Source organism: the organism of the source record quoted next, unplaced genomic scaffold (assembly GCF_019419815.1).
Source record: "Pyrus x bretschneideri cultivar Hongxiangsu unplaced genomic scaffold, Pyrus_bretschneideri_v1 Contig94, whole genome shotgun sequence".
Taxonomy (NCBI): domain Eukaryota; kingdom Viridiplantae; phylum Streptophyta; class Magnoliopsida; order Rosales; family Rosaceae; genus Pyrus; species Pyrus x bretschneideri.
Genome location: NW_025999836.1, coordinates 957,598 through 1,029,686, shown reverse-complemented (window position 1 = coordinate 1,029,686; position 72,089 = coordinate 957,598). Strand labels below are relative to the sequence as shown.

The 72,089-nt window shown below is 37.6% G+C and overlaps 4 protein-coding genes and 1 long non-coding RNA gene across 5 annotated transcripts; 2 read left to right on the top strand and 3 right to left on the bottom strand.

The window, feature by feature from the left end:
- Window positions 1–20,662: 20,662 nt before the first annotated feature.
- Window positions 20,663–21,404, bottom strand: LOC125473726. Its single transcript, XR_007255525.1, has 2 exons — window positions 21,096–21,404; window positions 20,663–20,953 (listed from the first exon to the last, which is right to left on the bottom strand). It is a non-coding gene; the product is annotated as an uncharacterized LOC125473726 (long non-coding RNA).
- A 4,062-nt stretch (window positions 21,405–25,466) lies between these two features.
- LOC103966027 lies at window positions 25,467–29,408 on the top strand. Its single transcript, XM_009379141.3, has 8 exons — window positions 25,467–25,765; window positions 26,413–26,901; window positions 27,621–27,786; window positions 27,967–28,264; window positions 28,390–28,462; window positions 28,532–28,622; window positions 28,752–28,831; window positions 29,007–29,408. Exons 1-8 carry the CDS (start codon window positions 25,688–25,690, stop codon window positions 29,235–29,237), a joined length of 1,506 nt encoding a protein of 501 aa, XP_009377416.1. The 5' UTR covers window positions 25,467–25,687; the 3' UTR covers window positions 29,238–29,408.
- Window positions 29,409–29,605: 197 nt separating this feature from the next.
- On the bottom strand, window positions 29,606–34,800 carry LOC103966028 (WD repeat-containing protein 20 homolog). Its single transcript, XM_009379142.3, has 11 exons — window positions 34,250–34,800; window positions 33,472–33,786; window positions 33,273–33,381; window positions 32,928–33,021; window positions 32,056–32,143; window positions 31,866–31,949; window positions 31,221–31,317; window positions 31,026–31,113; window positions 30,750–30,855; window positions 30,537–30,629; window positions 29,606–30,263 (listed from the first exon to the last, which is right to left on the bottom strand). The coding sequence occupies exons 1-11, from the start codon at window positions 34,415–34,417 to the stop codon at window positions 29,868–29,870; spliced, it is 1,638 nt and encodes a 545-aa protein (XP_009377417.2). The 5' UTR covers window positions 34,418–34,800; the 3' UTR covers window positions 29,606–29,867.
- Window positions 34,801–46,906: 12,106 nt separating this feature from the next.
- Window positions 46,907–47,838, top strand: LOC103966029 (fasciclin-like arabinogalactan protein 11). The gene has a single exon (XM_009379143.3). The coding sequence runs from the start codon at window positions 46,989–46,991 to the stop codon at window positions 47,712–47,714; it is 726 nt and encodes a 241-aa protein (XP_009377418.2). The 5' UTR covers window positions 46,907–46,988; the 3' UTR covers window positions 47,715–47,838.
- Window positions 47,839–51,593: 3,755 nt separating this feature from the next.
- Window positions 51,594–56,212, bottom strand: LOC103966030 (dnaJ protein P58IPK homolog). Its single transcript, XM_009379144.3, has 9 exons — window positions 55,759–56,212; window positions 54,779–54,944; window positions 53,803–54,004; window positions 53,467–53,627; window positions 53,288–53,381; window positions 52,891–53,103; window positions 52,660–52,740; window positions 52,318–52,536; window positions 51,594–52,208 (listed from the first exon to the last, which is right to left on the bottom strand). The coding sequence occupies exons 1-9, from the start codon at window positions 55,889–55,891 to the stop codon at window positions 51,981–51,983; spliced, it is 1,497 nt and encodes a 498-aa protein (XP_009377419.2). The 5' UTR covers window positions 55,892–56,212; the 3' UTR covers window positions 51,594–51,980.
- Between the last annotated feature and the right edge of the window lie 15,877 nt (window positions 56,213–72,089).

The following is a 72,089-nucleotide window of genomic DNA, read 5'->3' as shown; positions in this document are numbered from 1 at the left end:
CTACTTAAGATGTGCATTGCATTTAAATTGTGTAAGATGTGTTTTCTTCTTATGTCAACTCATAAATGTTTATTAATAATATACTACAAAAGTAATAGGTTTTAATTAAGATTTTGTTTGGGTACTTAATTCAATGTAACCTTGTATATGTTCCTGTATTTGTCACATGCATCATATCTCACCACATAAACACCTTCAAACAACCCCTATTTTACCCAATGGGTTTTCATCCACATCATGCTCCACTTGTATAAATAGCCTTTTCACACTGACCTATTTGTTGCCATAATCATTAACCCCATACCAAAAACGGCATTCCACTTCTCGACTCAGATTCTCGCGTGATTGTACGACAATAAAGCGGTTGAAATCATTTAATGAAGTTTGGTATCGGTCATCATCGGTCTTATATACACAACATACGCATACCCCATGCACAAGAAGATTTGCACTGTATATGCACACCTCATGCATAGGACATGCACACCTAATGCACATAATATGAACAGAGGAGATTGAGCAGGGAGCTGCTTGTGCCATTTGTAAGACGATGACACATATATAAGGTTACAGTGACGATTGAAATTTTCATGTAATCAAAGACTGTTGATATGTAATTTTAACATGAATCCAAAATTACCATGACATCAAAAAGATTGTTGATGCGTAATTTGTTATGAATCCAAAATTACCATGACATGGGGACAATCATGTGGTCTCGGGGATAGCAATAAGTCCTTTACAAGTTCGCTCGTTACGACCAAACTTCCGGCAATGCTTGCATTTCCGATGTACTACATCTTCTTCTTGTGATGGGATACGCCTGTTCTTGGGTCTTCGGGACAGTACCTTACCTGTCAGAGGTTGGACTAACGAGTCTTCGGCTGCATGTGTTGCATTCCTTGCTGGAAAGTATAGTAGGTTGAAGCTAACTCATAAAAGCTGCAGTTTGCATTCCCTGCGGGTATATCAAATCTAAATAAGCATCCTTCCAAACTCGACAAGTATAGTAGGTTGAAGCTAACTCATAAAAGCTGCAGTTTGCAAATAAGCATGCTATAATGGCGTGTTTGCAGGTCAATTGCTCCAAATTGAATTTCCGATAGGTGCAAGTCTTGTTATATATACCAACCACAGCTTCATCATCCACGTGGAAAACATAAAACTCATTGTCGCTTATTTTATGGACATGCACATCCCTTGCATCCTCTAACCTTTTTCTTAATTTTTTTTTTCACTGAGCCCAGGCACAACGTGATTGTGGTCATTGTTATGCTCGTAAATTCACTATCATATACAATTAATTCCTCTTGTTTACACCTTTGTTTTACTCTTTTATATAGATTTTTACATTCTACTTATGTTTTGTAGGTTGTAACAAGCAAAGAGTGGAAAATGAGCTAAAAAGAAAGCATTGAGACTAAAAGGGGTTTGCAATTCCATGTTGTCAGCACAGTCTCTGCAGATCAGTTGAGTTCGTGGATTAAACTGTACTGATTTGGGAAGAACCAGGAGACGTGCCATATATGCTTGAATAGCTACCGATGTCTATTTTCCGTAGAATTTTACGGTTCATGAATATCATTTTTTCAAAGGGAGTTATGGCAGTTTTAGTACATGAAGGTTGGGCCACGTGCAAATACAAGGTTTTCTACAAAAGTGTATCAACATGGCAGATTAAATGAGAGTTAAATTTTTTACTTATTAGGAATGTTATTCTGCTAGAAGAAGCCATAAAGACTGGACGAAAATAAATAAGAAGGTTTTAATAAAGAGAGGTTTAACAAAACTCTTCTGGTACTATTCATTTTTAACGAAAAATCACATTTATATATTTCCCTGGTACTACTCACTATACTTTTAAAAAAAACTTTTTATTAAAAGAAAAGTTTTTTTGAACTTGTCGTTAGTTTTCCTTTTAATAAAATAGGACTTTAAATTTTGAAGTCCGTTAAGCTGGAAATGAAAGGAAGGCTATTGGCCTTTTGGCGGTTGCAAATTAAAGGGGAGATGAGAGGAGGCAGCGGGAAAAGAAAAAAAAAATCAGAAAAAGCAGGAGGAAGCAGCAGTAACGAAAAAAGCAGTAGTAACGAAAACAAAGAAGGAGAAGTGGCAGTCGCACCATCCCATCATCAGAGAGTTCAGTCTTCTTCTTTTTATTTATTGTTGATGTTTTTGCTGCCTTTTTTCATTATAAGCAACTAAAATTCATAGTTGGGAATTGGGATTTGGCTGAAGTCCTAATCTTGTTTCCTTGAGTATTTTTGATACACTTTGTTACAAAACAATTTGTTGATGTTTTAATGGTTAATTCTTATTTTAATTCTAATCTTATTGAGTTGTTTTATGATTGATCAACATAGAAATGACTTTGTAATTGAGTTCGTTATATAGGTAAATTTGGATGATCAAGTCTTGTACCTATGCCGAGTAATAAGAGTAGTAGTTACGGTTAGGGGTGGTTCGGTATGGGATACCATACCGAAACTAGTATCCCGAATCCCAAACCGAAAATTTGCGGGACGGAATTGAGACCCAAATCCAAACCAAAATTTTGGGAATCCCAAATTTCGGAACTCCCGAAATATTTTCGGGATTTTGGGACAAATCGGGAATCCCAATTGAAATATTGAAATTATGAATTGTTCTTCAAATATAATAATTCAAGAACACATTCATTGAACTAGGAATTTCATTTCATTCACACTACCATTTAATTGAACACTGGCATGCTTGACTATTTTTATCATAGTCAAAATTCAAATTAATTAAACCTTTTTTGCAATCTGTTGAGAGACAAAAGAATCAAGCATTCTGAAATCATCAGCCCTAGTAGCAGCAATAATAAAATTCACATGAATATCAAACAGAATATGAAAAATATGCAAGGTGTAGGGCATTCCAGGTTGCCGAGTATGAATTAGAAACTACTAGCATCAATTATAAAAGAATAATATATATATATATGTATAAATATATATATGTATATATATATATATAAAATAATAATTAATATTATATATTTTCGGTTTGGTATGGGATTCCCGAAATATCGAGAAGCCAATCCCGAATCCCATACCGAAATTTTGGGATTGGTTTGGGATAGCATCTCGAAAATTTCGGGAATTTCGGTTTGAGAAATTTTTGGTTTGGGATCGGGATTTTTTCGGTTCGGTTCGGAATTTTCGGGATTTTTTTCCACCCCTAGTTACGGTTCTTGGAATTAATTATCACGAATAACTGGAATAGATATCATGTTCTAGGATTCGTATTTTTGTCGATTTCCATTGTTTTATGCTTTCCCGAAGTGCAACTTAATAGATATCATGCTAAATACTTCGAGAATGAAAAGAGTTATAGTAGACACCCATGCCTAATTCTTTGTTTAGGGAAATCAATAACTTAAAGAGTAGATACCATGCCTTTACGTTGACAAATGTTACACATCTAAATTGTCTTGTATCATCGTGTGTATCAATTGCTTAAACGAAAAAGATCAGAGATGAAAACCAAAGTCATAACCGTTCAAACATCGTTTTCAAAACCCTTATTGCCAATTACTTTTATTTGCCTACGTTCTTTATATTGTGTTTTTATACTTTTAAATTTAAGACATCTAAACTATTAATTTTGTTAAACCTTTATGTGCATATTTGATAGCTTTTGTAGAAGAATAAATTTAAATTGTTAGGAGTCGTAACCTAGATACATATTAGTGCAATCCTCGTGGGAATAATCTCGTACTTGCTTTCTATACTATGTGTTTGATCTTGTGCATTTGCAAGTTTAAAACATGTAATTAGTAGCTTAAAATATAGGTTGCTAAATGCATAACAATCATCCCGCTATATCCCGCCTATCACAAAACCATTTTTGCAACACCGCCTTAATGAAATCGATCAAGTACAGTACGGGCATCCCCTCGAAAATCGCAACATTGCATTAATGCTCTATGCAATGTTAGAGGTTATTATGTTATACCTCTTCCCAATCATTCGAGCCCACGACCACTTCTCCACTCCCACGTTAGTTAGGTACTTTTTTACCAAGTCTCTCTCCTTCATGAACTGTATGTCGAACTCAGCATGGGAATACGATTTCGCGACCTTGTGGTAGTGAAAGAAAAACTTGTCGTTCTTTCTTAGCTGAAACTTACCCTTGATATTACCATTCAAGTGATACATTCATAAACCATGTTGAGCTTTTTTAAAAACCTTATACATGACGTTTGCAATTTTGTGTCCCGGTCCAAAATTATAACCATATTCAGTACATCCCTGGTCACTTCATGCAGTTGCTTGAAAAACCACTCCCAGCAATCATCGTTTTCTATTTCGCCTATGCCGAAAACCAAATGGTAAATGTTGCGGTTGCAGCCAAACAATAAATGTTGCGATTGTGGCCAAACGATGTTGTGACTAAAATGACACCTTTGTACTTTGATTTTAAGTGAGATGCATCAACAACAATAACTGGACGCATCCATGACAAGAAACCCCTAATTGACGCACCAATTGCAAAGAAGAAGTACCGAACGTGGTGGTCTTCGTCAGATAGAATGGTTGTCTTATTACCCAGATTTAGCCTCTCAAATGAAGACACAATACACGAGAAGATTGGCATATGAGTCCTCATGTGAACCGCAGCCCATGATGTTGTCCTATAGCCGATAATGGTTTTAATATCCCGTACAACATCTTTAGCGATGTACACAGTGTCGAATCATTGAACTTGTCCCTCATCTTGTGACAATAAGCCGCATTTGACTTGCAGATGACACTCCTTGAATAAAACCAAATCACACTGGTGGTAGACTTTGTCTTTCGCAATCCTAAACTCCCCCACTACCTTTCCGTATGCAGAAATCTGCCAATGATAGCGGGCATCCTTACACTTCACAATGAGACGCCTCTTCGAAGATGCATCCATTTCAATTGAAGCCTTCTCAAGATATCTTGCTTGTCGATAAAAGGGTTAACCCTTTTTAAACTACAGCTGCCATTCCGTGTTTCTGTTGACACCATAGCTTAGCCTTTTCATGTACCATCATAATTGTCGGCATATTCATTGGTGTCTTTCGCAAATGTACTTCTCTTTTGCTTCAGGCTTTGGACACGTAGACCTCCATTTGGTTGTACCTCATTATCGTCAAGCATCGACATGACATGTTCACTTGTATACCTGTTCACGATAGTTAAACCAAATCCGTACTAATCTATGTCATCACCATCTTCAAAAGGCACCTCCGTAGGATCCAAAACCCTTACTTTGGCTACTAAAGTAGTCGTTACGTCAAACGCTGCATCAAAGCATAATGGGACCTTAGTTCTACTGCCCCAACCCGAAAAATTTATTTCAAAAGATAATTACTATGATAAGCCCAAATTAAACTCTTGTTCATTTTCTAATACCATTTTGTAACCTCCCGACCCGAAAAATTTATTTCGGAAGATAATTACTATGATAAGCCCAAATTAAATTCTTGTTTATTTTCGACCTTTTATCACAATTCTTTTATTTAATTCTTAGTTACTCACAAAATCTATAAGCCAATTTGTTTACCAAAAACATAAGGTTAATTTTTTTTTTTAAAATTCATCACCCAATTCGTTCTCTCAGACAAATTTTCAACAAAAGATTAATCTCAATTATTTTTAAGGCTGCATCTAACTCCCGTTATATTGCCTACGTACCCTTGAATGAGATCAAGCCTTTCCTAGTCCATATTCATTCTTTTATCCATTTCCGAAATGTTCTTATGATATCCCGTCCCGAAACTATCGAAACGTACGTGTGAAATGACCACTTTGCCCCCTAGCTAGTTCGTTTACGTTATTGGTTGTTTGTGTGCCTTGTTGGCATGTTTGGGAATCACACACACGCAGCCACACACTCCACCTTTCCCTGTCCCTTTCCCTGTCTCTCTCTCTCTCTCCCGAGTTTCCTTTCCCCTTCCTTTTCACCATATACGTACGGACACACACACACCCACACTCTACACCCACAGATCGAGAGAACTAAAGCCATATACGAGCTCGTGAGGTCGAGGGGAGCACGATCATACCATTTTCAGGTAAGAAATCCGTCATTTTTACGTTGATTCGACAATGGCAGATTTGTGTACTATTCATGCAAACTTATTCTAGCATGTTTTTGGACTTTTGAAGCTCATAGGTGTCTTAGTGAGGTCCCAAGGAGCCTCGGAGTGCTTCGTTGGAAGTGTTTAGACGTAGGAATCACCTGGTTCGAGTTTGACCGGTTTTGGAGGTTTGTGGACAGGTGAGTTTTCGTAGGTTTTAGCCTTTAAAACTTGTTTGGACTTGTTCTATTAGTTTAGGGCTTCATTTTGGTATAAAAATCATGAAAAACGGTTGAGAAACGAGCGAGAAAACACGATTTGCAGGTTTTCCGGCGACGGCGCCGGAGTCTCGCCGGAGAAGGTGACGGAATATTCCGTCAGAATTCTGACGGAATATTCCTGACGCCGTTAACGGAATCTGTCAAAACTGACGGAATATTCCTAACGGCGTCAGTTGACGCCTTCAGCGTGCCAGGCACGTGCCTGCGTGTGGCCGGCGCGTGCGGCGGTGGAAAATTTTTCTAAAAATATGGTTGTGATCCTGATGTTGTGTAGAGCACGTTGGTATATTCAATTGTCCATTTTGAGCAATGTATGAGAAGTTATTTTGAACGGAAGGTTATGTGCTTTAAAATTAACGTTTTTATAGTATTTTCGCATATAGGTGACACGTATCCCGAGGACGAGCGTGCTCACGCGAGGCAGGGGGCTACGACCCTTCCACATACCAATGAGTGGGCTTTTGGTTTTCCGTATATACCTATATACATTTATATTCCCAGAAATAGTTAAAAAGGGTTATTCGTTTTATGCCATGCACCATATCCTTATTGTTTATGCATTATCATATGCATTAGTAGTGGCATACATATACATATTTATATTTGGTGCTGTGGAGGCGCAAGTAAGTGCCAGGTAAGCGTTATTTAACCTTTGCATTAAATGGTGATTCGAGATGCTTAGAGAGCTCATAACCTGCACCCCCGGTGTTAGTGCTCCCGCCCAGAGTAGGGCACAGTCCTTCACGTGTTGTTCACCTCCCGCACCACACGCTCAGCTTGGATCCAAGTTAGGTGCACAGTCCTGTCGTACAGACCACTTTAGGTGGTTCCGACTCGTAGGTGACCCGCGATTATTCGCACAGCCTTCACGTGATCGTAGCACTAGAGCGTTTATATGCATTACACCCAGGCCTGTCGTACAGACCACTATAGGTGGTTCCGACTCGTGGGCAGGTTTAGTTATTGAGATTGAGATTTGAGCTCTAGATTCAGCCGAACAGGTCACTTTAGGTGACTCCGGCTGCCAATGTTATGTTACTGATATGGTTTATACCTGAGCACTTGCATATCATTATGAGACTTTGACATGACATACCTTCGAGCATGATTGGCATACCCTTGAGCATGATTGGCATATTTATACATACGTACATATGTTTATTTTCTGGGAAGTATATAGGTTTTACGGTGAGGGGTTAGAATGTATTTTACTAAATGGTTTTCAAAGAGCTTTGTTTTTGCCCACTCACGCTTTTGTTTTGCGCCCCTCCAGGTTCTAGTAGCTTAGCGGGTTCGGTGGTTTTCCCAGAGGGCGTCTCGGCATTTCTGACAGACACTCACCAGTGTAGGGTCACCTTCGGGTGTACTACCGTCGTATCTTTTCTTTGGACTACTGTAGTCTTTATGCTCTGAATTCAGTGTCTTACTTACGCTAGCACTTATTTTATCACATTATGTTTGCTAGTTTTTAAATTATTCGTATTTTTATATTACTTCCTTTAGCTTCCGCACTGTGCACATGGCTACGTCACTTCCACGTGACGGCCAGCATGCCCTGGTCTCGGTTGGGGCGTGTCAGTTCTAGTAATAGAAATATTCAACATTAGCTTTCATAATCAAATCACATCAAATGGGTACCAATTACAGATTTAAAATATCAAAATTTGCATGAAAAGGCAGAGTCGGCCCACTGGCCACATGCCACCGTGGGTGGTGGTTTCCGGCAAATGGAAACCCCAAATTCCGACTAACTCTAAAATTCACCAAATTTTGCAGAAGTGTACAACTCAAGGAGAGGAACATTTTTCATGCCTGGGCCGAAGCCTAGTTCGGCCAAGAAGTGGCCGTAAAATCCCACGAAAGGGCCGGTGATCGAAATATTTCGAGCCTCGCCGTTCCTCTGTCAAAGGTCCGATGACCGTGATTGTTGTTGGGTTTTACTCCTGCAAGGTAGGGCTGCCAACCCCAAGTGGTGCCCCACCGTGATTGTTACCAGAAATGGACATGCCAGCTTTAGGGTTTCAGCGGGTTCGAGAGGTTCTCATGCTCCATTCATTAAACATGGTAACCCATAGGTAAAATTAAGGAAAGGGCTCAACTGGGTTCGAAGTGATGAGTAATTTGACACTGGCCCCATCCTCAATGGTGGTCGGAATCAGAAAATGTGGCCAGGTCGAGTTGGTAGGTCGAAGATGAGGGTCCAATTCCCTTCCTCTCTTCTCCCTCATTTCCTTCCTTCCTGATTGGGCCGCACCCCTCCCTTTCTCTCTCATTTCCCTCCTCTCCTCTTTCATCTCAGCCGTCATCTCTCTCATTTCTCTTATTTTCCTTTCATCCCAACCACACACGTGGCACAACTTATTGCTCTAGAAAATCTGGAGCCTTCTAGAGAAGGTCAATTTTACAAAAATGTCTCTGACTTTAAATGTTAATAACTCATTCGTTATAGCTCTGTTTCACGAACGGTTTACACCCACGCGCTCGTGAGATCGAGTGCTATTCGAAAATATAAATTATGACCTCGAACGATCCACAAATTTTAAAATTTCTCAATTAAATTTTCATAACCATACATATTCATAATTATGAATACCAAATTTATATAAATTTTTTTTAGGGTATTACATTAGCAGAAGGTCAATTCATACCGGTTGGCTTGTTGAGTATCGATACATATATAGGTGTCACCCTCGTACCAATAACTGCTTGGCTATACTCCAAAAAATATCGTATGTCACTGTCTTCCCGAATCATCACATGTTTGTTTGCATGCAACCCCATTGGAAGAGAGTAGGCAAAAGTAACCATGTCAATACACTACACGCGATCTTCGAAACAATCTCCAAAAACTCCATGAATTTTATAGATTTAGACACAACAACTCCCTTCTCTTCACTGCCTACATACTCCTTTTCCTTATCGAATGTAACCTATCTCCCACTATGACAAATCACTACAGGTACTTCCCCTATGTTTTGTTGCACAAACCTGAAATTACATATAACATACGTCCATCAGGACTAGTGGACATTCACACTTGTCATATTAAGTCACAGTCATGCACACCATGCACAACATATGCATATAACGGAAAATTTTGTCAAATTTCTGAATTGAAAACTTGAAACAGAAATTGGAACATACGTAGTATTCTAGCATGTCAAAAATAAGGTTCTTTCCACAACCCATAGGCCCCAATATGAAGCACAAACCCTAATTTAACTTGTATTAATTCATCTTACAAACAACTCATATATTCCATAAATCATTGATATAGAAACTTGGAATTAAACACCCTTCCTTACTACCTTCCAAAACCAAGTAGATGCCTGGGGTGCCAAAATATGCATGCTGAAACTTCAATCGTCGAAAAAAAGGGAACTTTTCCGGCCAAAACAGAAAATATGGTACAAATATCCTATATTTAAGATGGAAGAATTTGCTGTGTTTGGTTATGGAAGAACAACACACATAGCTTACAAGTGTGAGCCCAAACCCGAAAACTCTAACCTCACTCTTCTCACCTCTCTCTTGACACCCATGTGTTCGAAATCAGAGCTCTGAACTTAACCCAAAACCCATATCTCACTCTTCCCACCTCTTTCTTAACTTCCCTCTCTTTGAAATCAAAGCTCGCACATCTGAGTTCAACCCAAAAACCTACAGCTCACAGCCCTCTCTCTTGACATCCCCAACTTCGAAATCAGAAAATGACTCCACATATATGAGTTTTTACAATTTATATATGAATATTTTTATCATTTTCTTTTATGCATGGTATGCATGGAGTGTGCATGGTCAATTTGTTCCATTTGACCCCAAGAACAATAAAATGGCCCACTATTGTGTTCATTTCCCAATTTTTTTTGCCCTTTTTTAGACCAGAAATGGACTCGAAGTTGGCACCATACAGCTGGTCATTGGGCCTGAACTACATAGATTTCCCTGGCCCCATCACAAAACATATGATTATTGGGAACAAATATTAGTAGGAGAGATTAGGTAGTTAATCCTGCAATCTAAAAACAGCATTATGCTGCACACTCCTTTATAAAAGCAGGAGGTGTATTTAGCACAAGGAGGAAATGATTTTGATTTTAGAGTGTCAATATCAGTTCCATAAAATTAAACAAAGAACAAGTGATTAATGAAAGGGGTTTCTGAAGACTAGCTAGAGATACCAAAACAAATAACACAAACATATGAAAATTATATGTTTATATTTAGTGTTTACTTCACCTGCATATCACTCTTTTTAGGGTAGTGCTATTCACCCACCCATTGTTACCTCCTACACAGCCTTATTAATTTTTGTCTATTGATCTTTTTTAATTCATCTAATCTGATAGTTGGAAATTGAGAGATGTTTGTGAAAGGTAAAAAATGGTGTATGAATAGCATCACCCTAATAAGAGTGATATTCAGGTGAAGTAAAGATTAAATATAAACATATAATTTAGAGAAACCAAAACAAATAACACAAGCATATGAAAATTATATGTTTATATTTAATCTTTACTTCACCTGCATATCACTCTTTTTAGGGTAGTTCTATTCACCTACCCGTTGTTACCTCCCACACAGTCTTGTTAATTTTTGTCTATTAATCTTTTTCAATTCATTTGATTTAACAGATGAAAATTGAGAGATGTGTGTGTGAGGTAAAAAGGGTATGTGAATAGCAGCACCCTCTTTTTAATCGTTAAAATTTGAGATTTTTTTTTTATGTACCTAGTATTATTCACAATAAACATTAACCACAAAAGCTTTCTTAATTGCTGAAAATTAAGAGCGTGTACAGAGTTATAGTAGTTTCATTAGTGAAATCTCTTAGCATTCGCTGGCTAGGAAATTATCATATATGCTAGGGATTTGGAGTGAATCGGTTGTCACCATAGATTTAGTGAGAACTTAACAACTTAAATAAAAAGCCTTGCTTTCAAGGTAATGATGTTAAACTTAGATGGGCTGTGTTAGGAAGTAGGAAGAAATTTCCACGTCCATATTTGTGAGTTCCTTCGATGCACGTAGTCTTCACAATATAAGGTATTAAAAGTTGACAATACTCACCCAACCGTGGATAACCATCCTAGAATCATCCCAACTTCTTACACATACCTAGTTGATATAACTAGTTACTCATCATTCGGCACTCGCAAAGTGGCAGGTAAGCATGTCAATTCCACTAAATAAAATATGGGACCAAAGCCAACCGAAACCAAGAGCATGTTGCCCTCAGCAAGCACAAAAACAAACTTGTCAATTACAATCGAAACATTTTGACAAGGTTTTCCATATATTGCATTTCTGTAAGTGCCTATATAGCGACTCCTGGATTCTGATGACTTGGTAGCTGAACTGGGTGGTGTGCTGACATGATTAGGTTTTGAAGTCCCCTTCAAGCCAGATGGAAACATATCTAGCAGAAGCAACAAATTCTAATATTTTTTTAAAAACAGAGAGGTGGAGACTAAGCTTTCATTACATTCTGGTGGTAGTTTACACACAGACATACACATATATGTGCGTGAGGATGAGTCACATCTTTTAACACATATTTCTTAGCGTCAACTCCATAATATGTATTTCAACGATTTAAATATTTCCTTAAATATCGTTCTTATCAAAAATTGAAACTATATGACAAATGGATTGATTGGTAGTCATTTTTATTGTTTCTTTGTTGAGCTGTATTCGTCTATTTTTTCACTACAATTGAATGTCGTAATGATTTTGATTTGTCTAATTTTTTTTTTCTTTTTTATAAAGATAATATGTGAATGATGTATTGTAATATAAACTGTTCATATCCTTGAGGTAAAATTTTAGAATAAGAACCACAAGAAAATGCATCAACATATGTGTAAAAAAATGTGTCCTAATCATCTGACCATTATATATATATATATATATATATAACGAGTTTAATACCGGCCAATGTGCCACATTAAAAAATTGGAGGATAAACCTGAACCATTACTTGCAAGAACGATTTTTTGTACGTTGACTTCTACAAGAATAAAATAACAAAGAGTATCTAATCCCTGGGCAACTGAGCTTTCAATCTATTTGTGTGCGTTTGATACTAAATAGTACTCTAATCCCAATTATTACAATGTATATAATTAGGGGTTTGACATATACTGGCATAAAGATGAAGGGCCAGCTTTTTTATTGCTTCTTCTTTGCTTTATGTGCACTACCAATCTACCATATAATTAAGTGGAATAAGATGTGGCAGCATAATGACCTTTTTCGCCAAATGATTAATATTTTTTAATTTGGTTTGATTAGTTTACTTTAAATTTGATCACGTGCTACGCACATGTTTTTTATTTGAATGAAAATTGCGTTGTCATTTTGTTGAAGTAACAAAACATTGGATATGAGACTTGAGGTGACAATTTTTTAGAAATAGATCATTGTAACTCTTCTTTCCTGTTTGTTAAAAAGAAAAGGAACATGTGGGGGTAAGTAAGTAACCTATTCTTTCAAATTATTTACAACTTCGTCCCAACTCTACTCTCTCCCTTTCTCTATCGTTTTGCACTTTTTTTTTTTTTTTTTTTTGTTTTGTTTTGTATTTTGATGTTGAGATTTAGGTTGTGGGTGGGGCTAGGTTTTAGAACTGGGAAATGGGTTGACAAATAGAGTTGCCCAAAAGCATGCTTGCAGACTTGAGTGTTCATAAGACCTGCAGTGTGCGATCGTCGTACGCAGGTTTGGAGATGGGATTAGTGATCCCATGGTTTTTGGGATGTTTAGCTAAGACTGGCTAGCCCTTACTTGGGCTAAAGTGAGTGAGAGTTAGTCTCATTAAATCTAGGCCCTACAGGGAACAAAAATGGGACTAGACTAACCCTTAGTCCAGTCTAGTGAACTTTAGTGGGGGAAAACAAACAACCTCTAATTATGTTAAGTACCTACAATAACTATGAATTTGGTTGATTTTTAGTGGGCATGATTTCAAATTTTTTTTATTCTCCCGTGAAATCCTTATTTCAATTTTTTTTCAAAATGTTAAATAGTAGGTGCATTATTTGTGGGAGTTCCCTTTTTTTGTTGGTCAAATGATAAATTTTGTTATATTAGATGTTAAATTAAGGAGCCGATGAGGTTTGAACTCACGTCGTGGTACAAGGACAACACTCCTTTATACCACTGTGGAGGCCACCTACTATTTGTGGGAGTTAAAAATTGGAGATTCTTTCAAGAGTTGACTAATACAATTATAATTTATGATATCCACATTAATTGTTTATGTTCTTATGTAAAATATAGGTAAATTAATTTTGAATCAGATATGTCTATGTTTTTGTACTAATTAATTTTACCTCTATATAAATATATTTAGGATTAGCACATTATTCATTTCTATAGGTAAATTATATAGGATTAGCACATTTTTGCATAATCAGTTCAACCCATCCTTGATCATTTTTGCAGAATTAGTTCAACACATATTCGACCATTTTTACAAAATCAATTCAGCCCATCTTCGATCATTTTTGCAGAACCATTTCAATCAATCCTCGATTATTTTTGCAGAATCAGTTCAACCCGTCCTCGACCATTTCTTCACAATCAATTTAACTCGTCTTCGACCATTTTTGTAGAATTAGTTCAACCCATCGTTGTCCTTTTTTGCAAAATCAATTTCAAATACATGTAAAATCACTTTTGTATACTTTTTAGAAGAATCGGTTTGTGTGACATCCTAGCCTGAACTTTCTGTACCGTAGGTATGAAAAGACTAAATTGCCCTTGGATGTTAGTTGGTGTTGCGGGGGTGTTGTTTAGTTGTTTTCTTGTGTTGTTGGTTGGCTGCCATCTGAACCACACACTCACACCCTCTTTTTCTCTCCCGTTGACCCTCTCTCTCTTTCCTCTCGGATTTCTTCTATTCCTTTGCAATTGTACGGACGAACTTCAAAACCAACCATTCATGCATGGATCGATGTCTAGAAGGTAAGATTCGAACTCCTTGCAAGTTTCTGAGTTCATATATACCATTTGTGAGACTTGAAACCTTCGAAAACCTCGATAACCCTAACCCTAGATTTCATGCACTGTCCATGCACTAATTATTGTGAGCTTTTTAGAAGTTTTTAAGGTCGTAGGGAGCTTTAGAACCTTCTCACAAAGCTTGGAAAGCAAGTTTGAAGGATTTTGAATGTCAGGATAGCAAGTTCTAAAGTTGGCCGGATTTTGTGAGATTTCTCCGGCGAGATTCCGGCATTTTTGGTGCTTCAAAGTGGTATAAACTTCTTTCCCTTGTCCTAGGCTTCATTTTGACATAAAATTCGTGAATTTTGGTTGAGAAACGAGTTAGATATGACGAATGGAAGTTTTTCCCAGTTTTCGGCAACGACAACGGAGTCCGGCGACTAGTCGGAGAAGAAAGGGGAATATTCCGTTAATCTTAACAAGAATATTCATAACGGAAGTTAATGGCGTCATGTTAGTTTTAACGGAATATGCTTGCTTTTGGACGGAATATTCCCTAACGCCGTTAGGGTTCCCGTACGTGTGCCAGGCACATGCTTGCGCGTGGCCGGCGCGTGGGTGGTCAGAAATTTATTTTAAAAATATTGGGATGTTTGTGGTGTTGAGTAGATCACGTTAGTATATTCAAACACCCCATTTGAGCAATGTTTGAGAAGTTATTACCTAGTTTTGTTTATATGCTTTAAATTAACGTTTATATAGTTGTTTCGTATATAGGTGAGACCTATCCTCAGGATGAACGTAGTCAATTGAGGCTTGAGGGCTACGACCCTTCCACATACCAGTGAGTGGGCTTTTGGTTTTCCGTATATACCTATATACTTGTGGTTTTTCCCAGAAAATGAAACAGAGTGTCTATATGTTTTAAATGCCATGCATAGCGTTTGCCTATTTATTTATGGATTAGTAGTTGCATATATGTATGTTTAGTGCTGCAGACGCACAGGTAAGTGCTAGGTAAGTTTATGGTTTATGTTTGTGAATTAGTGATTATGTGAGATGCATAGAGAGCTCATAACATGCACCCTCGGTGTTAGTGCTCCCGCCCAGAGTAGGGCACAGTCCTTCACGTGATGTTCACCTCCCGCACCACACGCTCATCTTGGATCCAAGTTAGGTGCACAGTCCTGTCGTACAGATCACTATAGGTGGTTCTGACTCGTAGGTGACCCACGATTATTTGCCCAGTCTTCACGTGATCGTAGCACTTGAGCGTATTTATTTACACCCAGTCCTGTCGTACAGACCACTTTAGGTGGTTCTGATTCGTGTGCAAGTATAGTTAGTGAGTTGGGGATTTGATCTCTAGATTCAGCCGTACAAGTCACATTAGGTGACTCCGGCTGGCATGTTACTTGCATTGATTGACATTACCTGGGTTACTTACATTTTATGTGGAGGCATTCGACATGGCATATTTCTGAACATGTTTTTGAGATATGTGTATATTCTATTTTCTTGGAAACTATGCAGGTTTTACGGCAAGGGGTTAGAACTTTTGATAATGAAATGATTTGGAAAAACTTTGTTTTTGCCCACTCACACTTTCTGTTTTATGCCCCTCCAGGTTCTAGTTAGAAGCAGCTTTGGTGGTTCTCGAGGACTTGACGGTGGTTCTGACAGAACATCACAAATGTAGGATCACCTTTGGGTGTTGTGTAATTAGTATTCTTCTTCTGGACTGCACTTAGGCTTTCTATGCTCTGAATATTGTTTATCACACTTAGTCTCGCATTAGTGTGTTACCTTAACTAGATTTTTAGTAGTTTGATTTTTATTTATTCGTACTTTTATTATTATCTTTTGCTTCCGCACTGTGCACATGGCTATGTCACCCTCACTTGACTGCCAGCATGCCTTGATTTCGGTTGAGATGTGTCAGTTTGTATATTTTTAGTAGTATCAATGTATAACAACATAATACAAACATGATTTGAAGAGGGAACAATATCAAGGGGAGGGTTCATTGCTTCCCATTGTGATCCTATCAAACCTATGGCATATTGGGGTAATTTTTCTTGAAGGTACTATAAACTTGACAACAATATACACTGTACTTTAAAAAACTCCATAGTTATAAACATCTCAATGAGAGACAAAACATAAAAAACATAACCCAACCCAAAAACATGGAATCAATTAAATGTTTGTGTCAAAGCGTGCATGGATGTGTGTATGCGTATCCATAGAGAGAGACACAAGTGTATTTGCATATTTTATAACAGGTTCTCCAATTGTAATCATAATCATAATATAAAAAATGCATCCAACCATATTCTAACTTTTCTTTTAGGATTTTCTGGATCAAAGTCTCTGTAATCCTGCACTATACTGTACCTGCATCCAATAATTATGTCTATACCTAATTGTGTTTATTCAAAAAACAGATTGTCATTAAACAAATCAACAATTGATCATATTACCAAATCGTTCATACTACACCGTTTTTCTGTATACATGATCAGCATTTTTGTTTTGTTTTTTTTTTTTTTTTTGGTGTATATATGGGTATATCATTGCTTTGGCAATCAAACAATTACTCATAGAAGCTTCATAAAAAACAAGATCAAACGATTGACAGTCCGACAAATACTGTTTAGCCAGTAATCCGAAATCAATGGTAGGTTCAACTGGTTTTAGTTTTGGAAAGTGCAGCAGTGAAGAAATTGAGATGGATGATGGGCCATTGAGCAAGGAATCAGGCTTAAGAAACCTGCATTTGCAATTAGGGATTGAGAAAGTCATAGACCTTTTCCTGTAAGTTAATCGCCGATCGTCCCTAGTTGAAAATCCAAGTGACTTGTGCGAGCCTAAATATTAACGAGTTTTGAGAAGAAAAGTTGGGATTACTGATTTCTCTAGTTGATTTTGCTATTTATAAAAGAAGTTGTCCATAAGTCGTCTACCAGCAAAGGATAAACCGTGCTAGGCAAACTAATGGAGTAGACGTCTAGCGAGGACTAGTACTTGGACTGGTGCCCTACCGCAGTAAGGAAAGCACCCAAAGGAACTCTGAAAAGTCGTCTCAAACCTACTCAAGCCGCATGGGTAAAGAGTTGTGGAAGAGGGACATGGATTGTCTGCCCTCCCACTTTCGGTGTCTTTCCGTGCTTTCCTGTTTGTGTGGTCACGGTTAAATCACGTCAACATTTTATATTACTATTCATTTTTGTCTTATTATCTGTATAAAAAAAAATATAAAATGTTGATGTGGTTTAACCGTGATTGTACAAAACAGGAGGGTACAGGAGGGCACCAAAAATGGGAGGGCCGACAATCCTTGTCCGTGGAAGAAACGCTCGAAGGACACCATGACGTATGCAATGGCACAAAGGGCCTCCTGGCTATGGGTACTTCGTGGCCATTTAGGCGAAGAAGGTGGTATGCTCACAACATCAAAGGTAAAACCGTCATATAAAGCTTGTAGTCCATGTGCGTATTATCATTGGTCAGTGGTTCAATTATATCTCCACAATAAATTATGTCATTAATGAATTAATTTCGTATGATAGTTGAAGAAAGTTAAGATTTCACCAAAAAAAATCAATTGGCGTAAACTAGTTTTTATAGATAATGAGTCAAGATGTAAGTGTTATGCTTGTTTTTCAAGATTCTAAATATAAAAATGCTAATGCCATTCTTATCACAACCTTCTCTACGGTACGTTGACTGCTGGCAGCTTCCTGGATTGTCTTCTTTTCTCATGCAAAAGGGACAACGCAAACTACACTACAAGTTTTAAATGAATTGAATCAAGGCAAGTCTCAATTTTACATACCACCAAACGGAAGTGTGTACATAAAGCAACACAAATTATATAAAATGTGACATTTAACTCATTCGAAATTCATTATTTCCTTTTATCAAAACTGATTTTGTATCATAATGACGACTTTTGCTAAGTTAAACTATTAATCATATCTTACGACAACCAACACAAACCGTGAATAGTTTTGCGAATTTGGCAAATAAATTTTAGGTTATTTTGTATTCGATTTTTATAATTTTCCTCGTGTAAGAGTTTATAGGTAATACAAACACAAAATCAATCTCTCATGCATAAATAATAAATATCTTGCAACTTGAGCTAATTTTTATTTTTTTTAACAAATGATGTTATTTACATTAAAGGAATTGGAAAGTGAGTTAAGCCTCATAATGAATTACTGATAATATGGTTTAAATTCATTTTTGGCGAAAATCAAATCTAAAACATCTCACTTACTAATAAAAAGGAATATCATTAGACTGTAATATTAAGTAACTGTTACTTAAGCTATTAGACGACTGATTATATCTTTTCTAGTCATCGTTAAGATGTACTCATCATTGGCACCCCTTGTACTTGGTTATTCTTGAACATGATTATTGTCGTAAATTCAATGGGTGCTCGATGAAATATTGCAATGAAATAAAGCCTAACCCACCGAGTTTACGATGTGCTTAGGAATTTTGAGTGAAAACACCTGAGAGTTCAGAACTTGCGGTGCTAGATGGCCTACTCTGAAATCGACCCTTTCCCCCTATGACATTGATGGCTCGGCGGCTGCCCACTGTTTTCAGTAACCACACCTTTGTTTTATCTTGAAAGTTGTATTAAATTATTTATTATAAAAAAAAAATGAAAAGATATGATCTTTTATCATAGCACACGTAAAACATGATACAAGTAACTGAACAATATGGTATTCAATGTTACCTCACAAACAATCTAAATCAATATATATCTTATTGATGATGAACTAATCTAATTTAAAAAGTTCTAAGTTTAAATTTTATAGACAACAATTATAAACAATAATTGTTTAAAAAACAATTCGTCTTAGATCATAACGATGTTGTAGGAATCGTCCATTAGCATATCTATCGTTGGTCATATTATAAAAGATGCAAAAACTTTGTTGTTGGGGTCATTGAAGTTAATTATACTTATGTTCGTCATCAAGGCGATGTGTTGCCCACCACCTTACTCACTTTATAGTGTATATTGTCAATGTCGGTACTTCGACTTCAAGTATTTTCTCATTTAATTTCGGAGGCTTTATTTGAGAACGTAATTGTTAATTTGTTGGTTAAATATTGGAGCAGCATGGGGGGGGGGGGGGGGGGGGGGGCATTTTATCAAGAGTTTCGTTCCTTCCAAGCTTATAGGGCCGTTCAACTCGCCTAATCATACATTCCCTATACTTTTTTTTTTTCTTTTTTTCATATCCACTACCATTTTTTTTTTTTATGAAAGTTGACCAATCCAAAGCGTTTCTAAATTTAGATTTAAATTTTTAGTTGTTAACTGTAACTCATTGTTGTTCCACAAAAAAAAACTGTAACTCATTGAATCGTTGAAAAAGAATTGCAATATCAATTGTTTTTAGAGTGATACTGTGAGTGGGTTAAATAGCTTTTGTTTGTTTGTTTGTTTTTTTTTTTTTTTGAGGGGTTGAACTCGTACCTACGTGCATACATTATTGCTTTTCGTAAAGCATCATAATAACATAATACATTATCATTTTACACAATGATCTGATAATATTCTTCTTCACTTATAAGTAAAATGTTTTAAGTTCAATTCTTTTAAAAGGAAAATTCGAACCAATTATTATGATTGACACAACTTAAAGCCCCCCACTAAAATTAAGGAAGGAAAGAGTGCATAATAATTTCTTAATTTTTACTTAAAGATCATCTTTACAAACATTTATTAAAATCAAACATCGTTTAGTCATTTATAATATAAAACAAAATAACAATATAAATATTAAGTAACATATTTAGGATAAACTTTCATTTATATGGATACTATGCGCAATGATGAGATATCACTACTACAATATAGGCTATCACCGGCGGACCAAAAACCGACAAGAAACCCCGATTTCTGTCGGAAATTTGGCAAAAATCCGACATAAAACACTGCAATGTCGAATTGGAATAGCGACGCCATTGCTACCATCACTAAAGGGCTTCAGCGTCGCTTTGTTCGCTTAATCCGCCACTACGCAGCGTCGGTTTAAAGCGACGCTGATGTTAACGTCGGTTTAAAGCGACGCTAGTCAACAATTAACTAAATAAAATATGCAAACTAGTGACGGTTTAAAGCGATGTTAGAGAACAATTAAATAAATAAAATATGCAAACTAGTGACGATTTAAAGCGACACCACCTTTGATAATAATAATTAAAAAAAAAGTCGAAATCTGTTTCTGGATTCGTTCTCAAATAATTATAACTCAAAAAAATTATATAATCGAAATAATAAATTTCAATTTTAGGCCAAAACAAACAATAATAAAAATAATTCAAAAGAAAAATAGTGCCATAATATACAAATGTTTTACATCTAACATTCCATATAATTTACAAAAATTCATCCTCCATGCTTTCCTGTGCTTGCCTTTGTCGAAGACCACATATTTTGTAGCTCCATAGTGCCATATATAATACTAGCAACTCCATGCTGCCATGCTTGCCATCAGATCAGTGCTCCAATACTTTACTACTTCAACATTAAGGCTCTAATCTCTATAGATTAAACTCAGGTTTTATACCTTTAAAAAATTATGGATCTGCGATTTCCAGTGTCCTTGCTCTTCAGATCCAACATGCATAAATACAAAAAAAACAATTAAAAACCAAGAAACAAAAATAAATTTTCAATTTAAGCATAAAACTATTTAGAATACAAAATAGAAACTAAAATTAATAATCATAATAATTTAAAAATGAACCACCTTCAAGCTCTTCCTCCTCGAATTGGAGTTCTTCAGAATGTTGATCTTCAAACTGGTGATCCAAAGCAAACGGGGAAGGAGTTGAGGAAAAAATGAAAAGGAGGAAGAAGGGGACGCACAGATGAAATGGGGAAGGAGAAGAAGAAAGTCTGAAATTGGGGGAGAAATGAAAGCACGGTTGAAATGGGAAAGAGAGGGGTTTAAATATGGGTACTTAGTTTGCGTCCGTTAAAACCGACGCAAACGTCTGACACTTTTTTTGAAATTCACATAGCGTCGCTTTAATGAAACTCGCGTCGCTTTAATGAAACTAGCGTCACTTTAATGAAACTAGGGTCGCTTTTAACCGACGCCAACTTCTGACACACTTTTTGAAATTCACATAGCGTCGCTTTAATGACACTAGCGTCGGTTAAAACCGACACTAAGTCTCTCCATCCATTCAAACAAGCGGGAAATTTCCCGCCTAATATTTCAAATACTATAATTTTATATATATTAATTTTATAACCCTAAAAAATACTATAATAATTATATATATTAATGTAACAATTTTATACCCCTAAAAACTATAATAATTATATATATATATATATATATATTAAATTAAATTTTAAAATTGGTGACCGTTGGATCAGTTTCAATATACATACCATTCAATTTCTTTAAGTGTTATACATACAAAATAAATAAATTTAAATCTACTTAATAAATATATATATATATATACACACACCATTGAACTTGATGGGATACAAATTCTATGGAACTATTCGATGGTTATAAAACGAAAAACTAATTTAAATCAATATGTCGCTTAAAAGCAACACTGGGTTTCAAAATATTTAAAAAAAACTAATTTAAATTGAAGATCGAATTCATTCATTCTATTCATATAGGATCAAGGAATGTAGCTGTAAAAAATCATCAAAATCGGAGTTAAAATAACCGTTAAATCGTGATTTTTCGTTTATAACCGTCGAAAAGCTTTGTCCCGTTACTTGATCTCTGAATGTTTGTTTTTTGTGATTTTTTGCTGATGTGATCTTGAAGCATATGCAAACAAGTTTGACGGTTGAGATCGTTGAAATTAGTTTCGGAGAATTCGTATCCCATCAAAACAATAGATTGACTAACACTTAGAGTTTATTTATACTTTCATTAAGTATAACATAAGATTTTGTGGTATCCACTTGTGTAAATATTTTAAATTAAAGATCGAATTCATTCATTCTATTCATATAGGGTCAAGGAATGTAGCTATAAAAAATCATCAAAATCGGAGTTAAAATAACCGTTAAATCGTGATTTTTCGTTTATAACCGTCGAAAAGCTTTGTCCCGTTACTTGATCTCTGAATGTTTGTTTTTTGTGATTTTTTGCTGATGTGATCTTGAAGCATATGCAAACAAGTTTGACGGTTGGGATCGTTGAAATTAGTTTCGGAGAATTCGTATCCCATCAAAACAATAGATTGACTAATACTTAGAGTTTATTTATACTTTCATTAAGTATAACATAAGATTTTGTGGTATCTACTTGTATAAATATTTTAATTTGAAGATTGAATTCATTCATTGTATTCATATAGGGTCAAGGAGTGTAGCTGTAAAAAATCATCAAAATCGGAGTTAAAATAACCGTTAAATCGTGATTTTTCGTTTATAACCGTCGAAAAGCTTTGTCCCGTTACTTGATCTCTGAATGTTTGTTTTTTGTGATTTTTTGCTGACGTGATCTCGAAGCATATGCAAACAAGTTTGACGGTTGGGATCGTTGAAATTAGTTTCGGAGAATTCGTATCCCATCAAAACAATAGATTGACTAACACTTAGAGTTTATTTATACTTTCATTAAGTATAACATAAGATTTTGTAGTATCCACTTGTGTAAATATTTTAAATTGAAGATCGAATTCATTCATTCTATTCATATAGGGTCAAGGAATGTAGCTGTAAAAAATCATCAAAATCGGAGTTAAAATAACCGTTAAATCGTGATTTTTCGTTTATAACCGTCGAAAAGCTTTGTCCCGTTACTTGATCTCTGAATGTTTTTTTTTGTGATTTTTTGCTGATGTGATCTTGAAGCATATGCAAACAAGTTTGACAGTTGGGATCGTTGAAATTAGTTTTGGAGAATTCGTATCCCATCAAAACAATAGATTGACTAATACTTAGAGTTTATTTATACTTTCATTAAGTATAACATAAGATTTTGTGGTATCTACTTGTGTAAATATTTTAATTTGAAGATCGAATTCATTCATTGTATTCATATAGGGTCAAGAGTTTAGCTGTAAAAAATCATCAAAATCGGAGTTAAAATAACCGTTAAATCGTGATTTTTCGTTTATAACCGTCGAAAAGCTTTGTCCCGTTACTTGATCTCTGAATGTTTGTTTTTTGTGATTTTTTGCTGACGTGATCTCGAAGCATATGCAAACAAGTTTGATGGTTGGGATCGTTGAAATTAGTTTCGGAGAATTCGTATTCCATCAAAACAATAGATTGACTAACACTTAGAGTTTATTTATACTTTCATTAAGTATAACAGAAGATTTTGTGGTATCCACTTGTGTAAATATTTTAAATTGAAGATCGAATTCATTCATTCTATTCATATAGGGTCAAGGAATGTAGCTGTAAAAAATCATCAAAATCGGAGATAAAATAACAGTTAAATCGTGATTTTTCGTTTATAACCGTCGAAAAGCTTTGTCCCGTTACTTGATCTCTGAATGTTTGTTTTTTGTGATTTTTTGCTGATGTGATCTCGAAGCATATGCAAACAAGTTTGACGGTTGGGATCGTTGAAATTAGTTTCCGAGAATTTGTATTCCATCAAAACAATAGATTGACTAACACTTAGAGTTTATTTATACTTTCATTAAGTATAACATAAGATTTTGTGGTATCCACTTGTGTAAATATTTTAATTTGAAGATCGAATCCATTCATTGTATTCATATAGGGTCAGGAGTGTCGCTGTAAAAAATCATCAAAATCGGAGATAAAATAACCGTTAAATCGTGATTTTTCGTTTATAACTGTCGAAATTAGTTTCATAGAATTCGTATCCAATCAAGTTCAATGGTGTGTGTGTGTATATATATATATTAAGTAGATTTAAATTTATTTATTTTGTATGTATAACACTTAAGAAATTGAATCGTATGTATATTTAAGCCAATCCAATGATCACCAATTTTTTAAAATTTAATTTAATATATATATATATATAATTATTATAGTTTTTAGGGATATAAAATTTAATTTAATATATATATAATTTAATATATATATATATATACACACTTTATGTCGCTTAAAAGCGACACTAGTATTTAAAAATTATTAAAATAATGTTTACGTCGGTTTAAAAGCGACACTAGTATTTAAAAATTATTAAAATATATGTTTACGTCGGTTTAAAAGCGACATAAAAATTTAATAACGCTTATAAGCGACAGTAAATCCGACGTCATGTTCAGTTAATGTCGCAACTGCCTAATCCGCTACTATATTAGATTAAAGCGACACCACCCTCCGACACTATAGCCCCCTTTTGTAGTAGTGTATATATCTATTTGGAAAAATTAGGTTCCCATCCCTATTTTCCCTACTTCATTAATTAAAACCTTTTTCTTTTTCAATTTTTTTATCAAAGTCCTTAGATTTTAATAAATGCCATTAATTATTTCAATCATAAAATATTTTTTATTTCTAAATATATTCATTTAGTGGTAGAAACGTTACATTTGTTATATTTATATTCATGGCTAAATTTTTTATCATATATTTTTATTTTTTAGTTTGTATCCATTTTTAATTTGCAATCTTGTTTTTTAATTTGTACAAATTTTCTTTTCAATTTTAATTTGTACCCAAATATTAATTCCTTTTTGTGCCCATATTTTTTAAACTTTTATTTGTATTTGTATCTATATTTTTTAATTTATTTGTACCCATTTTTAATTTTGCTAAATGTACCCATGCTAATTATATGTATTTATTTTATCTTTTAAAATATTTCAACAGTTAACTTTTAAAATATGTTAGTAATTATGTGGGTACATTAAATATTACTCTAAATTTGATTTTTAAGTATTTATTATATTTAAAAATATTATTTGAATTTGTTTAAATTTCATAATTTGTGGGACCTTAAATGCATAAATGCATGAATTTTATGCATGAATTAAATATTTTAAATGAGGCTAAGAATCTCGATTAAAATATTTAAACAAACAAGATTTTAGTCTAACAATTAAATTAATTAGGGACATGAATCAAAATGACCCATTCCATTTCCATAACGGGAATGCAAAGGATTGTCCAAATTTGTCACCGCAAACTTGCAAAGCCCAAAACATGCCAAAACGCTAAAACCCTTTTAATGCTTGACGACGCCGAACGAGCCTTCCTATCCCCCTCCCTTGCAGTAACTGCGGGCCCTTGAATTGCTTGAGACTCAGTCTGAGGAGAGAGACTCTCAGCTGCCTCTCTCTCTGCTTTTTTCAGCTCCTCTGCCCCTTCCCTCTAGTGGGTTTTAGTGTTTTTTGCAGAACCTGTAGCAGTAGCTTTTGAGCTATGGCGACTGAAGATGAAAGCATCGTTAAAAATGGTGGCAACATTTTCACCAACGAAGCTGAGCCTTCAGCCCACATGGTACCCCATTTTTTTTTGAAAATTCTTTGGTGGATTGTTCTTATATATTTGTTTCCTGCCTTCCGTTTTCCCCACTTGTTGCTTCAATCCGTTTAAGACTTTATCAGATATTTGTTTGTGAATTGTGAAATTTCTAAGTTCGTATTAGTTTTCTTCCTTAATCTCTTGTTCTTTTTTACTTAAACTGGGTTAATGCATGATTAAACTGCCGATTATTATACTTTCAATCTTAAGTTGGTATCTGTATAACTATGAAATTCAAGTTGTAAGCATCCAAATCCTTTTAGAACTAGTCAGGGTTTACACTGTTATTGTTTTCGTGTTATATTTCTGTGTGTTTTTCTTAATTTTTTGGGTAAAAAGAAGATGCCTTTCTGTTTGTTTTCAAAATTCTGTGTTTTCATGATGTTCTTAACGAGGAACAATTCATATGATTTTGCTCTATTGTAATTTCTAACATCTATGCCAGAGAAAATATATTGACTCGTGCGAGTTCTTCGCTATTCATTTCTCATCTTATTGTGCATCATAGACATGATTGTCTGAGATTGTTGTATAACTAGTAGTTGATCAGGTAAAGACACTGTGTTTGTAGAATGCATATTTTTCTGATCCTGAATAATCTTTCTTTTGTTATTCTCTCACAGGGTGGAGATTCCACTGAGATAATTGAAGAAGCTCCTCCTGACCATCCATGGAGACGACAGAACCTTGTGTTACAGATACCTCCAAGAACTCTTGAGGATGCCAAAGAAGATTTTGTAAGCATAAACATGCCCCCAACGCCGAGTCCCACTCCCAAAAGAGTAAACTTCTCCCCATTACCCAGCCCTATTGTAGCCAAAATCAGTGGTTCCCCAGGTCCCTCATCATCAAAAACTAAATCAACCACAAAAAGAAGTCTCCTTCCAAAACTAAGTTTCAAACATCGGAACACTACTTCGGAGATTCAGAAGGCCGCCGCTCTAGCACTAGGAGGCTTACCTGCAGGGACACGTGAGAAGCCTACAATTCCAAGGGCCTGGTCCTTTACAAAGCTTTTAACTCCCAGAATGAAAAATACATCATCCTTGCCTGTAACTCCAATTGCTCACTCAAATCCAGAGTCTATGCATGGCAGGAACACAACTGATCTGGTGAGTACTGTTTTGTTGAGAAGAATTCAAGTTGACCATAATTTACGGAAATTTTATAATAACAAAGAATCTTAAATAGAATTTGATGTCTCATGCTTTTCATATGTTTATGGAATCTGTGTAAGTTTTCCTATATTTTGGCAATTCTGCTTGCTTGCTAATCTTCGACAGTTTTCTGTTAGAAGAAAACTAAGGTATGTTTATAGTCGGTTTCCTCAACATCGTATGTTCTAGTGGTGGTGCACCACCCTTGTGATGGGTTCCCTGACTTTCCCCCTTAATTTCTTGTACTGCTTCCACTGAAAATATCAATGGGACCAAAAGACAACCTTTTCGCCTTCTCTTGATGACTTAGAGAATAAATGAAGTGGGTGTTAATCATAATCGTCCATCGGTGCACCACACAGAATTTTTTTTAGCGGAGGCTAAACATTGGTTCCTATTCTTTTGTCTATCAAGTTGAGTTCCTACAGTGGGTTGCAATGCCCTTTCATTTTATGATGTTCCAAAAGTTTGTTTCTTTTAAATTACTTCCATAAGGTGCTTTTCTTAGAACTTTCATCAGATCAGCGCTTTAAGCCTTGAGCTCTGCATCCTGAGATGGCATCTGAGTGCGTCTACTTGTTGCACACATTTTATAAGGAACAAGTATTTCTAGCATAGTTATTTTGTCTCAATTAGCCCTCACAGATATGTTTACATGATTCTCTACTTTGCAGAAAGCAGAGGCCCAACGACCTATTCACCGTTCACTTTCAGTCCCTGCAATTAATAAAGATGGAAGTATATGTGTAGGCAGTGTCATTCGTGTAGTTCCAACCACGCCACGAGTGGCTGAAGGGATTGTCACGACAACATCAAGCACATCCCCTGTAAATGACACTGGTAAGTCCTACTTCTAATTGTCTCTGTCCATATCGACAAAAACCATTCCTATTCCTTTACAAATGCACCTGAGTGCCATGATATACCAATTGTCCGTGTTTTCAGATTGTAGCTACCTTTGATCCTGCTTTTGTAACTTGTGATAACCAACCTATGCCTTATCTTAGTCTTGCGGTTCAGGTGGAAGCAATGATGGTGGTGAAGATATTGCTGAAGAAGAAGCTGTTTGTCGAATTTGCTTAGTTGAGCTGGGTGAAGACGCTGACACCCTCAAGATGGAATGCAGATGTAAAGGCGACCTTGCTCTTGCCCACCAAGAATGTGCTGTAAAATGGTTCAGCATTAAAGGTAATAAAAAATGTGATGTGTGCGGAGAAGAGGTTCAGAACCTACCGGTCACCCTTCTACGAATTCAAAATTCTCAGGCCGTTAATTTTCGACCAAGTAGAGCACAGCAGGCTGAGGCTACTCAATATAGGCAAGTGACAATTTTCAACTGTTGTAATGCTCGGGAGCGGAAATTTCTGCACTTGCTGTGTCTTTATTGTGTTCGATACCACCTCCTAGGATGGTATAACTAATAATGCATGCAAATTTTGTCAGGGTTTGGCAGGATGTTCCCATCCTTGTCATAGTCAGCATGCTTGCTTACTTCTGTTTTCTTGAGCAGCTTCTGGTACGTCATTCAACTTCGTTATGCTTTTCTTTCTTAGCCTTTCAAATTCTAATTAAATCACATGGACAGGTGGGGAAAATGGGATCGGGTGCAATTGCTCTTTCTCTTCCTTTTTCCTGCATTTTGGGTCTTCTGGCATCCATGACATCGAGCACGATGGGTAAGCTAACTTTGAAATACTTTTGTCATGCAATAGTTTGCGTTGCATGGATTCAGTGATTTTCCTTCCAGTATAAAAAATAGAATTCAATGATCGTTCTGTTTTACTGACTGAGAAATTTGTGCTCAGTGAGAAGAAGATATGTCTGGATTTATGCAACTATTCAGTTTGTACTGGTGGTTCTCGCGTCACATCTACTTTATTCATTGGTAAGAGTTACTCCTGTAATCAAGCAGCGGGTAGGATTTTTCAAAATTTTGGCTACAAATGCTTAGAACAAAAAAACGCTGATCAAAATAGTGAGGGACGTGCGAATGCACTTCTTGAATATGCTTGTTCGCCTTATTGGTAACAATGTCTTAAATTTTCTTGTTCGGTCCACAGATTCACATGCAGGCAGTTCTGGCTCTTCTCCTCGCCACCTTTTCAGGATTTGGAGTTACAATGTGTGGAAATTCTATCATTGTCAAGGCTTCGGGATTGAGGGAAAGATGGCGTTCTCAGGAGTCAAATCAACAGCGTGGTTCTCAGGAGGTGGCGCAGCCGAATCAATCACCCCAGAATACACGACGTACACAGACGGATCCCCAACAGCGGGAAAATGAACTCGAATGAGCAGAAGTTACTCATGGCAGCTGACTTCTCTACCTTAGCATGCACGAATGCCGACGCGGCGTACCAAAGGAAAGTCTGGCTGTAAACTGATACGAAATATAGCACATGTTAAGCGTTGTACATAAACTATTTGTACATATAGTTTGGCCTTGAGAGCCACATTGTTCGGCTCATCCTTCGTTATGATTTTGCGAAAAAAGTATCAGAACGTCTTGCTCTGTTCTTCGTAGACTTTAAGAATGCATTACGTGCTGAAAAGTGGACTTTCGCTCCGTTGCACTGATGAGATGAAACATATTTCGAGGGAGCAAACATCGTATCATTCGTGTAGGTCAGCAAATATATTCTAGCAAAAAGCCGTTTCGTAATTACAAATGGGGGTTTTCTCCCTCCCAACCTCTTACTGCCTTCAATGACATTTTTGTCTATACAATAGAAACAGTTGGTCGCATCGCAATGCCAATCAGATTATGCTCACGAAAGTGCTTTTTTGTCTGCAAAACCAACTGGACAACAAGAGAAAAATTGCTACACAGGCAAATAGGTAGAAACTGTAACTCGATGGGAAAAATTATCGAAAAAAGAAAAAAAACAGAGAAACTTGTGTTGCCTTGTCTGACGACAGTCTGGTCATTGCTTGTAACCCGAACTGCCAACCTTGACTGAGGACAAAGGCTTTTCCTTCGAGCTGGTACTTAATTCGGACGAGTTGTTTGATTGGGTTTCTGAAACCCCAGGTCTCACCCAAACTTTTATATGCCCGTCTCGGCAGACAGTAAGAACGGATTCTTGGGTAAACATCACGCCAGAGAGGGGTTCAGTGTGTACCCGGTGAGCAACCAACGGTGATAATTTTGGAACATCTCGCAAGCTTGGAGCAGGCTGCAGAGTACCTACTGGAAGTGCATTGTCCCAATGAGATGACTGGCTTCCAGCACTATATGTGGGGGAGCCGCCAGGAGGACATCGCCGCAATGGCACCACAATCTCATCCATTTCCAGGTCCCACAGAAGCAACTGTGTGTCCTGTACTCAAACGAAAAGTGTAAGCTGAAAAACTAACAAGATTAATCAAAGATCATCAATTCTCACAAATTCATTTTCAGCTCAGACTATCTTTCTTTTCAAATAAACTTAAGCCTTGTATCTTGAGTTTTAGGACGATGAGAAAGGCAGTGACCAATAAAAGTTTACAGAAAAGGATTACAACTAATCAAACTACGGCATTTTTTTCACATGAGATATTTGATTATGTAAATACACAAATTTTGACACATCCAACAATTATTTTTCTGATACCTGACCGACAGAGCCAAACCGGTACATGACAGTCTCCCCCATACCATCTGAATTTGGTGACGACCAATACGAATCAAACGCCACTCCACTAACCTGCCAACATCATCCAGTAAGAACTTAGTAAACAAGTCACAATCGGGTAATATAACAAGCGCAATGCTATTTAAAAAAAAAAAAAAAAAAAAAAAAAAAAAAAAAAAAAAAACCACTAACCCAAGAGTTGTGCCCCTCTCCCCATGCTACAACTTTCCGATCTTCCATGCTCCAAACTTGAACTAGATCATCTTCACCTCCTGTCAGTATGTATTTTCCATCCATACTGTTCCAATTTCAATCAATCATACTATCCTCTCAAAAGTATAATAATATCTTTATGCAAAAAAGGCCAAATAAAAAAGAAGTTCAAAATTCACTGGTCATTTACAAGATCGGAACAATATTATAAAAACTAGCAGCAAGCTTCAATAGAAAACCAGTAAAGATGCACACCTCCAAGTGCAACATAAAAGGGCCCCATAGTAACTTTTGCCACCACATATAAGTTGCTGTTTTGAGTAGTCAAAAACACGTAGATAACCTGCATTCAGTAATTAAATTTAGTTCATATTTAACCTAATGCATAAAAGGATCCTTGAACCAAGGAAAAAAAAGAGCAATTGCACGGTGCAAACAATGACATTATACCATCTCTTCCAACTGTCGCCAAATAGGACCCATCAGTTGAGAAAGCAATACTATTTACCGAACCTTGGCAGATATGCCATCTGGCAGTTGGGTTACTCTGCACACACATAACAGGAAGTCAGCAGCAAAATGGTAGTTGGAAAAGGAAATAGAAATTCCGCTTTTCAGATATACATTTCCCCTTATAACTATCTGACGTTTATCAGTCATATGTTGATGCAATGCAGCCTTCAGTAAATAACCACAATGATATTCCAGTATAATGGACATGAACCTGTAAGATCTCAAACAGAAATTAATTAACTGATAGATTTTGTTTGGACAACTTAACATTTGAGAACATTGTAGGTTAAAATAGCCTAGCAAATGAAGACCGAGTTTCACAAGTCTCAAACGGTGCCTGTAGTAGACTAGGAATCTACACTGTCGATTAATAACCAAACTACAGCACCCAAAAAAATTTATATCTCAGAATATGATACAAACTTTGTTATCAAAAGGTCAACATGGTGTCTATTAACTGTCAGAAGTCTTAAATTCACCATATTGACATAGCAGCTGCATGTTGAGCCTTATCTAAATAATAGAAAAACTTTCACAGCCACTTTTAGAAGAAATAGGAACATGGGGAACACAACTCAATACCTTATTATAACGTGCATGCGAAACTGAAAATTGAGCTGGATCTTTGATAACAGGGAATGAGGAATCGCCTGCCCCATCTTTGCTCTAGAAAGAAATAAAGATAAATAAAAATCAAATCAAATTACCTAATATACATGGAAAAAAAAAGGTAAAGTTAGCGAAAAGTATTTTTCCGATAATAGAGGCTTGCCTTTTCATATACATACAGATTCCCATCGGCATAAGCGACAACAAAAGCACCGTCACCACCAGGAACCCATGCAATACTAGTACAACGGCTGTTGAAAACAGGTATTAATCAAGCTACTCCACAAAAGCGTCCAAAAAAAAAAAATCAAAGAGTCACAATGCTCTCAAATGATACCCATTGAGGAAATGACACACAAGCAAAAAATCAGTCCAAATGCATAATAGTCCAAGTTACAGGGACTAAATTCACCAGTTCAGTTAGACCCAAATCATAGGATACGGGGATGTTAGCTAATATTTTATAAACAAAAGATCCAAAATTTACAATAAGGCATCAAAACGGCCTCAGCCAAGCATCTACTAAAACATTCTTGAAACCAAAAGATCCAGACTCCACATTGGACTACTGAAAATGGCCGGTGTGAGAGAACAAGAATCAGTCCTTGCAAGAGTGATGAAACAAGACAGTACGCACTAACTTGCAGCCATGTGTAGAGAGAAAATTATACTGTTCAATGTGAAGCCTAAACCAGAAATAGACTAAGATCCACAGCCACTTAGAGTGTTCTATTTTCCTTTTTTGATCGTTAAGCTACCTTCTAAACTCTACAGAAGCCAACTTAAAAATTCAAATATACCAACCCGTACTGCATCAATGAACAAATTGTAGAGTAGTTCTTCAGCTTATTCTAAGCCATTCAACATTACAGAAACAACCATTACTTTCGAACCTCCTATAAAGAAAGCATTTAATGATTTAATCTACTTCTAGTTTCAAGCTGTCTTTGAAATATATAAGCTAAAAATGAGTAAAAATTTTACAGTTGTATATTCATCCAAATTATTAAAAATATGAGAGAATCCTATTCTTACCTGTTACTAACAGAGCCATCTTTGTTATAATGCTGAGCACCTACAAGCTTCTTTCCAACATCCTGCAATTGCTGTCTCAGTGACACTAAGTAGACTACAAAAATAAACATACAACCATTCAAAATATTTTAACTTCATACAAAATAAAATTAAAAGAGGGGTGTGCTATCCACACACCCCATTTTACTTCTCACACACCCCTTGATAATTTCTGTCCGTTGATCTTCTTCAATTCAACCAATCCGACGGCTGAAAATTAAAAAGGTGTGTGAGAAGTAAAATGGGGTGTGTGGATATCACACCCCTTAAAAGATTGTGATTTCAAATGCAAGCAAACATTTGTACCATCACCACAACTCAACCCAATAATCAAATCATGACCATCCTTCGCATCTTGATCAAATGCGTGGCAGACAGGGTTTGAATTACTGAAATGTATAGACTTTATTGGATCCTACATGCACAAGAAACCAATCATAAACCAATCCCAGCTCCTAATCTACAAAAGCAACTCCTAAACCTACAAAAGAAAATCCTAAAATACCTTGTCTTGAGAATTCAAATCACTGATGAAGATCGCATCCCCCTCATTGAAGATCAAATAATTCCCTTTCCCATCAAAATTCGAAGTAGAAGTCGAAGTACTCGAACTGGAAGCCACCAAAGACCCAACTCTACTACTCGCACTGACACTCTTACCTCCTCCATTCCCTGCAACAAAGCTAAGCGCCCGGGTCCCATTACCACCACCCAACAACCTTGCTGCAGCTGAACGTACGCCACTTCCAGTGCTGAAGCTTGAAGATGGCGCGGTCGGGGTTGATGGAGCAGGTTTATCCTTAAGATTTGCCAATGTTGCCTGACAATCAACAACCCAGAAAGCTTTTAACTTACATATCACGAATCGGAAATGAAGAAAATACTTGCAGAGTAACTGAACTATAAACTATTTACAGGTATAAGTTAGTTGAATTCATCCAAAACTGCACTAAAAAAATTAAACTTTACGAAAATGTCAAAGTAGGATTAATTATTTCGAATACTGGGTCTTGAAGCACCTCATATTTCCAGCATTAACATTTCTTTCAACAATTAACCTAAAAAATTACACACTCCAAACAAATCCCAGAAAATTAAATTCCAATCTTCAATTTTCTAGCACATGAGTCATAAATATTGATAAAACCCCTAAACAATCGCCATTACCAAAAACAGAAAAGGCCACAGCTTTACAAAAAAAAAACCCCAAAAATTGCTACTCGAAAAAGAAAAATTCCCAATAAGGGCAACGAAAGAAATTAACGGCGGAAAATTCAGTGCACCTGAGTGACGGTTTTGCCATGGCCGTAGTGAAGGAGCCCCGAAGGATGCGTCTTCTCGTACTGAAGCTTGTACTTTCCCTCAGGGGTTTTGAAATAGGTCTTGAGACCCGGCGACTGAGCGTTGCTAGACGACGCCGTTTGCATCATACCGTTGGCCGTACTGATCATGGTGTCGTCGTTGTCGATTAGAATATGCCTGGGAGCATACGATCATGACCCCTCCTAGGGTTTGGAATGCTTCAACTTTTTGGTTCTTCCGGGTTCGAAATCGATAGGAGAGACGTGGGTTTTGCTCCGTTTTTGCGTTATCGTGCTCTCGCGGGGGCTTCAATGGCTTCCAGATCAAATGGCTTGGACCGTCTGGTTTGCGGCTTTTTTTTTTTTTTTCCTCTTTGCGGCTTATGTGACAAGTGTTTGTTGGTAAGTTTTCAAGGATGGAGATTTAACACTGTGCTACCAGTCAATGGAGCGGACGGCTAGGATCCGAGTAATTTTTTTTTTTTTTTCGGAGGGTAATGTAACTTCGGATAGTGAGAGTTTTGACGAAGCAGCAAATAAAGGGAGGAGATTGGATTTGATGATTCAAACTGGGGGGAAGAGGTTGGTTTTGTTTACTTTTGGGGGCTTTCCTTGTTGAAAAAACAAAATTGGGACTTCAAACAATGTATTAAATTTGAAAGTGTTGTAAAATCGACGGTGTGTACAGTGGAATAAATAAAACAAGATATAAAATTTACAAGATTCCTCTATAGCTAGTGTGACTGGAGTACGTCCTCGGAGCAGCAATGGTGCCTTCATTATAATTTAGAATAATAGGAGTACAAAATAACTCTCTGTTATCTCCTCTCCTCTTCCTCTCTTTTCTCTCTTCCTCTTCTGTGAACTTATATTTTTTGATGTTGTGTGGAGTTTGTATTTATATAGAAAATAGGAGTCATATGAGGCAAGCTTCGGCAAACAGTGGAAGGGCCCATTATTTAATTCTTTGAGTGGACATCCATTGTTCTACAACGCTCCCCCTTGGATGGCCATAAGTCTTTGATTGACTCGTTAAAATCTTGATCTGTTTTTGGATGCTCCCCCTAATGAGTAGTACCATATATGTTGTGCTTGTTGACTTTCCACATGCTTGTTCTTGAACTGGGATGAAGGGCCTTCTGCTAGACTTTATCCAAAGGTCTAAATTTACTTCATTTATCTGGAGCTAAATTTGATTCAAGGGTGGTGGACACTTGATCTTGAATCTGACTTGTGATTTCTTTAAGGGCATTGGGACTTGTTCTCGAATGAAATGGGACCACAAGCAGCTCCATGTAACAAGTGATCTTCGGCTCCGTCGGGGATGAATCGACACGTGTTTTGTTGTGCTTGTCTCCACATGCTTCAATGTATCATTTTCACTTGCCTTATTTGTTCCCCTTGCAGAAATGGTATTTTCCCTAGTTTTCCCATATGCAAGTGTGACATCTTCTCTTGCAGTATTTGTCCCCTAATGCAGGAGTGGAATGCAACCCTTGCATTTAAATGGTCATTCAGAACATCACTTCTCATCAACTCATCATGCTTGGCAACTTCAGTGTAAATAACCAACATCATATCAACAGTTGAAAATGAGTACTCGAGAGCTATGCAATGTAAGCAACCATGCAAAGATTCCAAGCAATTAGTTCTAGATCCAGAGCTTGATTCCATGTGGCGACTGATTGCTCTCTTTCTCCTTATCCTGCAGGTGAGAACAAGGACAAAGGAAATGACAGGGAGATTGCGTGATATGAGATACTCTTGCTTTCGTCCCTGATGATATGAGATACTCTTGCTATGGTGTGACTTGCTTGAAGAGGTATTCTCGGAGAAGAATAAAACTGAGTATTTCAAGATGCTTTGTTGAAGATGCATTCTCGAAGATGAGGAAAAGTTAGGTATTTTTACAGGTCTGCCTTGTTGCAGAGAACGGAGGTCGACATATATAGAGATTTCCCAATAGCAAGTAGTGGTGTTGTACCTTTACTCTTGTCAGCAACTGTGGTGTAATTAGAATAGTAAGATTTACGCATTCTCAACTTTGTCAGAAATCTTTGACAAAGTTGCATGTGATATCTGAAAAGCTGAGATTGCGTCTGAGAAATGTTGATGAACTTTGATCCAAGAAATCCGGCTTTTGAAATTTTGAGAGTGGTGCCTTTTCGATCTTCGAACAAGTGGCTCTATTGCCTTTTCTTTTATAGAGGCATCAATTGTGCTCAAAATGTATGCTTGGAAAACTGTTGCATGTAGAATTTTTCCCTTCTTGCACTTTTGAGATTTTATCTGACCTCATTTTTCCTTCATCATTTCTAAAAATGGCTTGCCCATCTAACCTTTGTTTAGATTTGAGTCTCAGTAGGGATACCGACGAGTCGCGTCAGGATAATATATGGCACCCATCATTCTCATCTTCTAATGGCCCTCTTACAGTTGAAGACTCTATGATGAGGAATAACATAACCGCTACAGTGGTAGCTAGGAATCTTCTCACTCCAAAGGATAATAGAATCCTTTCAAAACGGTCTGATGAGTCGGCCGTTCAAGACTCATTGGCTCTCAACGTTCAGTGTGCTAGTTCTATTTCCAATATGGGCCAACGCCTACTTGCTTAAACTTACCAAGTTGAATCATTGATGGCTGAGGTGCAAGTCTTAAACAAGAGATCAGATGGCTCAAGCATGAGAATAGAGTGTTACACGTGCTTGCAAATAATTACTCAACCAGCTGCAAGAATCCGAAAGTCGGATTTAAAGTGATCACCAGAGGTTTGTTGCTAGATTCCGAAAGTAAAGTAACTGATGCCTTCCCCTCCTGGTCTTTCGCCAAGTACTGGGGCGTCGCATGATCAATCTCCAGTGCCTTCTTCTTCTGGGGTACTACCGAGTACTGAGGCTCACATGAGCAACCTTTATGAAGGCTCCATCTTGTTTGTTTGTTTTAACTCATGTGTATGCACATACCTATAATTTCTCAGAAATATCAATAGATAAGCTTTATTTCATTCAATGTATTGTGCCAAATACAATAAAGCATGTACTTCACTAAAATGTGGTACTTCTGGACCAAATATCAATTTATCTTTACCCTCACGAAGATAAATGATCATTTTTAGTGCTTACATCATTTGAGTATTCAACTCATAATCTTCAATCCATATGATTCTTTAATATCATAAACATCATAGATAATATTCGTGTTGGCATATTGTTCGATCTGCAGTTCGAGACAATATTCCTTTCAACACTTTATAATCTTTCTAGACTCTTCAAGAGTCTCAATCTAATGTCATCGACTCTTGCAAGAGATTTTAGTATGTTGCAACAATATCATAGTGATAGTACTTGTAACATCCCACATCGCCCAGCGTAGTGGATCCTGTAAGCCTTATATGTATATTCACATCTCTACCTAGAACAAGGCCTTTTGGGAGCTCATTGGCTTCAGGTTCCATCAGAACTCCGAAGTTAAGCGAGTTCGCGCGAGAGCAATCCTAGGATGGGTGATCCACTGGGAAGTTCTCGTGTGAGTTCCCAGAAATAAAATCGTGAGGGCATGGTCGGGGCCCAAAATGGACAATATCGTGCTACAGTAGAGTCGAGGCCGGGATGTGGTGGGGGCCTAGGCCAGGATGTGACAGTACTCACTAAGGCAATTTATACCATCCATTGGTATTGAGTACATATTTTATGCTTTACCCTTACAGGGCTTTCTTCATGCAATTTGAATCTTTTAGGGATTTTCTACACTTTATGACACGTTTTCCTTTGAAATTTATACAGAACAACTTGCTTTCATGTATACTTGAGGGATTTACTTGTTGAGATATGATGTGGGCGATCATAACCCTTCGTATATAATTCTCCATTCATATGAACTCGTTTACAAGAGTATAATTTCAGGTATCATTGAGTAACCTTATGTCATATCATGCGATTGTATTTCACTATATTACAAATGCCCATATGTAACCTCCTTGGTTCAGCATCTTTTGACTATTTGTATTATATACACGTATATAGGTTCATTTTTTTACGTTCTTACAAAATTGTAATGGAATTGCCTTTCTCCATTTTTTGGTCAATAATCTTTCCTTTCGTTGACGGAAAAGAGTGAGACTCAATATCAACACAGCTCATTGATGAATTTAGTAGCTACTTGTAAAAACCAAAGTTACCATTGGTTATCATCAATCTGTGGTCCCATATTCTCAAGTGCATGCACATGCATAAAAACTTTTCATTTCTTTTGGATATCCATTGCCTCTTCAAGGGCATTACACTATCTCTTCCAGGATAATCATAATTTTAGAGAATGCAGATCATAACCTCTTCTTGAGCGTTATAGAGCTTGGATTGTAATCTCTACTCCTGGGAGTTGATTCATTGGAACCTATATTTCTACCATGCTTCATGCATGAGACACCAACATTCTCATGTCCGCGGATTGTCCTTTCTGGGACGTGTATCTATGCGGTGACTGTCATGAAACAAAAATGCTTCGGGAATGCAATAGTTCAGTAGTGTCATATTCTTCTTCTTTCAAATAACTGAACCTTTTGAGTTTAAGGGTCTGTCATGCTTCAGGTATGCAATAGATAAATCATTTGCTGCCTCATTATATTGTCCAATAGGGACATCAATTCTTGTAGGCACATTTGAAGCAAGTATATGTGATTTCATTCCTTTTGTTGCATTATTAAATGCATCTGGCATTTGATTGACACATCATTCAATTATTCTTACTTCATTTTCATATTGATTGCTTCGTGAATCAAAATAAGACAAATTCTCTTCGTTCTTCTGGAACGGTCTTTTCTCATCATTCTTCTGGAATTATATTTTCTCATCGTTCTTCTGGAATGATGTTATTTTCTCCCTCTAATGGCGAGAAAATTGTCTTATCAAAATGATAGTCCACAAACCACGCAGTAAACATATCCCCAGTCAAGGGTTCGAAATATTGAATGATAGATAATGAATCAAATCTAACATAAATTCCTGGTTTGTGATGATGCGCCATTTTAGTATATTGTGGCAGTGCAATAGGCACATAGATAACACGACCAAAGACTCGTAAATGTGTAATGTTTGGCTTGTGCCCAAACACGAGTTGTACTGAAAAGTATTGATGGTTAGCAACAGATCTAAAGCTAATTAATATTGCATCATGTAAAATGACATGTCCCTATATAGAAACTTGACAATTTCATTTTCATGAGCAGAGCGCGGATAATCAATTTTATCCGCTTAATAAATACTTCTACTAAACCATTTTGAGTATGGATATAAGGAACTTCTGGTGTAGACTAAGACTCTTTTGGCTTTTATTACAGTTAAGTTAAGGCACTGCGGCACTTCAAACTTATGGTACTTATCAAGGAACTTCATGTCTTGATCTTAAGGGTCAAAGGACTTCATCCCCGATCCTTTTGCATGATGGAACTTCAGGTCCAAAATGATGAGGATCAAGAAACTATAGGTTTTGATCTGATCAAGGAACTTCAAGTTCTATATATTCTTATCGTAACAAAAGATAAGTACAATAAATAAATTAAAGCAATAGGCGGTAATTCCAACCGTAGTAAATAAATTGCATTTAAGTAATTAAAACTTGTGACAAGGGCTTTAATTCAGCATCATTTACATAAATCAAAACTTAAAGCAGTAGGCGGTAAAACCATCCATAATAAATAAATTGCTTTAAAGTAAATAGAACTTGTGACAAGGGCTTTAATTTAGCACCATTTACATAAATCAAAACTTAAAGCAGTAAGCGGTAAAACCATCCATAATAAATAAATTGCTTTAAAGTAAATAGAACTTGTGAAAGGTTTTAAAGTAACATCATTCACATAAATAATAATAACATGAAATATATATATTTCCACATGGTGCCGTGCACCATCAGAAGCCTTTATATTTGTTTTTATTTTTCTTCTTTAGTCGGCACCCTTTTCCAATTTTTTTTTATTATTTTTACCAAATGGTGCCATGCACCATTCAAATTCCTTTATATTATTATTATTATTATATTTTTCTTAGGGTGCAACCAAAACCACACATTTCCAAATTTTTTTTTTTTTACATGGTGCCTCACTATTCCATAATCCCCCTATTTTTTTTATTTATTTTCCTTCCTTCTCTGTCTCTGCCAGTCTTGATCCCAGGGCTAGTTGGGTTGTTGTGGATGTCACCCAAATTTAATTTAATCAAAAGGCTACCAAAGACTGGCTTTGTTCTTGCATGACCCAGAGAACATGACATCGCGAAGCAAGAACCTCCATACAAAGACATAGATGACATCGGGGTTGATGGAGGCACAAGAGAGGGAGGCATGTGTGGAGTCAGTCCTGCCATCATCATCTCAGACAACTGAGGATTCATAGGAGTCCTTGAGATCCATTGAAAACAACGCGATCTGGGTTTCTAAGTTTGATGAGATTCTTCTAGATCTTTGGAAACCAATTGTCAAGTACAAGTTTTCTCATCTCTTGACGACTGCAGGTTGTTGTAAATTTCAATGCTCATCGAAATTTGGTGGGGCACTTCTGGCGCTGTTGGAGAGACGGAAAATTGACATACCTTTTATTATGTGAGATTTTAGCTGATGGAGGTGAGAGGTAGATAATGCTTCATCGGATTTATGGTGTTGTGCTTTCCATTGACATGAGAGTTTCTTGTGCTGATAACGTGTTGTAAAATCGACAGTGTGTGCAGTGGAATAAATAAAACAAGACACAAAATTTACAAGGTTCCTCTACAATAAGTGTGACTGGAGTACGTCCTCGGAGCAGCAGTGGTGCTGTCATTATAATTTAGAATAATAGGAGTACAAAATAACTATCTCTGTTATCTCCTCTCCTCTCCCTCTCTTTTATCTCTTCCTCTTCCGTGAACTTATATTTTTTGATGTTGTGTGGAGTTTGTATTTATATAGAAAATAGGAGTTATATGAGGCAAACTTCGGCAAACAGTGGAAGGGCCCATTATTTAATTCTTTGAGTGGACATCCACTGTTCTACAACAGAAAAAGACTTATACAATTTTCATTTGTACTTGAGATTCCAATTTCAAATCACATTTCTTCGATATATCTTGTAGAAGAGTAATGCTAGGGAAATCAAATTTTTTAAACCAAATGATGTGTCACCAATAAAAAAAAAACACACACTAATCGACACTTAATTAATAATTCAATCATCTACAACCACATCATTTAGTTTGCAAATTTGGTTTAAAAAATTTGATCTACTTAGCATTACTCCTTGTAGAAAAACAATCAATTCAACTCATAGTCATATCGTAATACTAAAATTATAGTTCTGAGCGTCTTAGTAAATGAGTTTCTTATTTTATTTAAAAAAAAAATTGTAATCATTTCTAGTTTTATCTTTAATTTAATCAATACAATGAAAAAGCCAACTTGTTAGCTTCTTAATCTTGAAAGAAATCACAACTTCAAATTGACGACTTCTTAATAAAGAATTCGATGAGTAGAGGGGATTATTGACAAAAAAAATACAACGACGTGAGAAACAATTTCTTTTGTCACTTATATTTCTCTTCATATATAAGTGATAGGTCTTAGGTAGCAAATTCGAACCACATTATTTCTAACCCATTGCTAGGCTTAGTCCACTCTTCCACCCCTTTAATGTAGATTCTATCGCCTGTTAAAAAAAAACAATTCTTTTTTAATAAGTAAGAATGTTAAACAAGAAATGCAAGTGTGATGCAAGTGTGACGGTTTCTTAAGAGAGTTTAATATTGTCACTCTATTTTGAAATTTACTTTAAGTTTACGTCACTTGTTGCAAATTTTCCAAAACTACGAATGAATTTTTCGGATGATTCTAGTATTATTTTATATTTAATGATTAAAGTTTCGAAAAAGAATGAGCCTTAGAATGAGGGGTGTGCTATCCACACACTCCTTTTTACTTCTCACACATCTTTTGTTAATTTTTGTCATTTGATCGTCTTCAATTTATCCGATCCGATGATCGAAAATTAAAAGAGTGCGTGAGAAGTAAAGCATGTGTGGATATCACACCCCCAGTATTATTGTTAGAAGAAAGTGAAATATTAGGACCATTGAAGAAGCGGATGCAGGTGCAGCTGTATAATGCATAGATGCCATGACTGTCACATCCCGGCCCGAGTCCCCACCACATCCCAGGCTCGACTTCACCGTACCACGATATTGTCCGTTTTGGGCCCCGACCACGCCCTCATGGTTTTGCTTTTAGGAACTCACACTAGAACTTCCCAGTGGGTCACCTATCATGGGATTGCTCTCGCACGAACTCGCTTAACTTCGGAGTTCCTACGGAACCTGAAGCCAGTGAGCTCCCAAAAGGCCTCGTGCTAGGTAGAGATGTGAATATACATATGAGGCTTATAGGATCCACTCCCCTGAGCGATGTGGGATGTTACAATCCACCCCCCTTAGGGGCCCAACGTCCTTATCGGCACACTTCCGGCCAGGGATTGGCTCTGATACCAAATTGTCACATCTCGGCCCGGGCCTCCACCACATCTCAAGCTCGACTCCACCATAGCACAATATTGTCTGCTTTGGGCCCCGACCACGCCCTCATGGTTTTGCTTCTAGGAACTCACACTAGAACTTCCTAATAGGTCACCTATCCTGGGATTGGTATCGTGCGAACTCACTTAACTTTGGAGTTCCTAAAAGCCTTGTGCCCCGAAGCTAGTGAGCACCCAAAAGGCCTCGTGCTAGGTCGAGATGGGAATATACATATAAGGCTTACATGATCCATTTCCCTAGGCGATGTGGGATGTTACAATGGCCTTTTTGGGTCTTGGAAGTAAATAAAGATCAAAGTTGAGGTTATAAGTCACCAAATGGAGAGATTTTAGTGAACAAGTGACACACCCCAATTCGGATATCTAAGTGGACATTGAAATTAAGGCGTATGACAGACACCTAGAAGGTAACGAAGTCATATTATAAAAATGATGGGCAAAATTGTGAATAAATTAAAACCGGAGCCTAGAACTAATTTAAACTAAGGGCAAGAGTGTGAAAAGCAGGATGTAACCTTATTACAATGTATGTGAATTAAAAATTAAAAATTCCTACATTATTGGAGTGTATGTCAGAACCGCCCAAGATTCCTTGCTTGCAACAGAAATCTAGCTACTAAATCCTCGAGGGTGCAAAACAGAAAGTGTGAGTGGGCAAAAATAAGGGTATAATGAAACCTTTGTTTTTTTCTCAGCATAATAATCCCTCGTTGTAAAAACCCATATAGTTTCCAAAAATCCTCGCTATAAAAACCCATAAAGTTTCAAAAAAATATACTACTTATAAGTATGAAAATCCAAGTAGCATATAAAACAATTATTTCCTAGTATATGGTATACCACAATAGCTCAGCAGTATAAATATTCTTTGCTCATATCATACTATGTAATAGTATGAAAATTGAAATATTCAAATGTACGGTAAACCACATCATCTCAACAATATAAAATAGTATGCTTATCACAATTATCCAGACACATAAATCCATGCAAAAAGTAGTTACATGGAACAAGTTGGGTGTAATAATTTGTGCTCAAGTACTACATGCACGTGAAGTTACATTTAAGTGCATCACATACGAGTTCTAGTTGCCTAATAGAAATTAGTACAGGTTGACACCTACAATGAACCCATAGTGAGTGTAACGGTGCTATAGAAACCAATGTCAATGATGAGTAGATAAAAATATGTATGATCATGCCATCATAATTTCATAAATCTCAACATCTTCAAATAATACTTACAAGGGTTTTTATCACAAATGGCCCCTGAAATTGACCTTCACCATCAAGATGGTCCCAGAAATTGAAAATCAATCAATGTAGTCCCTGAAAATAGATGTCTTAAATCAATATGGTCATTCCGTCACAATTATGTTAAAACTTCTGTTAAGTGCTGATGTGGCACATAAATGGGCCATACAAGATTTACGGGTTTTTATCATAAATAGTCCTTGAAATTGAAATTGAAAATCGATGAATGTAGTCCTTGAAAATAGGTGCTATCAAAATTCTGTAAAAAAATTTGTTATGTGTGGATGTGGGTTTAATAATTAATTAAAAAAAGTTGTCTAAAAAACTTTTTGCACAATGAATTTTTTTCTTCTTATAGTAGGATGTACTCTGAAGAGAGATCCATCCCATAAATTCTCCAAGGCATAAGACTTAACCAAGGCCTAAGAGGGGTATGTAAATAGTTTTCAACCAACAATAGACGCACCTCGGTTATAACCTCATTATCTCAAGGCAGACCTCGCCATTCTTTGAGTCATAAGACCACTAGGGAAGCGCCGAACAAGCTCTCTAAGATTAAGGTTGTGAGGATGTTGATTGTCTAAATGTTAACGGTGATGTCCTAGAAGTCGTTGCAAATCAGCCAAGCCATCACCAAAGGTGATATCGATCCAGGTTCAATTCGGTGAAGGGAGTTGAAGTGTGTAAAGATGAGTGTATTTTTTTTTAGAGAATAGACAACGAATGAGGTAGAGGAATCTGGACTGGGATTGGAGGTGATTGCAGAACTTGGTTTTTGAGTTCATAACCTTTTATTAACTATTAAATTATAAACATATTTGTAATTTTAAAATTTAATTAGACTTGTGCAATCCATTTATGTGTCATATCAGCACATAACAGAATTTTTGATAGAATTATGACGGAATGACTATATTGATTTGGGACACTTACTTGCAGGACTAAATTAATCAATTTTCAATTTTTAGGGACCATTTTGATGTCGCATGTCAATTTTAGGGACCATTTTGATATCACGGGTCAATTTCAAGGACCATTTGTGAGAAAAAAAGATTATGGGACCCATTTATGTGCCACATCAGCACTTAACGAAATTTTTAATAGAATTGTGATAGAAGGACCATATTGATTTGCAGCACCTATTTTCATGGACTATATTGATTGATTTTCTATTTCAAGGTGGTGAGGGTCAATTTCAAGGACCATTTATGATAAAAACTCTACTTATAATCACAAGAAAAACATGGCATGGCATGGCATGATGTAAAAGCATTTGTCAAAGTGAATCAATGAAACTATATATGTAATATAAGTTCAAAAACAAAGCCCATCCACTCATTGATACGTAGTTGGGTTGTAGCCCATCCAATCACTATACTAATCATTAAACTACCCAAAATACGTAAATACTAAGGAAAAGACTCAAAAATCTCTTTGTTTGCTCAAAATGAGGGTTGAAGTGTTAAAAACATGGCTCACTGTGCCGCCACACGCTAGCCACGCATTATCATGCACCTGTTAGGTATATTCTGTCAAAGTTAGCGGTGTTACCTGATACCTGTTACGAATATTCCATCAAACTTAGCAGAATATTTTGTCTTCTTCTCCTGCGAGCTGGTCGCGGTGCCGCCGTCGTCCTTTGTGTTCCTGGATTTTGGGTATTTCAACCGAGAATTTTCCAAAAATAAATGAGTGTTCAAAACTCAGCCATTTAATTTGAACGTCAAACACAAGAATTTCTCCTAGAATTAGTCGTCAAACAATGTACTTCACATGGATCTTGCGATCTATTTGGGCCAATTTCGAAAAGAAACAAGAAGTAACAAGAGACAGAGAGAGAGCAATTTTTCATTACCAAAAAAACATGATGGAAAAAGGATTGATAGGCTTTTTGGATTATGACTTTTGGGCATTGCCTAGATAGGGTTGGCCCAATTTCTTCTAAAACTTGGAGAAAGTTGGATTTCTAGCCCACTAGTTGATAAAATAATACATTAACATCACATTTGGAATTAACGGACCCATTGGTGGTTATTGGATCTATTCTTTTGAAATGAGAATATGTAAAATTAGATTAAATGGTTGAAATTGCCTGCTCAACTGTTTTTCATTTGTTTGCTTAAAATTTTTACAAATGCTAAACATGAAAAGTAGTTAGTAGTTGGAGTTCGAAATTCTAGATTTTCACCTTTTTAGATTGTTAATTAAAGCTTCACATGTTATTTGACTCAAGATTAATGCACTCATAATAATTCATAATCAAATTCTGGATTTGAAGTGCTATTATTGATACTTTAAAATAATGATCATACACTATTTAAAAAAAAGAAAATAAAAAATAACTGTTAACTATTTTTTAGAGCGTAATAATAATTTCCGAGATTTACTATTATTGTCAACATTGATTTGTTTGTGGTAGTGACAGTTCCCCTTCCTTTTTTGAATGCCATATCAATTTCAAGGGTGACCAAGAATCAAAGAATGGCAGAAATTGGTCCCATCCTAACTGCTTATAATAAAAATACTTGAACTGCAAGCTTTCTTGTTTAAAGTTGCACCAAACAGAAGCAAAAGAACCCCATCATTCTCACTCACTTGTATCCCCACTCCCTTCAATCACATATCCAGCTATTTTTCCTCCCCTACCAAGCAAAATCTCTCTCTCTCTCTCTCTCTCTCTCCCCATATTTCACTATTCCTCTTATTTGCCAAGTAAACGGTGCACATTTTGTTAAGATGGCATTGTCTAGCCACCTTAAAACCACTCCCTTTCACCTAATTCTCCACTCTCATTTACTCACACTTTCAAAATATATACCCTCTCCCCTCCCCAGCTTATACACCAAAACCAAGTCACAAACACTTAAAAAAAAAAACAAATTCACCAAAAAAAGAGGAGGAAGAAGGAAAAAGATGGCACCCCACTCTTTCTTTGTTTTGCTAGTCTTCTTCCTCTATTCATTTTCATCCAATATTTCAGCTCAGTCTCCGGCGGCAGCCCCCGCCCCATCTGCCACCAACGTGACTGCTGTCCTTGAGAAGGCCGGCCAATTCACCACTTTGATCAAGCTCCTCAAGTCCACCAAAATGGACGACCAAATCAACACCCAACTCAGCACCTCAAACCAAGGGATCACCATCTTTGCACCAACTGACAACGCCTTCTCCAGCCTCAAAGCCGGCACGCTAAACTCAATTTCCGAGCAGCAGAAGCTGCAGCTGGTGCAGTTCCATATCCTGCCATCTTTCTACTCTGCTGCACAATTCCAAACCGTGTCCAACCCTCTGCACACGCAAGCTGGGAACAGCCCGTTGAATGTGACAACGTCAGGGAACCTAGTGAACATAACAACAGGAGTGGTGAATGCAACCGTGGCTAATACCATTTTTACTGACAGTCAGCTGGCTGTGTATGAGGTCGATCAGGTGCTTCTTCCTTTGAGCATTTTTGGCCCTGCAGCACCCGCTCCTGCGCCATCTAAGTCCGAAACAAAAGTTAAAGGTGCTGATTCACCTTCAGGGTCCTCGGATCGCGGCAGCACTGCTGATTCTTCTACTGCAATGGGGCTGGAACAGCATGGGATTGCAGAAGCAGCATCGGTGGGGATCATAGCAATTCTTGCAGCACTTTCGTTGTGATTTTCGAGTTGAATTGCTGTGATCGTCTCAACTTTTTGTTTTGTTTTGTTTTCTGCCTTTGATGCTAAGAATTTTGTAACCTTGTTATGTTTTGGAATTAATTAGACATTGTTCTTTGGAATAACCCTTTCGTTTCAACACTGATACAGCTTATGCAGTAAAACTGTTATAACTTGAAAGTGCATTCCCAGCTTCACCACAAGAAAAATCCAAGCTGGTGAATTTGATGCATAAGCATAACTTAAGAGTCAAATATCATTCGATTTTTGTGCAATATGAAACTTCAAAACCACTTTGCTTTCAAGCTCATAGTTAAAACCTTTAAGCACGTAGTGAAATAAAAAACATAGGGAGCAATTTTTCGGTGTGACCATCAGACAATTGAAATTAGATGTGTGGGCACACGAGAAAGAACAAGATTAAGAATGAGGATATACAAGGTAAATTAGGAGTAGTTGAAATTGAAGATAAAGTGAGAGAAAATTGGTTAAGGTGGTTTAGACATGTGAAATAAAGATCTACAACTCCAATTAGAAGATGCGATTACAAGATAAAGGCTCAGGGCCAAAGGGATAAAGAAAGACTCAGGAAGACTTGAAAAGAGACTCTAAGAAAAGACTGAGACTACTTGGATCTAATGGAAGACATGACATAAAGCCGAGCGCAATGACATTTTATGATTCATATACCTGACCCCACTTAGTAGAATAAGACTTTGTTGTTGTTGTTGTTGACCATTAGACTGAAGGGAAATCTTTGAGATTCATGTGGGATTTCTAGTGACTAGCATGCATATACAATTCAAAATTTATATACGAAAGCAACGGAAGCATGTCATACATTTTATCAAAGCTATAGTCATGCAAATCCCTTCAAGATGCATAGGTTTATATAAGATGCATCAAAACAAAATTTATAAGAAGAACAAACTAGAGGTTTAGTTTTATACCTCTTGATCTAGATCTTAGACCAAGGATGGACCACCTTCAAGATCTTTGCTCCTCAAACTCCTTGAGCCTAGCCTCCCTCCTTGCTTCCTCCACTTTGTAAAGTAAGTGCTCCTAGGTTCTCTTCAAGTTTCCAAAGATATGAAAACCTCTAAAGATCCTCACCCACTTTGTAATGAGAAAGATGAAGGAATAACCAAAAGAGTGTATAGATGATTAGTTAAATCACCCCCTTGGTGGCCGGCCCTTTGTGTTCAAGAGAGAGAGTTTTTCTTTTCTCTTTTGTTGTATTTAGAACACATTAAAACCCTAATGAACTTTGTGTTATAAAGTTCCTTTTATAGACAAAAGAAACAAGTCAACATTTTGACCTATCTCTCCCTTGGTGGGCGGCCATATGTGTTTGGTTTGGGCTTTGGGCTTTTAATTATTTCAAGTCATCCAATGCTTGAATAAAAGCCCAATGGGTTTTGGCCCAATGGGCCTAATTAAACCCGAACGTTTCTTTAAGCTCAAAACGATCTTTATCGCTTTTATGATTTCTTTAGACTTTCTAAATTAATCAAAACACTTAATTAATCCAATTAATTATTTCCTTCATCCATTAGTTACTCACTACAAGAGTGTATTGGTGAACAACCTTTTAGGTTCTAATTAGCAAGGCAGTGAGGTGATTGGCACCAATCCAATTGATTATCCAATCACTTAGTGAATTAAAACTTACTTTTAATTCACCTTCCTTTTGATGACTACATTTAATCATCTAGAAGAACTCACAAGCCATGAGTGACATCTAACCATATATCATGGCTACCCAAGCTAATGTAGAAGTTATTCGGAGAACCTATTCAGGTGGAATTACAATGTAATTCGATCCTTCTCTAAAACAATACTCTCAATCACATTACTAGGGTATGGATTTATAATGTCAAACCCCTAATGTGATTATTCCTTCTTATATGATTCATTTGAGACGTATAGGAACGCTTTCCTTTATTACGCTCGATACTTCGGCCGAAGATTCCCGAATCATATCTTAGAGTATTCATCCTCTCTTATCGAGGATTAGAGATTCCTTGTTGCGCATTCACTTGCCTTCATGGCTAAGTGGCTTAACCCCAACGATGCCTTGGACACTCGCGAACGGAATGACTTTAACATAATCAAAGATTAAGTACTTAACCACAAGACAACGACGATGCCTCAGGTCAAAGGATTACTTACATTATTCCAACCATTAGAGTTACTTGCTTGACATGTGAGTAGACCTCCATGCAAGTACTCTCGTTCGATTGTGTTCAGTGAACTCATTCCCTTAATGAGCACCTACATGCTTGTCTTAGTGTCGCTACACGAATGGGATGAGACTTTCCATCCTTCCAATTGAAGCGGACATAGTATGTACCGGTCTATGGATTGTCAGTATCCCTCCGACAATCCTTATGACCAGGAACCTTTTTGGACATGATGGTTATGAGAAGAAGGTCTCTGTAATCTAACATCATTAGGTTACTTCTTCCATCGATCCATTGTCCATGGATTCACTATTTAGGACATATTTTGTTCATTGAGATAGTCCTAATTAGTATCTTTGCCTTCCGATGTATAAGAGTCATATATACATCAATTCATTGTCCTGAAAGGTTTCTTCCAAAGATTGACTTTCAGGGCATATTTCCAACATAGACAATCATGTTGGAGAGGTCGAGGAAAAGGATTGGATCGAGAGCAAACCAATGCCTATGCCTCTGCTTTATCGATAAGATTTCGATCATTTGCGGTCTCCAGCCAAAGAGACACAGTGGTCAGAGCAAACAGACAGAATCCACAACTTCATATCGGTTGCACAGAAGCAAATGCAATTCCTATCGCGCACACAATACAATAGCTAATGTAATTTGTATTTGAGCTTTAAATTTGGTTGGTTTTATGAATCCTAAAACATTATTGTGCTCGGTTTTACGTCAAGTTTTTCGTTAGTTCCAAGTACTTTATGTATTTTCTTAAAGTATCTTTTCAAGTCTTCCTATACCTTGTATGCTCTGGGCATGTCTTTCATAATCGCATCTTTTAACCAGAATACCTATAGGTCTTCGGTTCACGTGTTTAAACTACCTTAATCAATTTTCTCCCATCTATCTTCAATTGTGACCACTCCTACTTTCCCTCAGATAGCTCTTTCTTAATCTTGTCCTTTCTCATGTGATCACACATCCAACGAAGTATTCTTATCTCTGTTACACTCATTTTTGTAGGTGTTGATGCTTGACCGCCTAACACTCTGTGCCATAAAGCATTGCTAGCTTTATTGCCGTCTTATAAATTTTTTTCCCTTGAGCTTCAGTGGCATACACATTGGTCGCACATCACACCCGATGCCCTCTTCTATATCATCAATCCAACTTGTATTCTATGGTTGAGATCTTTATCAAATTCTTCATTCATTTGCAAGATAGATTCAAGATAAGGAAAGCGCTCACTCTTTGGTACTTTCTGATCTCCAATCCTCACCTCTATCTCATTTGGATCGCCATTCTCAAAGAACTTGCACTCAATTATTCTATCTTTGACCTACTTAGGGAAAAACCTTTAGATTCCAACACTTTCGAATTTACTTCCTCCTACGTTTCATCTATCAACGTTACATCATCTGTGAAAAGCATACATCAAGAAATATCATCTTGAACATGAGAAAGCTTTCAGTTTGTCCTTGTTCTTACTATAGTCTTTGCTTTATCATACATACACTTTATTGCTAGATATACGCCACTCGTACTCCTTTCTTTTCTAGAATCGTCCAAAGAACTTCTCTTGAGGCCCGAACATACATTTTTCCAAATCCATAGTGCAAATCCTTTTGCATATCTCTGTGCCATTACATCGATCTACGTAAAGGAGTGATAAAGTATAATGATTTGCTATAAACCAAAAGTAAAAATAAAAAAAAACGAATTGTTGTAGTTTGAACAATATACCTGATAATACAGTTTAATCAACGAACATATTTTTTGTGATCAAAAAATTTTACTAAAAAGATTCACCCTCACCTTCTAACAAGAACCATGCAAACTCTGATGAGAAACCATTATCGAAAGCGTACATGGCAACATATACAGAAATGGTCTCATCAAATTTCGTTAATACAAAGTTCGAAACTCTTGACATTTCCACGTAGCAACTCTCAATGGGCGAAAAATCCATGTAAAACCTATCAAACTTTTTTGGGGTGGCCGCAGTACATATCTCACCGAGAAGCTGTCAGCAATTAGTAAAACTGCTCTGGGGGCTCCTTTCGAATGGCACAGTCGTTTAGGGATAATCAAAACTGGAAGTCAAATCCTCCAGGAAAGCCTCCTCCAAATCCACCACCGCCACCGCCACCGCCAGGAAAGCCCCCTTCGAAAGTGAATGTAAACTGCTGTCCACCACCACCACCACCACCACCACCACCAAAAGGGTTGAAACCGCCGCCACCACCACCCATTCCCATTTCTTCAATATCTTCACCTCTATCATACCTCGTACGTTTGTCTTCGTCACCGAGAACCTGGAAAAGGATTTATACTAGAGTCAGATGGATACAAGTAGTCCAACATTTTGATGTTACAGTCAACAGAAAGGGAAGATTAAAAGGAACTTCAGTAGGATATACAGACCTCGTATGCAGCAGCAATTTCTCTGAACTTGTCCTCTGCTTCTTGTCTGTTCTCAACATTTTTATCCGGATGCCACTGTAAAGCAAGCTTCTTGTAGGCACGTTTAATCTCAGATATGGACGCGGTTTTTGAAACTCCCAAAATCTTGTACCAGTCTTTGCGCTTGCTCATCTTTAAGGCTTTCTCGGCTCTCATCAATGCTTCTCGAATATTCATTTCCTGCATAATCAGCAAGCATTAATCCAAGAAACTACTTATTAAAGTACTAAAACGGTAGCTGCAAGTGTGAGAAGGGCATAATACATAGATCGCATATTATAGGCATAAAACATAATCGCTAACCTGAGGCGATTGTTGAGCTGCTGATTTGAGATCTTCCACAGCTCCATCCCAATCCTCTGTCAGAAGTTTAGCTTCACCCCTCTATAAACACAAAATAGCAAACAAACTTGAGCATGGCCATATTCTATACATCACAAAATAGTACACAAACTGGTAAATATTAAACACTACCGTAATACGAAATTCTACGAATACCAAGGAAAACAAGGGATAATTGAAGCACTAGCCAACCTGAACTAAAGCTTCTAGAAGCTCCTCATCAATTGTAAGTGCTTCATTGCAACTGCTTAAAGCATCCTTTCCCCTCCCAAGCTTGACCAAAACTTTACACAAGCCAAGATGAAGATGTACATTATGTGCAAGATGATTAGGGTCCAACGCTAGGGCTGCCTTAAAGTCCTCTACTGCAACACGCAGCTTGCCCTTATTTACATTATCTTCGGCCTGGCGTAAAGAAAAATTGTCTGAGAAAGATTATCACATGATGCACCACATGGAGAATTGGTAATGGTTCGCATAGAAAATAGATTCACTATCATTGCCAAACTTCTCACCATCCCCCGCCCCTCAGGGTAGAAGAAAAAAGTTAACAAAAACAAAAGTTCAGACGAAATTTCTTAAGACTTACACTTCTAGTCTTCTTGAGTAAGTTCTTCAGTCCAAAATACGCTTTCTTCAGTTCACTATGCTCTGGATCTAGGCGGAGACCCTTTTGGTAATGCCTAAAGAAATTATATATATTTGTTTATACAACTGTAACCAAATTATAAAGAAAATACTCAAAATATAAAAAGGTGCCGATCAAACCTTTGAGCAACATCATGATCAGCTAAATAGTAGTAGGCACGGCCCCGGAGTAATAATGCCTCCAGATTATCCTCATCGTCTTTGAGAATGTAACCAGCCTCAGAAATGACACTAGAATAGTCTTTAGTTGCTAACAACAATCTCACCTTCAGCAATTTGGCCTGCAACAAACAACAAGATCAGAATTATGAGGTCTCAGAATACTGAATTTATAAGATTCTCAATCCCAACTCTCTTGGATCAGCAACACGCTGTTTGGGTATAAGATAATAAATACACAGAACTGAAATTAAACAAATAACGACAACCAATAAGAAATGAAATAGATGTGATTACCTTTGAGCATGCTGGAGAGAAAACCAGTACAACTTTTTCAACATATTCCAAAGATTTTGCATGGTCGCCTGATTCAAAGAGAGTCATAGCCGTATCTAGAGCGTTCTGAGCCTGAATCAATTGAGAAAGCTCCTTTTCTGCAACTGACTCTCGTGGTTTTAGCTCCAAAAACTTTTTGTAGCTCTTCTCTGATTCTTCATATCTACATCAGCCAAAAAGCGCCTGAATCATATAAGTTTCCAATCATTAATTGGAAAGACAAGGGAGATGGGGGTTTCTAGAGACCTTTGGAAAACTAATGAAATTAATACAAGCTATATAAGTTATGATAAGTTCTCTTCTCTCACAACGTCTGTCCCAATATACACCTAATGAAAATATAAGGGGTAATAATTGAATTGGCCACTGAGTAAAAGCCAAGACCAACAGTTTTGGCCTAATCAGCAGTATCATAGCGGCTGACTAGTGGTACGCTGGTAGCCCAATTAGATAGTGCATGAATGACCATGGATATTAGCCCATGGTTCAGTTGCTTTTGGCTTTTGAGCACACACAGACATAGCTTATGTGCTGCACTCTAGAAGCTTTGAGACAATGGACTTTTGGGACCACTAATTATGCAAAGAAGATCAGAATGATAGCTGCTAGAGAGTATGATCACAGCAACACGCCAAATAAAAGCAGTTTCCATAAATAAGAAGAAATAATATCAGTTTAAGGAAAAGGTGGATTTGTTGTGAATAAACTAGTACCACAGACAGACAATGCTAAGAAGGGAGGTCCAAAGGGAAAACATAGGGGAACCAAAAATCTTCACCCATCAATGTATTCAACATTCCTAAATTTGATACAGTCAATAATTGCTCAGTAACATTCTAATTTTCTCCAAAACTTTAAAAAGAAAATGGCATATGCTGAAACAGCCTTCAACGAAACCAAAATTATTCTGCCAGAATGGTAATTATTTAAAAAGTACCTGCATATCTGACGAAGAACGGATGCCCGATGATAATATGCTTCTGAAAGTGCTGGGTCTGCCTCTATAGCAGCATTAAGATCATTAAGTGCCTCGCTATAACGCTTCACCCTTATACTCTGTGAAACCCTCTCAAATAACTCAGCCGTATTACCAGGTTTTCCATCTGCACATGCAAGGTTCACGTTGTGTAAGCCATTACCAGCACACCTCGCCAAGGTTGAGGTAGAACTCAACAACTCAAAACAAAGCAGGTTTGCATCTCTGTGGTTACAGCATATTCGATACCATGCCAACACCATACAATTCGACAATGTATACATATGAAGAACAATTTTGATTCTAGACACGCAATCTCCCAGTTTTATACTAAAAATATAGACCATATAGATAATCAAGATTCGTCAATTTTCCTGTTATACAAGACTCGGATGCGTGCAAAATTCATGATTAGAATCGTAACGCTATTACCTTTTTCTGCCCCAATTTGATTACAATCTTCAAAATGCCAAAAAGAATTCATCTCAAACCTAAACATTCCTAATGTTAAACATTGAGCTGTAACGCTCGTTCAAGTTTCAAACTTTGCATACTTAATTAATGCAAATAGTACAAGGTTCGGTCCCGTCCCACGTATTAAGTTGATTCTTTGATTGACACAGTCCTAGGAATACTGCAATCTAATAAAGCCCAGAATACAACATTGTCAAAAACAAAACCACCTTGTACTTTTCCTAGTACAATGGAAAGTGATAACCTACAGAGCCGTTTGAAGAATCCAAACACAATAATACAGCAAATAGTTTGATTTCCCCTGAAGCCCAGAGCACCAATAACCTTAAAAACAGCCATAAAGCAAGAATCTTTCAAATTTGGCGCAAAAATGAAGACAACCCAACTGACAAAAAGCATGAAATTTAACAAAAATCAATAGATCAAAGCAAGAAGAAATAGATCAAAGAGTGAGAGAACCGACATACCCAGAGCTGAAACCAGAGGTTGCAGAAGGAGGAGCTGGCAGACGAACACGAAATGCAGTAAGAACCCAGTATATATCAGCCCTCTCCAAGCCACCATATCCATGGCGGATAAGCAACTCCAAACCATCACCATCACCCTCTCCCTCTCTCCCCCCTCAATTCTCGAACAGAGTTTTTGAGCGCAAATGTTTGCTAAATGTATTTTTGTGAAAAAATGTTAATACAAAAACATATAAATTGCAGTCCTTTGCGTTTTATTGTAAGGTAGAGGAAGACGGGGTGTTTTCGTTCCACGTCACTAGGACCTATCAGATAGCTACACGTGGATTTTGACCTTCGAATAACCGAGAGTTTTGTTACAAATCATGCAAACCCAAATCCTTCCTCCGGTGGAGAAACTTTGAATTTGAACTGAAATCCTCGCGAAGCATTCCATGTCGAAACCTATTGGGCCTTAATCAGGCCTCTTTAATTTTCTCATTTGGTGAAATGGGCGGTTTGATATCTATTTTGAATTCATTTTCCTTTTGAAAACCGAAAATCAAAAACCGAAAACTACTTGTGGGTTTTTGAAATTTGGCCTTCAGATTTTTATTTTTAGTTTTCAGTTTTTATTTTTTTTTCAAAATGAAAGAACTCACCAAACAAGATTTATTTCGAGGTGAGCCCTTTATTTCGTATCACGCTGTCAAAGGCATTGTCTATTGAACCACTCTTGCATCCATTAGGATTTTCGATGTAGTCCAAAACCTGTTGCTTGGACAGGTCGTAATGGAAGTCAGCACGACTATTGTGAAGCTTTTCTACTACAGCCACAACAGCAAATGCCCAAGAAGAACCTATATATATATATATCTCTGTGTGCGTGTGCGCGCGCGTTGTTGTGAATATCGCGTTTAAGAATGAGAAAAAAAAAACAAATTTGCGAAATCGAAAAAACAAAATAACCAACATAAATCAACACCAAGAATGATTACTGAAAGACCCCGACAGGAATCGAGGCATGCTGGCCGTCATCAGAAGGTGATGTAACCAAAAGTGCAAGTGATGTAAGAAAAATGTGGAAAAATTAAAACCGAAAATAGAACTTATTTAAACTAATAAAGTGAGTGTGTAGTAGTGGGTAGAACCCATAAACTACAAATGTTTAGAGCATAGATAACATATGGGTAAAGCAGTTGAACTAGAGAAGTACTTATTACACAACTAAGGATAAGTTCCTACACTAAAATGGAGGTACGTCAGAATCGCTATCAAATCCTCGCACGCCATAGAGTGGGCACAAAAATCAAGATTTGTAAAATCCATTTATTTTCTAAACAGACTAACCCCTCGTTGTAAAACATGTATAGTTTCCAAAAAATTATACTACGTATAAGTATGAAATCAAATGCATGCTAACAGTAAAACCAGAAGTATGCCACAACTCAATTTCTCATTAACAATATAAATATAATAATGTGCTTAATAACCTATACTAGCACGCAGGTTTGAGTCACCTAATGTGACCTGTACAACTGCACCTATGCTTCATCAATTTATGCTAGCACACGAGTCGGAGTCACCTAATGTACGATAGGGCTAGGTGTAATAATATATGTTTTAGTGCTACGATCACGTGAAGACTAGCGTTATGCGCAGGTCATCTACGAGTCGGAGTCACCTAATGCGACTTGTACGACAGGGCTAACACCTACTTGGATCCAAGGTGAGCGTGCGGTGCGGGAGGTGAACATCACGTGAAGGACTGGCCCTGGCCCGGGCCGGGAGGACTAACACCAGGGTGCAGCAATGATGAGCACTACATGAATATATGCATGCCATAGTGATTCAATGATTGCAATCAACACAATGAACTTACCTGAACTTACCTGCGCGTCCCGTAGAATTTCTTTAGCATTTCACAACAGTACATTATTTATGAGCAAATAAAATGCATATGAATATGCCATGACGATATAAACCTCAACCACATAACAGCATTTTAAAATTAAGTAAATCTTGGCATATTATGCATAAATCAATTTAAAAGTATTTGAGGAAACTATAAAGTGTATATATATATATATATATGAAAACAAAAATGCTCACTCACTGATATGTCGATGGATCGTAGCCCCCTAGTCTCACTTGTCCACGTACGTCTTCAGGGTAAGTCTCCCCTATATACGAAACAACTAATAATAATTACTTAACAAGACATATACGAAAAAGCTAGGAAAAACTCCCCATAATTTGCTCAAACGGAATGTTTGAATATACGAAAATGTTCTACTCGAAGTCATGGACCCACACGTATCAACCACTCGCTGGCTGGAGGTCGGACACGCCACCCAACCTATGGCCACATATGCGGCCACGCGCCTAGCAGAATCTAACAGAAGATAGGAATATTCCGTCAGAGTTAACGGAATATTCTGTTAAACAGTTAACGGAACCTGACGCCGTTAGAATATTCCGTTAAGTCTGACGAAATATTCATCGTCTTCTCCGATGAGCTTCATCGTTCGCCACCGCTGGCGTCGCAGTGGTTTGTTGGAAACTGGGGATTTTTCACCGATTTTTGGAAAATTTTCAAACCTTTATATCTTGCATATTTCTCAACCATTTTTCATGAAATTCATATGGATTTGAAGCTTGTGACAAGGAGAACATGATTTTACCTTTTAGAAGTCTAAAAAGTGGATGGAAGAGGATTGAAAAAGCCTAGAAAGGTTCAGCCAAAAACTCAACTCCTTAAACTCGCGTGTTTTCTCGTTGAACCTTCTTTAAACTTGTACTAGGAGCTTCAGGGAGTTAAGTAGAAGTTTCTACAACCTTCAAAACTTAGTGACTCAATTAGGATCACGTCGAAACTAAGTCGTTCGAGTCGGAGCTTCCGAGTCAACGAGTCAAAACTCGTCCATTTGAGAATCAGTTGGTATGGTTGGATTCGTGGTGACGAGAGGAACACGATGGTAGTGTTTTTAGGTTCGATATGTGAAGATTTGGTGTTGTTCTTCTTTGTTGCAGATAAGGAGAGAGTACGGGTTAGAGAGGGGAAGAATGTGAGAGAGAGAGAGAGACTAACAACTATTTTGATTGGTGGAAAAGTGAGGGAAATTGTCTGGTTAGGTGAGAGAATTGAAGAGTGAAGATTGATTGGTGGTGAGGTGTAAGGCACGGATCTGGTTTTAAAGAAGGAAAAGGATAAGGTTTGTACAAAAGTAATCAGACGAAATCTATCCAAAATAGTATTTCTAACACTGATGAATTAACACACACACGTGTATAATTCTACCTGTCATTTATGTACTTTAACGTAATGTAACTTTTTGTTACAAACGAATACTATTTAATTACTTAAACTCGCACTCACATGATCGTACCAACGAATACTATTTAATTACAATAGCGAGAAAAATAATTTAAAGCTGTATAAACATGTCTACGTCACTTTGCCAACCTGGGCATAAATGTCAATTTACACGCTTGAGGAGAAGTTACATAAAAAATTAGGAACGGGTCGTCAGAACATACTCCTCTTAAGAAAATTTTGTCCCCTAAATTTCAACATTGACTACAAGTCAATCAAAGAACAAACGTGGATATAAGTCTCGCATGTGCTCCTCTGTCTCCCAAGTAGCTTCCTTAATTGAGTGGTTCTTCCACAAGACTTTCACCATTCATAGTCTTGTTCCTAAGTACTTTATCTTTCCAGTTAAGAATAGTCACTAAAACCTCGTTATAAGTCAAGTCCGGGTTAATCACTAACGGCTAAGGAGGAATCACATGTGACAAATCAGATATGTATCTCCGTAGCATCGACACATAGAACACATTATGTACCCTCAATAACTTTGGAGGTAGATCAAGTTGGTAAGCAACTTCACCAACTCACTCAATAATCTGATGTGGTCCGATGTAACGAGGGCTCGGCTTTTTTTTTTTTTTCGAATCGTACAACACATTTCCACAGTGACAACTTTAAGAATACTTAATCACCAACCTTATATACCCTGTCGATCGAATGTCTGTTAGTTATACTCTTTTGCTGATCCTAAGCTACTTTTAGATTAGCCCTTATCACCTGAATATTTTGTGTCGTCTCATCTACAATCTCAAGGCCCACCAAAACTCCTTCACTTACCTTGGACCAACATAACGGGGTACGACATGGTTTCCCATACAATGCTTCAAATGGTGACATACCAATGCTGGAATGGAAGCTATTGTTGTAAACGAATTCTATCAACGGCAAGTGCTTGTGCATGGCATCTTCGAACTGTAGAACTGGTGATCTCAACATATCTTCGGGTGTCTGGATAGTTCTCTCTAATTGCCCATTAGTCTGAGGGTGATAGGCGGTGCTGTAGAGTAATCTCAATCCCAAAGCTTTTTGAAAAGCTACCCAGAACTTTGAATTAAATCTAGGGTCTCGATTAGAAATGATACTAATTGGAACACTATGATACTTGACGATTTCAGAGATGAAAAGTTTCACCAACTGGCTCAACGAGTAGTTCTCACGAAGAGGTAGAAAGTGTGCTGATTATGCCATTATAGTTATTTCGCGTACGAGGCAGCTTGTACACGAAATCCATGGTAATATCTTCCCATTTCCACTGGGGTATTGGTAGTGGCTGTAACAACCCAAATGGCTTATTTCTTTACGCTTTGACATGTTGACAGATTGAACAACGACTCACATACTCTGCAATTTCTTTTTTCATACTTGGCCAGTAGTAGAAAGGTCAGATAGTATGGTACATCTTGGTATTCTCGGGATGCATCGCATAAGCTAGGATATGCGATTCATCGAGAATTTCTTTATTCAGTTTTTCCACATTTGGCACATACATCCGATCACCTTGCATCAGCATACCATCAGGCCTTCGAATCCTAAGATCTCTCTTTTTGCTGTTCAACACTGCCTGTTTTAACGCCTGGGATTCTGGGTCTTTCATCTGGGCCTCAAGAACACGATCCAACAATATGGTTTGACTTGAAAACTGGCAAGTAAAGCTTCATGTTAATCCATTTCTAAAGTTGCTTTAGTAAATCTTAAGTCAGTGAGAAGAGGAACACGACATGCATAAAGAGCATTAAGTCGGCTGTGAGATTTCCTGCTGAGGGCATCAGCTACAGTATTCGCACGCCGGGGTGATACTCGATAGTACAATCATAGTCACTGAGCAACTCTATCCATCTCCGTTGCCAGAGATTACGTTCTTTCTGAGTGAAGATATACCAGAGGCTTTTTTGGTTAGTGAAGATTTTACAGTTTTCCCCATAAAGATAATGCCTCCAAAATTTCAGAGCGAAAACGATCGTTGCCAACTCGAGATCATAAGTATGATAGTTCATCTCATGGGGCTTTAACTATCATGAAGCATACACAACCACCGTTCCATGCTGCATCAATACATAACCCAGACCATTTAGAGAGGCATTACTATAGATCTCGAAATTCCCACTATCATCGGGAAGTGCCAGGACAGGTGCATGAGTGAGACAGTACTTTAACTATTGGAAACTTCATTCATAATCATCACTTCACTAAAAAATTACTCAATTCCTGGTCAACATTGTCAGAGGTAGGGCTATAGCTGAGAAGTCTTTCACAAAGCATCGACAGTAGCCTACAAGACCAAGAAAACTCTGAACTTCCGTGACAGTCCTAGATTGCTCCCAATTTTCTACTACTACCACTTTCTAGAGATCCACGAGAACACCCTGAGCTAATATCATGTGTCCTAAGAATGACACTTGATCCAGCCAGAACTGGCACTTACTGAACTTGGCGTACAACTGATTCTCCTTTAACTTCTTTAGAAGCAGATGTAGATGTCTAACATGCTCAGCCTCGCTCTTAGAATATATCAGAATGTCATCAATAAAGAAGATTACGAAACTGTCGAGGTACAGACGAAATACCCAATTCATCAGGTCCATAAAAGCAGTTGGGGCATTAGTCAACCTGAATGGCATCACAAGAAACTCATAATGATCATATTGAGTTCTGAAGGCTGTTTTCGGAAAGTCATCTCTTCTGATCTTCAGCTGGTAGTAACTGGACCTTAGATCAATTTTCAAAAAGACACTAGCACCGTAGAGCTGATCAAAGAGATCATCGATATGAGGCAACGGATAACGGTTTTTAATTGTCACCTGATTTAACTGTCTGTAATCAATGCATAGCCTTAAAGTTCTATCTTTCTTCTTTACAAACAAGACTGGAGCTTCCCAAGGAGAAGTACTCGGCTGAATAAAACCCTTATCCATAAGTTCTTGCAATTGGGTTTTCAATTCTCTTAACTCAATAGGAGTCATATAATAGGGAGTTAGAGAAACATGATAAGTACCTGGAATTAGGTCGATAGTGAACTCCACTTCACGTTCCGGTGATAAGCTAGGTAAATCATCGGGAAAAACGTCGAGAAAGTGTCTGACTACCTGAACATCTTCCACACGAGTAGAATTATCTTCAGTCACCACTACATGAGCCAAGTAGCCTTGCAAACCTTCTTCAACAACCGTTTTGCCCTCAGGGTAGAGATAACTCCATGTTTCAGACCGCTACGTTCACCAACAAACGTGATAATAGGCATGCCCAGTCGGTGAAAAGTAATAATCTTCTGGTAGTAATCCAACTTGGCACGATTGTAATGTAACCAATCCATGCCCAAGATAACGTCAAAATCAATGGTATCCAAAGGAAAAAGATTAGCTGGCATCACGACATCCTTGATAAGAACGGGACATCCCAACCCACATAACAAACTTCACCCCTAGGCATCGAGAACTCTAACTCATAACCGAGAGGAGTGGGGTGTGGTTGAGTCTTTTGAGCATATGGGAAATAATTGAATGTGTAACACCAGAGTCAATTAATATTTTAGCAAAATGGCCAAGAACATTTAATGTACCCATAATCAAGTCAGGGTTACTTTGTGTATCTTGCAAGGTGATGTGATTGACTTAACCTTGTGTCTGTTGTTGGCCTCCTCGACCCCTGTTTCCTTGGTTCTGATTTCCTAGTCCCTGGTTACCTCGACCTTGATTTGTTAGATCAGGCTGCTTGGTTGATGAGCCACTGAGATCCGCTGCCCTGATACGGCGTATACTACGTATAGCGCCCCCTCGTACTGTGTATAACTACCTTGGTAATAAGGATCAGGTCGGTACTGATATGCTCATCTTGGATACTAAGCTACATTACCCTGATAATGAAAAACACCCTCATAACTTATTGGCGTGCAGGCACGAGGTCCTTAAATCTGCTGTAGAGGAACTGCATGTAGTAGAGTAGGAGGCTGAGGTTTTTAATTCTGCGAGCAGTGATTAGCTCTATGCCTTATCTGTCCACATGTGAAATATCCATTACTTCCTCTCCTACACTCACCGAAATGGTGGTTATTACATTTGCAATAGAGCAGAGTACCAAAATTGCTAGGGTTCCTCTGATTCTGAAAGCGAGATCCACCTGTGGACTTACTGCCTCTTCACAACGTATTGAAATTTGAACAACTGCTCAATGATCCAGAACTATTTCCACTTCGCTTGAAATTCTGAGTATTTTTAGGGCCAAGGTAAACTGCCTCCTATTATTGTTACTCTGAATATTATTATTATCTTCATCATCATCATCATCATCATCATCATTTGGAGCATTCTTGGAATCTTCAACCTGAAGTAGAGCCTCGAAGAATTCTTAATAGGTAGCACATGGAGTAGTAGTCGTCATAGAACGCAACCGCTTGCCAGTCTCCTTCTTAAAGTATCGAAGCATCTCCCTAGGATTCCTTACGATCTCAAGACAATATCGGGACAAGTCCGTGAAATTTTTATGGTATTCTGTGATCAACATCTTACCTTGCTTTAGGTTTGTGAATTCCTCTTTCTTCCGATTTTTATACTCTAGATGAGTGAGTATAGCCTCAAACAGCCATTTAAAAACATCCCAATCCATGGCCTCTTGAGCAAACAATGGAATTAACTCATGAGTCCACTATGATACAGCTCCCAAACGAAGGAACCAGGTCACTGTCTTGACCCATGTCTTCGGCGAAAGGTTCTCATGTCGCTGCGTAACTCGGAAAGTTCTCTCAACATGATTGAGCCAAATATCTGTTTTCTCAGGTCCCTCATTGCCAAAAAGGTTATTGATCTGAAGATGAGACACTGCCTCTAAAGAGGCCCGTTGAGGAGGATGAAGTGAGGACTGAATATCACAGGCAATGGCCTCGCCAATTTGCTCAAAATCTGGGAAATTAGCCTCAGACGGGAGACGTGGCTCTCTATGAGGTGGCATGATTTTGACATAAGAGATAAAAAATTATTAGGACATATAGCACAAACGAGGTATGCAGGACTGCCTAAAACCTATGCTCTGATACCAAAACTGACACACCCCGACTGGAGTCGAGGCATGCTGGTCGTCACCCAAAGGTGACGTAACCAAAAGTTCAAGTGATGTAAGAAAATGTGTAAAAATTAAAACCAAAAATAGAACTTATTTAAACTAATAAAGTGAGTGTGCAGTAGTGGGTAGAACCCATAAACTACAAATGTTCAAAGCATAGATAACATACGGGTAAAGCAATCGAACTACAGAAGTACTTATTACACAACTGGGATAAGTTCCTACTCTAAAATGGAGGTATGTCAGAATCGTTGTCAAATCCTCGTATGCCACAAAGTGATTCAGCTATCTAGGACCTAGAGGGGCGAAAAACAGAAGGGTGAGTGGGCATAAAAATCAAGATTTGTAAAATCCATCTATTTTTTGAACATACTAACCCCTCGTTGTAAAACATGTATAGTTTCCAGAATATCATACTACGTATAAGTATGAAATTAAATGCATGCTAATAGTAAAACTAGAAGTATGACACATCTCAATGTCTCATTAACAATATAAATATAATAATATGCTCAATAACTTATACTAGCATGCAAGTCGGAGTCACCTAATGTGACCTGTACGACTGCACCTATCGCTCATCAATCTATGCTAGCACACGAGTTGGAGTCACCTGATATGACCTGTACGACAGGGCTAGGTGTAATAATATACGCACTAGTGCTACGATCACATGAAGACTAGCACTATCCACGGGTCATCTACGAGTCGGAGTCGCCTAGTGCGACCTGTAAGATAGGGCTAACACCTACTTGGATCCGAGGCGAGCATGCGGTACGAGAGGTGAACATCACGTGAAAGACTGGCCCTAGCCCAGGGCGGGAGGACTAACACTGAAGTGCAGCAATGATGAGCAGTACATGAATATATGCATGCCATAATGATTCAATGATTGTAATCAACACAATGAACTTAGCTGAACTTACCTGCGTGTCCAGTATAATTTCTTTAGCATTACACAACAGTATAATATTTATGAGCAGGTAAAATGCATATGAATATGCCATGACGATATAAATCTCAACCACATAACATCATTATAAAATTAAGTAAATCATGGCATAATATGCATAAATCAATTTAAAAGTATTTGTGGAAACTATAAAGTTTATATATATGTGTGTGTGTGTATGAAAACAAAAATGCCCATTCACTGGTATGTCGATGGATCGTAGCCCCCTAGTCTCACTTGTCCATATACGTCCTCAGGGTAAGTTTCCCTTATATGCGAAACAATTAATAATAATTACTTAACTAACACATATACAAAAAAGCTAGGAAAAACTCCCCATAATTTGCTCAAACGAATGGTTTTAATATACGAAAATGTTCTACTCGAAGTCACAGACCTACACGTATCAACCACTCGCCGGCTGAAGGTTGGACACGCTGCCCAACCCATGGCCACACGAGCGGTCATAGCAAGCACGTGCCTGGTAGAATTTGACAGAAGATAGGAATATTCCGTTAGAGTTGATGAAATATTCTGTTATACAGTTAACGGAATCTGACGTCGTTAGAATATTCTGTTAAGTCTGACAGAATATTCGTCGTCTTCTCCAGTGAGCCTCGCCGTCCGCCAGCACCGTTTTTGGCTCGTCGGAAACTGGGGATTTGTCACATCCCGACCTGAGCTCGACTCTATCGTAATATGATATTCTTCGCTTTGGGCCCCGACCACGCCCCCATGGTTTTATTTTTGGGAACTCACATGAGAACTTCCCAGGGGGTTACCCATCCTAGGATTGCTCTCGCCTGAACTTGTTTAACTTCAGAGTTTTGATGGAATCCAGAGCCAATGAGTTCCCAAAAGGCTTCGTGCTATATAGAGGTAGGCATGTACATATAAGGCATATAGGATCCTCTCCCCTGAGTGATGTGGGATCTAACACTCCACCCCCCTTAGGGGCCTGACGTTCTCGTCGGAACGCTTTCGGTCAAGGATTGGCTCTAATACCAAATTGTCACATCCCGACCCGGGCTCTACTACATCTCGGCCTCGACTCCGCCATAGTATGATATTGTCTGCTTTGGGCCCCGACCATGCCTCATGGTTTTGTTTCTGAGAACTCATACGAGAACTTCTCAGTGGGTTACCCATCTTTGGATTGCTCTCGCCCGAACTCGCTTAACTTCTGAGTTCTGATGAACTTCAAAGCCAGTTAGCTCCCAAAAGGCCTTGTGCTATATAGAGGTGGGCATGTACATATAAGGCATAGAGGATCCTCTCCCCTGGGCGATGTGGGATCTAATAGGATTTTTCGCCGGTTTCTGGAAAATTTTCAAACCTTTATATCTTGCACATTTCTCAACCATTTGTCACGAAATTTATATGGATTTGAAGCTTGTGACCAGGAGAACATGATTTTACCTCTTAGAAGTCGAAAATGTGAATAGAAGAAGATTGAAAAAGCCTCAAAAAGTTCGGTAAAAAACTCAACTCCTTAAACTCGCTTGTTTTCGCGTCGAACCTTCTCTAAACTTGTACTCGGAGCCTTAGGGAGTTGAGTAGGAGTTTCTACAACCTTCAAAACTTCGTAACTTGATCGGGATCATGTTGAATCTAAGTCGTCCGAGTCGGAGCTTTCGAGTCAATGAGTCTAAACTCGTCCATTTGAGAATCGGTTGGTATGGCTGTGTTCATGATGACAAGAGGAACACAATGGTAGTGTTTTTAAGTTCGATCTGTGAAGATTTGGTGTTGTTCTTCTTTGTTGCAAAGAAGGAGAGAGTACGGGTTAGAGAGAGAGGAAGCAGGTGAGAGAGAGAGAGAGACTAACAACTTTTCTAATTGTTTGGTTGGGTGAGATAATTGAGTGAAAATTGATTGGTGGTGAGGTGTAAGGCACGGATTCGGTTTTAAAGAAGGAAAAGGATAGGGTTTGTACAAAAGTAATCAGACGAAATCTATCCAAAATAGTGATTCTAACATTGATAAATTAACACGCACACGTGTACGATTCTACCCATCATTTACGTACTTTAACGTAACGTAACTTTTCGTTACAAATCCAATTCGGGTCTAACTGATGCTCACGCGATCGTACCAACGAATACTATTTAATTACGGCAACGAGAAAAATAATTTAAAGTTGCATAAACATGTCCACGTCACTTTGCCAACCTAGGCATAAATATCAATTTACACGCTCGGGGAGAAGTTACATAGAAAATTAAGGACGGGTTATCACAATTACATGAGATAACCTTGCCAAGCCTCTAGGATTAAGAGTTGATGAAAAACTGGAAAGAACAAGAACAAGAAATATACTCTTATCTCTTTTCTTTTCTCTCGTACACACTTTGCCCTTCTCTTACCACTACTATAATTAACAGTTTGCGCGAAGAAGCACAGTTCGTCGCGCAAAGGTCGTGGAAGAAGGGTTTGTGCAACAATGGCATAAGCTATGTTGTGCAAAAGGTCTTTGCACGATGACAATAACCTACGTAGCGCAAAATCTTTTGCGCAATGTAGCTTTCTCTCATTGTTGCGCAAAGATAGGTGCGCGACGTTGGTTTTTGTCGTAGCTTACACCGTCGTACTACAAAGTTATTATTATTATTTTATTTTTTTTACAATATATTTTTTATTTAATTTTTATAAATATTTTAATTAAATTATAAACAATTATTAATAAACCAAAAAAAAGTATTTAATTATAAATATATGAAAATGTACTTATAAGCTGTCCAAAAAGAAAAATAATACAACAAATAATCGTCCGAGTTTGATGCATCAGGCTACTAGGTGTTGACTGGACGAAGCGGTTGGGAGGTCGAAGGTGGAGCAAGATTAGGTGCTGGCATCGGGGTTTGGAGGCTGGACAACTCAAAGGTCTATAAGATCATGCTCATCTTCTTATCTTGGGCACAATCTGGGCATCCCGGGCCGCAATCTGGGCTTTCTAAACTACAATCTTACCTCTTAGGGTTGCCACTTCCTCCATTAGGGCGACGACCTATCCCGTGGTCGGTCTGGAAGAGGAGGCACTCGACTCACGAACCCACACCTTCCCATCCCCTGAATAGCCTTGCCATGACGATGACCGAGTGTCTGATCTAAGGTCTTAGTCAGATCTAAAGACTCGCGTCCTCGAGTATAGTGACGTCCTTGATCGAGATTTCCAAGGGAAGTTGGGATGCCGCTTAGCAACCTGTAATAATAAGAAAAAAAATTAATATTTAATAAAAAAATGTAATTAATATTTAAGCGGTTCATAGATATGAGAATAATAACAATTAGGGTAAAGTACAAAAAACTACCTCAACTATTGGTGTCACGACACTTTTATACCTTATCTTTTAAAATTGACATTGTCATACCTCATTTTACGAATTTGTCCCAATGTTATACCTTCCGTTAGCTTGGTTTGAATTTCTCAGTTAAATGTTGACGTGGCTTGATTCAAGGCCTACTTTCTATTAAAAAATAAAATAAAATATTATTAAAAACTAAAAAAATCATTTAATATTTTTTAAATATTAAAATAATAAAGAAAAAAAAAAAAAACAAAACAAAACCTTTCGTCCCTTTCCCCCCTCCATCCTTCCCTCCCTCCCTCCCTCCCCCACCTATCTACCTACTGCAACCCAGAAAAAAGAAGAAGAAAAAAAAAATAAACAAAACTTCATCCCTTCCCCCTCCCCACGTGTCCTTCTCTCTTTTCCCCCCATCTATCTGCTGCAACCCAGAAAAAAGAAGAAAAAAAAAAAAAAAAAACAAAAACAAAACTTCATCCTTTCCCTTTCCCCCTCCCCTCGCGTCCTTCTCTCTTCTCCCCTATTCCCACCCCACCCCCTTTTCTCCTCTACCCGAGCCCCTACTTGCAACCCAAAAAAAAAAAAAAAAAAAAAAATCCCAGTTAGTCTTCCTCTCGCATCCACCCTCCACACCCAACCTCGTTCCCACCCCCCGCGGAATCGGCCTGGCGAACGGGATCTTCTTTCTAGGTTGCAAGGGGTTGGATTTGTTTTTTTGGGGGGGGGGGACAAACTAGGTTGGGTTTTTTTTTTTTTCTTCTTCTTCTTATTCTCCTTCTTCTTCTTCTTCTTCTTCTTCTTCTTCTTCTTCTTCTTCTTCTTCTTCTTCTTCTTCCCCCATGGGGGGTGAGGGGGAGGGTTGGGGGTTGATGGGTTTTCAAATTATTTTTTTTTGGTTGAAGATGAAGATGGGGAGAGAGATAATGGGGAGGGGGTGGAAGGGACGAAAGGTTTTGTTTTTCTTTGTTTTTTAACTTTTCTTTATTATTTTATTATTTACAAATATTAAATAATTTTTTTTTAGTTTTTTTAATATTTTTTAAAGTTTTTAATAGAAAGTGGGGTCTGGATCAAGCCACGTCAGCATTTAACTGACAAATTAACGACTGGCTAACGGAAGGTATAACATTGGCACAAATTCGTAACAATTACATATACTTACATGGAGCTACTCAATGGTCTCATCACCGGGTTGAACATAAACGTCCTTGAACATGTCGAGCTTTGGGAACTTAGAACCCTTTTGAAGCCCAAAAAAGAAAAAAAAAAATTATTAAGAAAATGTTATTAAAAAATAAATAAATTAAGCCTTATATATATATTCCCATCTCTACCTAGCACGAGGCCTTTTGGTTGCTCACTAGCTTCGGGTTCTATCGGAACTTCAAAGTTAAGCGAGTTCGTGCGAGAGCAATCCCAGGATGGGTGACCCATTGGGAAGTTCTCGTGTGAGTTCCCAGAAATAAAATCGTGAGGTGTGGTCGGGGCCCAAAGCGGACAATATCATGCTACGGTGGTGGAGCGGGCCCGGGATGTGGTGGACCCCAGGTCAGGATGTGACAATTTGGTATCAGAGGCTAACCCTGGCCGTGGTGTGCCGACGAGGACGTCGGGCCCCTAAGGGGGGTAGATTGTAACATCCCACATCACCCAGGGGAGCGGATCCTATAAGCCTTATATGTATATTCTCATCTCTATCGAGCACGAGGCTTTTTGGGAGCTCATTAGCTTCGGGGTCTATCGCACTTCCAATGTTTGTACCAGGTTGCTAAGTTCTTCTCTAAGTAGGTAGCGGCCTCGGGGGATATGTCCTTAAGATTATAATTGTACTACAAATATGAAAATTATAAAATAATAGTAAGAAATTTAATAACATTAAGATAATATACTAACCAACAACTCATGTAGTTAAGTTTATAGTATTTGTAAACAAAATTAAAAAAGGATAAGGGCTAAAAATGAAAATAATAACCAACAACTCATGTTGCACCACTGCCTTCGTCTCCTAAAAAATTTCAGCCCAAGACTCCCATTGCATAAGACAATGCCACTGAATAACAAAACCAACGCTAGTAGCGATGTTGCTATGTTGCTGTGAGGTAGCCGCTCCACTATGTCATGGGTTATACACAATCTTGATCAATTTGTTGGACACACGTACGTTGTGCGCCGGCTTCAGCATTCGATTAGGCCCCTTGTTGTTTTTTTTAGCTATCCAAAAAAAAAAAAAAAAAAGGATTCGTCAAAAAGCCTACTCTTAAATTTCTACCAAAAATTCGGTGGAACCTCCATTAATAGTATATCATTTCCCAAAACTTAGAAATAGTAAAATAACAGTAATTCACATCCACAACATATTTTCACAATCCAACAATTTTTCACAATCATAAAAATAATAGTTTTAAAATGAAAAAAATACGATGTAGTGCGAATTAGAAAAAACTGCCTGGCTGGGAGCCTCCACCCTCATCTGTGGATGCTAAGGAAGTGTAATCTGAAGACTACGAATGACGGTGGCGCTAGTGAGGTCACCATGCACTGAAGGCTGAATCGACACCCCAAAGCAGCATGAGTAACCGATGTAGGCTCCCCAATCTATGGAGCACTCACAGCTGCAACGGTAGGTGCTGAAGATGCAGGAGATGCATTGGTCACACCTTAACAAGGAGTGATCAACTGTGACATCAATACATTTTTGAACCATAAACAAACATTTTAAAATAATCCTAGAGACCCATATATATCATTCTGAACGATGAATAAGACCCTAGTAAAGAACAATACATTTCAGGTACTGTAGTTACTAGTACAAAGTAAACAAACATTTATAAACAAGTTGATGAATTAATAGATAATCAAATTTACTTGAGGAGGTGAAGAGGGTAACCTACTTTCGATTAACTTTTGTGAAGAGGAATTTAGTAAATGTCATTGAATCTGCTGGTGGGGGATATTAACGGAGTGCTGAGGTTCGAGTGAACTGAAATTGGTTTGAGTGAGCGATTTTTCGTTTCGATTTGCAGTGGAGCAAGAACGAAACGGTGAAGGAGGAAAGAAAGCAGAGTGAGAGAGAAGGCGAGAAAGGGAGGGGGACTCTGATATTAAAAAAACCTTGAAATTTGGAACAAATTGCACAACGCATATATACAACGTCGCGCTATGGGTGTTTGCATGACGAGCCTTGTATGGGATCGCGCAATGGGCTTCTATGCAACAAGCCATTATGCATCGCTCTATTGGTTTTTGCGTAATGATTGCTTCGTGGCATCGCGCGATTGGTTTTTGCGCAATGACCCCATTGTGGCGTCGCGCAAGTTATATTAAAAAAAATGATTATAAAATTTATTATACATACAAAATAAATAAAATATAAAGCTACTTAATGAATATGTATACCATTCAATTTAACAAGTTTACATTAATCCTCATCTGAACTACAATAATAAGTATCGATATCCTTACTATTATCATTTTCGGATTCCTATTCATCCTTATCTTCATTTGCCTCTTCCAGTGCATTGTATCGCGGCAGATCACCTAGGTCAATTGTAATTGATTGTATTGGTATTTCGATTTCAGGAACTCCAGCTAATTGAAACGGTTCTTGGACAACATTAGTATCTTGGAGTGTTTCTTCACCATTTATATTGAAGATGATAGTTGTTGG

What these genes read in the sequence shown, in the direction of transcription:
- LOC103966027 (XM_009379141.3), top strand. Translation starts at nt 25,688, where the DNA reads ATGGCGACTGAAGATGAAAGCATCGTTAAAAATGGTGGCAACATTTTC. An exon ending in CTGAGCCTTCAGCCCACATG is followed by an intron (nt 25,766 to 26,412) that starts GTACCCCATTTT and finishes ATTCTCTCACAG; the next exon opens with GGTGGAGATTCCACTGAGAT. An exon ending in GTTTTCTTGAGCAGCTTCTG is followed by an intron (nt 28,463 to 28,531) that starts GTACGTCATTCA and finishes TCACATGGACAG; the next exon opens with GTGGGGAAAATGGGATCGGG.
- LOC103966028 (XM_009379142.3), bottom strand. Translation starts at nt 34,417, where the DNA reads ATGATCAGTACGGCCAACGGTATGATGCAAACGGCGTCGTCTAGCAAC. An exon ending in GATGGCTCTGTTAGTAACAG is followed by an intron (nt 32,144 to 32,927) that starts GTAAGAATAGGA and finishes TGTTTTCAACAG; the next exon opens with CCGTTGTACTAGTATTGCAT. An exon ending in CTTTTATGTTGCACTTGGAG is followed by an intron (nt 30,856 to 31,025) that starts GTGTGCATCTTT and finishes AAATTGGAACAG; the next exon opens with TATGGATGGAAAATACATAC.
- LOC103966029 (XM_009379143.3), top strand. Translation starts at nt 46,989, where the DNA reads ATGGCACCCCACTCTTTCTTTGTTTTGCTAGTCTTCTTCCTCTATTCA.
- LOC103966030 (XM_009379144.3), bottom strand. Translation starts at nt 55,891, where the DNA reads ATGGTGATGGTTTGGAGTTGCTTATCCGCCATGGATATGGTGGCTTGG. An exon ending in ACCTCTGGTTTCAGCTCTGG is followed by an intron (nt 54,945 to 55,758) that starts GTATGTCGGTTC and finishes TTGCATGTGCAG; the next exon opens with ATGGAAAACCTGGTAATACG. An exon ending in GATCATGATGTTGCTCAAAG is followed by an intron (nt 53,382 to 53,466) that starts GTTTGATCGGCA and finishes TAATTTCTTTAG; the next exon opens with GCATTACCAAAAGGGTCTCC.